Below are 72,089 nucleotides of genomic sequence, written 5' to 3' on the forward strand. Positions count from 1 at the left end.
GACTTAATAAAAGAAAAAAAACATACAAAACAGCGCTAAAACTATGCAGTAACTCTGTAATTATACTAACTAATATTGAGTGTTGATACTAACTGATAATCAGAGATACTGTGACCAAAGTGAAAAGAATGTTAAAACGTATATGAAACTGCTTGCTGCCTAAAAAACGTGGGTTCTTTCAAAACCCCCAAATTGTCTTTAGTCCACATTGGTTCTTTTGGGCGCAATGCTCCAGTTCAGGGAATATTCAGAGAAATAAATGAGAAAAGAAAAAACAAACATAGTGTAATAAATTAAAAAAATGAATGTATCCCCAAACCGAACTTTAGAGATTGCACTCACATTATGACTCTCTTGAGTTTTATGCTTCTCTCACAAACAGTATGTGATCCGCAATGTCTGCTCAACTAGTCCTTTCCTCACTCAATCTCTGGGTTATGTTTGGGAAGAAAAGCAACCAAAGAAACACATTGCTCAGTCTGTCTGTTTCTTAATGTATCTTTTATATTATTAACGATGTGTACTCACATTCTGTACAGTCTGTCTTGTTATCAAGCGTCTGATTGATGTGGTTGCTGATTAAATAGGGAAGGGCAAGTAATGCAGCCCTTATCCAGCTAACACGGGAATATTCAGGTGATTTCTGTATACTATTTTAAAATCTATCCATACACAGAGGGAATAGAAAAGGTATTTGAATATCAAGAAGACCCCTTTGTTTTTTATTTTGAATTAACTTCTGTATTACAAAACTGTACTTCCAGTTACAAATGCATCTTTAATACATTAATATTTGAAGATCTAAGGGGTTAGATGCCCAACAAAGGATTTAAATTAATCATCAAGGCATAAGGATACTTTCCTGTTCCAAATTAGTATATAGCCTGGATACATCAAGCTCCAATAGGGAAAAAATGCAGTATTATTAGACAATAAAAGGATTATGTTTATGGTGCAATCAGTGTTGCACTGATAAAAATAACATAAAATGTAACCACGCCATTTACAAATATTGGGACCGGCATAAAAATGACTAAATACAGATGTTGCCATGCTTACTGTTTTTGGTACTGTGACAAGGTGCGAGATTCAAGCCGTGGCAGCCCTTTGTGTTGGTCAGTCAGCAGAATAATTTGTGTTTTTTTAAATGTAATTGCAATTCCGTATGTGTCCAACAGATGGCGCACTGATATCTTTGTCCATGGCACATGTGCCATATAGAATGGCACATGTTTCTATACAATATAACAATGCCACATGGAATTTTTAGAACGGTCTAGAAACCCCAAATGTCACACAACACCGGCATCATGGCTGAGGTCAGAGCAATGTCTGCAATACCCCCTGCACGTGAAGACAGCACACTACCAGCAGACCCCACTGCACCCACAGTACCTGTATCTCCATGACATGCTACAGTACCTGCCTATCCCGCAGTTCCCACGGCATCCCCAGCAGATATCACAGTACTGCTATCCCCAGCAGATATCACAGTACCGCTATCCCCAGCAGACTTCACAGTACCGCTATCCCCAGCAGATGTCACAGTAGTGCTATCCCCAGCAGACTTCACAGTACCTGTATCCCCAGCAGACGTCACAGTATCTGCCGATCCTGCAGACACTGCTGCACCCACAGTGCCTGCATCAACAGCAGATGCCACAGTACCTGTCAATCCCATTGACCCCACTACACCCTCAATTCCAGCATTCCCTGCAGACTCCGCAGTACCTCCAGTACCCCCATCATTACCCACTGCAGCACCCACAGTCGTTCAAAGAAGAACACTTACACGCATCGAATGAGCTGGTGCTCTACCTTAAATTAGGCCTGTACCGCCAGACTCACGTTGACCCTCTCCACACCCTCCTGCAACTCATTATTAAATATATTGGAACCGATTTCTGATACAGTAAGTGTACCCCATCCAATCTAAACAAGCCGCTTATCTTGTGACTGAAATCCAGGTGGTTGATAACCCAACCCCGCATTGTGTAATAAAGTTCCTCACTTTAAAATCCACTAAAATAACAATAAACCTCACTAAACATTTTGTTTATCTTAATGCGCGCTCAGTCAACTGCGCCCGGGACCCGCGCACCCTTCCACACTAGTCTGCAAATTATTTCTGACCAAATGATTAGAATTACTGGCCAAAGAGAGGATATGAGCCAGGTCTTGCTTTATATGCTGGACCAGCTCGATGGAGCACACCGCTGCGAGGTTGTTTCCCCCGGCGTGAATGATAAGGATGCGCGGTGCTCTCCTATTTGGCCAAGGATATAAGCCGTGGGAACAATTGCCCCATCACATCACCCTCCTTCCCCACCATATACAAGACATTGCATGCACAGTAAGAGATAATATATATTATAGGCGTATGTAACAGTTACAGACCAGATTACAATGTGAGACCTTTAGTTTTGAAAGAGCTTAGACTGGTGGCGGCTGTGAGAGTCTCCGGTAGATTGCTTCAGTTGTGGGGTGCACGGTAAGAGAAGGCGGAGCAGCCGGATATTTTGTTGAACCTTGTATATCCCCTCAACATTTTTACCATAATCTTGATGACCTCGTCATAAAATGTCTGTAATAAGAAATTACCACTTTTTTTTATCCTTGTGCGATATTAACTCTGTTTTTAAAGTATCTCGCCTATATTCTTTGCACCTGGTTGTTCATGAACAGTGACTTTGTTTAGTTAATGAGCGATGGTATGTAATTATAACACTGCAATATTACTATTACAGCAGTTGGAAACAAGAAATATCTGTAATATTATTTACAAACATTTGTGACAGCGGTGCAGAGTTATTCAAAGCACAAACATTCGGGGGGGGGGGGAGGAGTACCTTCACGTGTTGCGTGGTGATAAGACATTCCTTTCTTGAAAACAATTAGTTTCATTCACACAACGAAAATATACAAAATCAAAAACATTTTCATCTGATTTATGTCTGTTTCAAAATGTGATAAATGATATTCTCTCCAATTAATTAATTCTTCTGGTTTCTATTATTTATTTATTTTTTACACTTGGGCACATTATGGGGCTTATTCTAGTAGCTCAGAAGTTGGTATTGCTAAACCGCAGGGTTTGGCATGTTCACAAGAAGCAGAATTAAAAGAGAGAAAAACGGTATTCTCTATTGCAAAGTGACAAACCGCATGGTTTAACAGTCCGTCCGCCTGGATTGTACTCTAGAAGTGGAATGACCAGAGGTGGTGCTAACTCTAACTCCAGTCTGACTTATGGGTACTGCTCTCTCAGCCAAACCCATATTTCGAGCCCCGGCTGAAACTCGCAATACCAATCTCGCCACCCTTTAGGTGTTAATTTATTTATTTTTCGTTTTTGAAGTGGTTTGCGTAACGGAGCTACAAGAATAGCAGTTGTGGGGGAAAAATGCGAGTTTCGGGCTTTTTTGACAAGAGTTTGGACATGCGATAAGGGCTTACAGTAGGGGTGCGCAAACTTTTATTGCTTTTCACCCTGCCTTGTCTCCCCCACTGCTCGTGTCCCCCTTTACCTTTGTGCGGTGTCAAATAATGCAGTGGGGTCATGTGAAGTGAAGTCATATGACCAAGTGGTGTCATTTGATGCGCGTTGCCATGGAGACGCATCCGGAAGCCAGCTGAATCTTGATAAGTTCAGGTTGCAGTGGCCTCGCGCGGTCCCCTGGCATGTAATTTAAAAGCCTTGGGGAAGAGCACGGGGCCTCTGGAACCACCGTGCCTCCACGAAAAAGCTCACGCTCTCCAAACCAACCAGTTTGTGTACCCCAGGCTTACAGAATAGCAAAGAATGCCAATCCGCTTCTAAAGTGCACTTTAGAAGTGGTTTGTCACAATTTGGTTCTCCTAGTATATGAATATGAATAGAATATGTGCATATGTTTGACTGTGAATAATACCCTTATGTGTCACAGATGTAACTTTTACGCAGGAAGAAGCATCTGCAGCAAAGTTATAGCTAATATTAATCACGTCATATCACATTTGCTGGTGTTTTCTTTGTCATAAACCTGACGAAGACAAGGTCTCTGCCCCTGAAACACTGTGAGGGGAGCGCAAAATGTTCATAGCATAAATGAAAATATAAATAAAGAACAAAATAGTGTGACCAGTGCAATATAATGGATTTCGAGATATTAGTGATATTGTTCCAGATTTCCTCTTTGGATTAAAGCATGTTAGAGACTCATTCTCTCTCTAAGGCTACGCCTATAGTGCAGGAGACAGCACGAGCTAAGTAACGCTGAAACAAACACTAAGACAACAATACATTTGTGCATAGTGCGTGCGCTAGGGGGTGCACATGCACTATGATGAGACCGGCGCTGTTCGCTGCCCGGCTCTCCCTGCATGGCACTCAGTGGGTTGAAGGATGCAAAGCCACCAAGTACCACAGCTTACTGGACTTAATGTTCAAGGAGCAGGTGTGTGATGGTGAGGGGGTAACAAGGCCATCAATAAAGGTATTATGCCCGGCTGGTTACCTCTGATCCATATTGGGGTTTTTAGAGTGTCAGCTCTTGTACCTGTTTGTTGTACATGAAATGCATATGATTGTATGACAATAAAGAATTTATGTGTGTTTTACCTTTCCAGTAGTGCAAACCAGTAAAGATTGGGGGGGCTATGTACTAAGCAGCGCGTTTTTGCGGACGATTTGGAATTTTTGACTCGCCCGATACAAAGTGAAGCCAAACGCAGAATTCACTAAAAAGTGAAGCACATTTTGGTCCGTGTGGGCAAAAATATGCCAGATCGCGCAAGCTGCTTTTTTCCCCCCTGCTATCGTGCTTAAAGTTCTACAGCACGATAGCTGATAGAAAAAAAATCAGCCTGTAAGAGCTGCAAGGAGACGCTGCGTCTCAATGCACGGCTCTTACACGTGATCGTACAGTATACACATACATTTTAATAATAGTGTACATGTGCAAGGGGTCTCCTGAGCTTAACCGCATTGGTTTCAGCCTCGGGGACTTCATGAGATACAGGCCCCGTTATGGGGTGCCGGTATCCCCCGTGCTTTTAAAGCTCCCACGTCATGTGACCAGGGGATTTAAATCCTGCAGGGAGATACCGGCACCCCATAACGGGGACCTGTATCTCATGAAGTACAGGGTCCCCGAGGCTGAAACCAATGCGGTTATGCTCAGGAGACCCCCTGCTCATCTTCACTAGTATGAAAACACAAATAAAATAAAAATAATTCATTACCGTAGCGGAGATGGTGGGAAGCAGCGGCTATTAGATAAAGAGGCTCCGCGGGGACTACAGCCCCTAGCATGCAAAGGGGCAGGCAGTCAGGTGCCCAACCATGGCCAATAGGACTGCAAGGATCTCCTGCTCAGGAGTTGATACATTTGGCGCACTTAGAAGTGCGTTATTCGATGCTGGGATGTCAGGGTAGGGTGTATGTGTGCAGGGGTCTGTGACTCCTGTACTAGGCCATAATACCCCCCAGTAGGTCCCAGCTAGGCCCGACTCACCTCAGCTTGTAGTTACTACAGGGAGAAAGGGACACTGCCTCTGTAGCATTAAGAGTGAGGGACAATCAGGACGCTGCTGCATTCTGATCACAGGTGGTCTGGGACCAGGCACCTGCAACCAAGAGACTATCTTCCTGGTGGGACACTCCAACCGGATACCACCCCACGCGGAGGCGGACTCATCGCGCAGGCGGACTGCATCACTGGATCAGCGGATCCTGTCTGTTGTCAGTCGGCACGCCCGGGTCCTGGAGCACCCGACAGGTACCTAAATACATCAAGTGCACCAACTGTACATTTAGTCTAAGGTGCAGCGCTGTCTCTCACATGGGGATGGGTGCAGGACTCTAAGGACACGGTGTTGGGAACATGGTGGTGGGTACGACCGTGCGAGGCTTGGTGGGTAACTGTATCTTATTAGCATTTAGTAGAAACCGTTAAGATATACATGTGTTGCAGTAAAGGTTATTATTATAATCTGTGTGTTACTATTATTGGTTCCTGGGAGGGGTCCTCCCACTACATTGGGATCCCTCTCAGGTGGAGGCAGTGCTCCGAGACTGTTATTATATTACCCCGGGTTCCCCGTGGTGGAGGCCTAGGCCCTCTGTGAGCAAACAGGTAGCGGCAGCACTGCTAGCCTTCTTGTTTAGGGGGAATGCAGTAGAAGAGAAAAATGGCAGAGCACAACCGGAAATATCCACACAAAAAAAGGATTTAGAAGGAAAGTGCGTTATCCATAAAAATGTTTAACGGTCATGAAGGTAAAAATGTCAAGGCAATACCCTACCAACATGTTTCATGCTACGCAGAGCACTTTGTCAATGCATGACAGCCTATAGTTGTTGTTTAGGGGGAAACAGGGCTACACATATATACATGTTTACATGTATACATGTACAGTATCCATACATAGTGCATAGTGTGTAAAGTGGAATAAAATCAGTTCTAACCAATATGTATTGAATAAACACAGTAAGTTATTTCAGTGTGTATTAATATAATATGTGTACAATGTGAATAAACATATGTGAATAATTATAAATGACAAATTAAGTGTATAAGAGACTGATGAAGGGAATTCACCAGTGCATTGAGTGTCTATATTAGTGAAAAAAGAACACAATTAAATATACCCATAAACAATATAAAAAAACTGCATAGATAACAAATGCATATCACCACCAAATGGAGAGGATGAAATAAGGAAGGTTGTCCTATCACATATAGGGATTGTCCTATCACATATATTCCTGTCCAATAAGGTTATACTGGAGATGTCCCGGAGCAATAACTTGGACAGCTTCTTGATGGATATACCAATCCAAATCTGTGCGATAAGATTTATCAAAAGAGAGAAGAAGTGCATGTTCCAACATGGGAAAAAAGCAACACAGGTTTTATTATCCTGCACACAATAAAAACACACTTTCCAGATAAAATAATTTTGTAGCATATAGTATAGAGATTAATATCTGAATAAGTTACCAGACAGGTGGTAGGAACCGCATCTGTTTTATGGTCTGCTGTTGTCATGTAGCTTTTCTTTTCTTCATATTTCAACTTATCGCAGATCACGTGCGTCACACCAGACGGAGAAAGCGGAGAGAGCTATCCTGTTACAATCACTACATGCTGAGATTACTGAAGAAACTATACTCTCTGGGACTTTTCCCAAGAAGAACTTTTGCATACATGGAGACTGTGGCTTTTTCTACCGCTGATCTGCGATAAGTGGAAATTTGAAAAAGAGCTTCATACAGTATGACTCCAGCAAATCATCAAACAGATGCTGCTCCTACCATCTACCTGGTAACCTATTGAGATATGTATCTCTATTTGTTACAAAGAACTTTTATCTTGTAAGTGCGTTTTTATTGTGCACAGCATATTAAAACGTCTGTTACGTTTTTTCCATGATTGAGCATGTGCTTCTGTTTCTCTTTTTATAGATATACATATATATGTATATGTTAGGGAGAAGGAGTGGCTCAGTGAGAAAAAACTGGCACTGAGTTTGATAGCAGGGGAACCTGGTTCAATTCCCGGTGGCGGCTCCTTGTGACTTTGGGCAGGTCACTTTATCTCCTTGTGCCTCAGGCATCAAAAACATAGATTGTAAGCTCCACAGCGCAGGGACCTGTGCCTGCAAAAATATCTCTGTAAAGTGCTACGTAAAACAAGCAGTGCTATATAAGAACATGCTATTATTATTATTATTGAAGTGAAACTTCCTTAGTGGCACCTCATTCGTGATGGGGCAAAAAAGAATTGTGGAGACAGAAATGAAACGGATGTGACGTCAGTGCTGGCAGTTGAGGCCGGGCTGTGTTCTGGCTCAGCCCGACCCCAACACTGACATCACACCCGCTCCACAAATCAGATGCGGCGGCGGCGGCGATAGCCGCCGGCGCCGCTCCTAATCGCCCCCCCCCACACATCGTGACATATGCGGCGGCGATAGCCGCCGCTCCTAACGGCCGCTGCCATGCCGCGCATGCGCAGTTGTGACGGGGCCGCTGATTCCCCGCCCATTGATATGCTGCGCATGCCCGGTAGTCATGGCGACGCTCGAGACGCCATGACTCTCCTCACAGGGACACTGAAGCCCACACTGCTCCCCGCAGGCACTGATCTCCTGCGGCCTCTCCTCCCGGTGCATGCCCCGGCCGAGGCATAGAACTGCTCCTGCTCCGGTAACGGGGGGGGAGGAGGGGGGTGATGAGTGCGCTGCGTCCCCCACGTCCCCCACAGCACCATCAGAAGCCTCCGAGTCGGCTCCAGCTGACGATGACGCGCTTCTCCCTCTCCCCCCGCCGACACTGCCTCCATCTCCTCTGTGCCGCGATCTGGTAGGAATGGGGGGGGGGCGGACTGCTGAAAGGGTCTGGGTGCAGGGAAAGGATAAGGGTGCTGGGGGGAGGACAAGTGTGCTGGGGGGAGGACAAGTGTGCTGGGGAGAGTCAGGAGAGAGGGGGGCAGGACACACATACACACATACTGACTCACATACACACACACTGACTCACATACACACACACACACACACACACACACACATACACACACACTGACTGACACACACACACACACTGACACACACCCCCACACACTGACTGACCCCCCCCCACACACTGACTGACCCCCCCCACCCCCCCCCACACACTGACTGACACACCCAAACACACTGACTGACCCACCCACCCCCCCCACACACTGACTCACCCACCCACCCCCCCCACACACTGACTCACCCACCCCACCCCCACACACTGACTGACCCCCCCCCCCACACACTGACTGACCCACCCCCCCCCCCACACACTGACTGACCCCCCCCCCACACACTGACCCCCCCCCACACACACTGACTGACCCACCCACACCCCCCCCCCACACACTGACTGACCCACCCCCACACACTGACTGACCCACCCACCCACCCACCCCCCCACACACTGACTGACCCCCCCACACCCCCCCCACACACTGACTGACCCACCCACCCCCCCCCACACTGACTGACCCACCCACACACCCCCCCCACACTGACTGACCCACACACCCCCACTGACTGACTGACCCACCCACACCTCCCCGCACACTGACTGACTGACTGACCCACCCACACCTCCCCGCACACTGTCTGACTGACCCACCCACACCTCCCCGCACACTGACTGACTGACCCACCCACCCACACTTCCCCGCACACTGACTGACTGACCCACCCACACCTCCCCGCACACTGACTGACTGACCCACCCACACCTCCCCGCACACAGACTGACTGACCCACCCACACCTCCCCGCACACTGACTGACTGACCCACCCACATCTCCCCGCACACTGACTGACTGACCCACCCACACCTCCCCGCACACTGACTGACTGACCCACCCACACCTCCCGGCACACTGACTGACTGACCCACCCCTCCCCGCACACTGACTGACTCACCCACACCTCCCCACACACTGACTGACTGACCCACCCCTCCCACGCACACTGACTGACTCACCCACCCCTCCCCGCACACTGACTGACTCACCCACACCCCCCCGCACACTCTGACCCACCCACACCCCCCCACACACTGACTGACACACAAACTGACTTACACACACACACTGACACAAATACACATACACACTGACTGACACACATACACACACACACACACACACACACACACACACACACACACACACACACACACACACACACACACACACACACACACACACACACACACACACACACACACACACACACACACACACACACTGACACACACACTGACACACACACTGACTGACTGACTGACTGACTGACATACACACACACTGACTGACTGACTGACTGACATACACACACTGACACACATACACACAAGGAATTCACACTTAGGGCCTCATGCAGAGAGCAGCGCTATTTGCAATCTCGCCATTTTTAGGAGAAAATCGCGCTAAAAACAGCTGAAAATGGCGAGTTAGGGAAAACGCGCCATTTTTTTTTTCTATTTCAAAATTTCGCCGAGCGGCTGGCGAGAAACTACATCTCGCCAGTCTGAAAAATAGCCGAATTCAGAAAGGCGCGCTCGCAATCTAGCGGCTGTTTTTGGCGAGATTTTCGTCAATTTTCTCCGCCAACTAAAGTTGGCAAGAAACAGGAGGTCGCCGGCTATAGGGAAAAAAAAAAATGCGCGATTTTTTTTTTTCCCCTTTCAGCTGCGCGAATCTCCTCCTTTACAATTCTCCACATGCAGTAATGCTAAAAATAGCGGATTTCGCCCATTTCTGCATATGGAGAATAAAACTCTCCATTAAAGCTACTTTTTCTTAAACTCTCCATTTTATTCTAACGCTGCACTCTGCATAGGCCCCTTAGTGCAAATAGCTAATACAGAGGATGTGTGCCGAGCACGCGCATTCTAAGTCAAATTTATTTGCGTTTTGTAACTGAAATTGTATTTTGATTTTTAATTAAAACATCACCAACACAAATACAATTTCTGTGACAAAAGTCAAAGAAGTTTCACTTACTATGCGCGTGCTCAGCACACACAGCTTTTTTATATGTACATGTTAATACCTGTATACAGTATGTGTAAAGTACCTTTAACAAAGATTTTCCTTTATAATGAGGTTAGAAGTACACAATACATAATATTTGAGAATGATATATACATTATAGATTGGGTCATTTTAGGTTTTCTGAATTATGACAATTCTCAGTTTATTATTAGTTTTTATTGTGCCCAATGAGAATTTGTTCATTAGAATAGTTTTTTTTTTTTTTTTTTAATTTTCAGGTTGTAGTCAAATTTGGTGTATTGTATAGACATCACTTCACCACTTTTTTTATGTTGGTAATATTTCCTTTTGTATATATATTCTTTTTCACTGAGGATTATTACTCAATTAAAATCACAATTGATAGGAGATTGGTTGGTCTTTAAGTTCTTTAAAAACTAAACCTGCCTCACATTTTAATCTGCTCTGTAACTGTAACATATATTATCTTTAACTGTGCATGTGATGTCTTGTATACAATGTATAACCTTGCTCACTTAATGTAACTATGTATTTGTAACCATGTATTGTCATTACAGGTAGTCCTCGCTATCCAACGATTCACTTTACAATGAATGGCATATCCAACGCTTTCCAATGCAACCCTATGGGCCGTTTTTCGACACCGGAATGCGTGATCTGACGCCTGAATGTGTTATCCAACGCTCACCGCCACTGATTAACATGGGACTCACTTTACAACGGTTTCACTATCCAACACTACTTCCAGAACGGATTCCGTTGGATAACCGAGGACTGCCTGTATATTTTTGTGCCCGGGACATACTTGAAAACGAGAGGTAACTCTCAATGTATTACTTCCTGGTAAAACATTTTAGAAATAAAGAAATTATTTCCTTATCGCGAAGAAGCTCGCTGAATGTAATGATTGCAGCTGCGCCATTACACCATGAGTATGGGACTACTGGCATGGGGGCACCATTTCACCATGTTGAATAGTATGCGTGTATATAGAACTGCGTATACATGTGTATCACTAGGCTAGAGAAAGGGTTCGGTGTAGCCCAAAACAATGTTTGTATTTTCTGCACATTCTTCACAAATAAAAAAGAATGAAGACTTAACTAAAGAGTTGTACGTAATTGAAATCTTGATTAATCAATAAGGAGTACTCAATGTTGTGCTATATGCATTTTGATTGAGCATCTTGAACAACCCTGAGATTGAGGAAACGCCCTTTTCAAAATTTGATTCAAAATACCTGCTTTATGTTTTTGAAGTGGCTTTTAAAGGTCAGTAATACAGTACAATACAATGCAATGTGTTGCAAATCACTCTTGCAGTGAAGGGATGAACTAAATACTGACATAAGGAACAATCCCTCGAGATTGCTATAGTGATTTGTCCTTTAATGTTTCTTTTTATAAAGCCAGACACATCAGTCATTGCTTTGATGATAAATTCATATGTCCACAAAAGTATCTTTTTATGCACCCCCTTCTTTTGGGAGTTAGGTTGTTCAAAAGGATTCTAACCTCCTTGCCCTCCAGTGCTGTATGTTGTGGGTGCAGACTAGGAGAAAAGTGGCTGCTACTGTGTGACATTCTTGTCTCTTCCCTATGCATACCAGACACTTTGGACAATATAACCCTATATATGTAGAATGCTGTCCCATAATTCATTTAAAGAAATATCATTTTTTTTTCACTTTCTCCCTAAAAAAAACTCAATCAATTGAAGATGATGATATCTATCTATTTCTGCATTTTCGTACCAAATCTATGAGATTTCATACGTTGGCCAGTATGATTCATGACACTCACATCTGAGTTGGGGTTTCTTTAATTATAGGCATTAAATAACTTAAACAGAGAGCTCTAGACATATTATTTTATTATTCATTATAATGACAAATTTATTAGACCTTACAAAAAAGCAAGTTTTCTGTGGTCTGATAGTGAGTGACCTACAAAATGTGATTAACTGAAATAATTAGACGCTCATTATTATTTAACCCTACAACAGCAACCCATAATATTACAATACCATTGGAATTTACCTTTCTTTTATTATGTACGGCTGGAGCTCACACCACAAGGAGGATCTGGACCCACAGGCGAGAGGGGATTTACTGTTTGAGGCCCTGCTGTGTGGGACGTTCTTCTGCACAAGTCTGCCGCTACACCTGGGTACTGGAGTACCGAGGCAGGTACCCAACGTGCACAAACATACCACAGGGGGTATCGCTACCGCACATTTGGGTGGTATTGTTGGGACGGACACCAGGGGCTATTGGTGCCATGGCACCCTCAGTACTTTGGGGGGAACCACTCAGTGTTTGGGGTCACTGCATTATACTGTTGGTCCCTGATATTGTGTGTTATCTGTGTTTAGTGTTGTGTACAGTAAAGATTAGTTATATACATTGTGTGGTGTATTGCTTACTACTGTTGTATTGGTTCCTGTGAGGGGTTATCCCACCATCGTTGGGATCCCTCATATGTGGAGGTGCTGCACGCAAGGAGACAGAGCTCACCCCAGGCTCCCAGAAACGGAGGCTTAGGCCTCCTGTGAGCAGACAGGTACAGCATCATGCGTAGTTGCCCGTGTAGTTTCCTTAGGCATAGGGAAAGGGGGCAACACTACCAACTACACAAACCAGCAACAAAGCTTAAACTGCCAACTACAAAAACCAGCGACAAAGCTTAACGATCAACTACATAAATCAACATCAATGCTTAATCTACCAACTACACAAAACAGCAACAAAGCTTCAACTACCAACTACACAAAGGACTAAATATCTACCCTTGAATGGATTTGCTGGTTCTGTTCTTCCTGAACACATTCACTGCGAGAGGATCCAGCAACTTCGTGTAAATCTGACAGCAAAGGGGTCAAATACGTAACTAGCAAACATATCACCCCTTAATTCCAGTAATCCAAAGATTAAATAGTGAACCATTTATTTTTAAAAATGTTCTTAAATTCGACATTGTTTGAAATATTTTAATATACTGTACTGAAGGTGTGTTAAATATAAGCGGTTTCAGACAAAGGCTGTGATAATGTACAGGATGTATTACAACAGAGCTCAGGAACAGATGGTGCAGTTAATGTAATAAATTCATAAATCCTATTTAAAGCACATTCACAGTAAAATAATTAAGCTTTGGTATGTTTAATATATTTTCCTCCTGTAGGAAAGGTGAGTAAATTGATAAATAATGTTAAATTTATTTATATGGTTTAGCAATGTAGACGTTACACAAATACAAATAGGGAACATTGGCCCTAGAAATCTACAATGCCTTCAAATCACTCTCTGTCTTATTTCACCTTGGTATGCAGAATTTCATTACATGAGAAACTGGAAGTTAAAATGGTCTAACCTGCCCATAACTGGTGAGGACATGTTGGGAGTTATGCAGAACTGGCAATTGTTTACAGTATATATCTTTGGAGGTTCTGGCTAACTATCTTTGATTAATAATGTGGTGATATTACTGAGACTGAACAGTTCAGATAGAAGAGGAGGTTTTCTACCTCAGGATAGCTCACTGGTAAATTAACTACTTTTACAACAACACTGCATATTCAAACCCTAGTGGCTTACATGCCACCTACATTGATATTTAAACTTTTACAGTATATACTGTGCATTTCAAACTAGATGCCACTTTACAGAGCACAAATAAGGTAAATGTAGTATCTACCCCTATGTTCTCAGACATGCGCTGTTGAATTATTTAATCGTTCACTTTTAATTAAGCTACTGAATAATTGCAATCACCTTCTGAAAGCAGATGTCACAGAAACATAGCATGTATTGAGTTGATTTGGGGCTATACAACCTTGCACAAATTGGTGGCCAACTGTGTGGACAGTTTTGAGGTACTGTAGAGATATTATACATATATTTTAATAGACACAAGTTGTAAATTGTAACAAGGACCCACTACCTAAGAAATGGTTCTGAATAAAATTGTTAATTTTATTTTAGTGTATTAATATATTTTCTGTGTATGCTAATCTTTTAATATTTTTTTTGGTAGACTTTTTGTTAGTCTTCAGTCATCTGTTATACCTACGTCTTCTTCTTAGGAGGTAGCAACCTGCTAAGACCTAACCCATTCCATTTCCCAGTTGTATTTAAAGTAAATAGCTCTGTCCCTCTCCCTATTTGTGCATTAGGTACTTTGGAGTTTTGACTCTACAGTAAGAGGAAATGGCAGGTCGTATTAATATTGTGGAAGAAGGAACATGTTTTAGACAACATGAATATAATGGGAAAAGAGTAGTGATGTTTGACACCTAAGCATTGTTTTTTGATGACTAGATAATAAGTGGTGAAGACAACTACTGTGATGATAAAATGGAATATTGGACCATGTTTAGAAGAAAATATGAGGAGACACATATTACGTTTTAGACTGTAATGCACCATCCGCCATATAGCTAAGAGGCAATCAGACACTTGGACTGCAGGTATGAGAGTAGGGTTGGATACATATATCTAAATATCATCAGAAGCCAAAGCATTGAGGAGGACCTCAAGTAACAGTACAGTATGTTGAGAGAAAAGAAGAGGTACGCCAGCAAAAAGGTCAAAAAGGTATGGGGACATGTTAGCAAAATAGATGGAAAATAATTAGTGCAGTATGAAGAGAACCAGTATAGGACATTGTCCCGAATACCATCTGAAAGAAAAGAAAGTGTCAACAGTATCAAATACAGCAAAGATTTAGCTTGATGAAGAGGATTGGCTACTTTTATAAGGACACTTGCTGTAGAAATTAAGAAACTTATGAGAGAAACCCTAACGGTTTACATGTATTCCATATTAATGAAGGAAGGCAGATGTAAAGCCACTTTACAAATGTACAGTATAAGTACGAAGAAGTTGGTTATTACAGGCCAGTAAGGCTGGCTCATTAATGGAAAAATGATAAGAAAATCTGCAGAAGGAAAGAATAGTGATCTTTCTTGATTTGATTTATTAACACATAATTCATATGAAATATTATTGATATATAAATACTTCCTTAAAAATAAGTTGATATTTAGGACTGTAAAAGGGTACCTTAAGAATTACCATAGTTTACAAAATCTGGCCTTTGTCCCTAAACTAAGACATTCACTTTCCTGTGACTCAAGAGAAATAGCATATCATTTGTCTGAGTACCTATCTAAATTGCAGCAAACTATTTCTTGGATTACATTTAAGTTGCTTTATCCACTACCTGGCAATAATGTAATTTATGCAACAATTTTTTTTAAACTGTTCCGTACGCTTCAATACCATTGCATAACCTAAATGTTCTGCTTTTATCTCTGTTGTTTTGTTAGATTTACATATTTCTCTATGGATATATCAACAAACGTGATATTGTGTTATCATCATTCATTTTGTAGATATAATTATAATAATTGGCTTTCATTGCATTTATTTTCACGTACACCTGATTTATTATTTTGAAGAATGTTAGACCTGTTTAAACATGCACTTTATAACTTTGACTAGTCTAATGTAGAATTATTTGCAAACTTAACATCACATGAAACATATTTTATAGATACTGTACATTTTAGATAACACAAAAAGGTCAAACACACACAAGCCATGCTTAACTTGTAGGACAAGTATAACAAGTAGAAAGTAACAATAAAACAAATGTTTTATTGTTACTTTATGACTTTCCTGACAAAAAACAACGGCACTCCTGGCTAAGTGAAAACAAATGTCAGTGGCAATTGCAGTGAATGAATTGTGTCTTAATAAAAAGAGGCTACAATTACTAATCTACAATAAATTGCACATAAAATACTGTATAGTGATTAATACATTGATATGTTAAGGTGATATTTACAGTGGTCAGTGCAATAAATTGAAAATATAAAATGTATCTCTTAAACCCTTTTCAGAACTTGCTGACAAATTTTTCCAAACTGAGCAATCTTCGGAAACTCGGGGAGCGCAGAAATCAAAAACAAGAGGAATAGAGAACACAACATGGTATAAAATTGTTTGTAACACAATGTTTGTGTGGGTAAAGCTGATAAATCCACACTCACATTGTCTATATCAGATTTAGGCAATTACCCATTGTGCAATCTTTCAGGTGGATTCCATTTCCTCTTACGATGCAGGTATTATCCCTCCAGATCAATCTCAGAAACAGAAGGGAAATACAGAAAAAGTGCCATAGTGGTACTTAATAAAAAAAGTTCCTTATGTCTAAAAAAATCATCAAAATGTACACTCACACTTTCACAGTTTAACACAGCATTTTCAATCTGTACTTAGAAATGCAAAGCATCTGCAGTCTGCAATAAAAATGTACCTTTGTCCGGATACATCAAGCTGTTGTAAACTAATATGGGCTCTGACCGCCCAAAATATGTACTCTAAAAAAAATTACATGCATCGCAAGAAGTAGGTAAATTGTTATATAATGCGATAAACAATATCACACCTAGACAAAATCGTCATAATAGTGCCTATTTTAGTTAAAATAGGCATTATTATTATCATTTTGATAAATATCAAAATGGGGTGAACAGACGATTTAAAAAAAATTATTTATCACTTAGTTCAAGATGGTGCTAGCCCTGTCTTTCCTATGTGTATAATGGCTAATATACTGGCCATTATGCACAGAATCAAGAGAAACTAAACCAGCCTGAATTAGATGATGAAATAGTCATTGAAATACATTACAGTATATATTAACCCCTTCATAGCTAATGGATCAAATAGTAATGTGTTTCCATGACTATCTGACCACAAAGGGCTGCAAATTGGTTATTATAAGCATACAACTATACTACATAACCCCAGTTGGCCATCTTAGTGGCTAGTAAAGGATTGCCATGCAATGCTTTACTAACTTTTAAGGAAATAGAGGGGTTAACTCATCCCGCTACCGCCCAGGAAGCCTAACCCCCTCCCTGGGGCATCAACCCCCATCACTTCACACACACCCCTTACACCCGCCTCCCGACTAGACTAATACCAAAGATCCCTATTAGACAAATATGGCTAATTGTGGTTTAGTGCACTAAGCAAAAAAATACACATGTACCCAGTAATTAAAAAAAAAACATTAACAATATTAAAATACATAAAAAATTCCCCTTCATTATCTTAGCGTCTAACCACTAAGGTAATGAAGGGGTTGACCCCTAACACATCCCCCCAGGGAGACCTAACCACCAACCCTTGGGCATCTACCTCCACCCCCTCTTCCCATTGATTTTCCCAATATGGGCATGGATTTCCACAATGGCATTGAATGGGCAAGCAAAAAAAAAAATACAATACATAACAATGAAAGAAAAACAAGCATTTGCCAAAAAATGCATTGATTGACACTGTGCTTATCCATACCCAGAAAGGGGCAAACATAAGCACATTGCCGTCAATGGGCAACCTAAAAAATACACAATTAAATAAAAGCCAATCAATTTGTTTCTTACCTTTGCTGTACTCACCCACTTCCTACTGTGGCACCAAATTTTGACCCTCGATGCAATGCTCAACAGCCTGATGCAAAGAAGTCCATGGTCCTCTGTTGATTGAAGAGACGTCTCCAGTAAGTTGGTTCGTTCTTCCTACTTTTCTTCTTTCTTTTCATCTTTGTAATCCAAAAGCTCCATATGTTGCTCCAATGGCCTCTTGGACTCAAATGAGATGGGACAGGCCTTATATAAGGCATGTAATGTCACATTTGACTGCCACATGGTACACCCCCAATCCGATGGGTGGTGTACCATGAGAAAGCTTATATTTTGTTTTAAAGATGTGACGTCATCAAAAAGAGAGGAAAGCCCGCCAATCAGGTAGCATATGCTTCCCTCCATTTAAGATGACATCACTTCTGAAAAAAAAATGGTAGCCATCACATTGTACACCAACCAATCGGATTGGAAGATATGCCATGTGATGCCTTTTCTTTCTTGGACTGATGTGACATCATCAAAAAGGGAGGGAAGATAACTAATCAGGTAGCATGCCTCACTCCCTTTTGATGATGTCACATAGTACAGCTATACCTATGGATAAAACTGCCAGGAATATCAATATAGGTCAATTACCTACTCTCCAAGAAACAATTTAGGGACAGATTATCAGTGTTCGACAATTGCACTCGTCCGTTTACCACGGGCATCTACATTTTGGCCGCTGTCGAGTGCTTACCTGCGGCGGCGTCCACCGGCGTTTCCCGGTCTACTCTGTATTCTTCTGCAAATTCATCTTTTCCCCCTGCAGCTCCAGTTAAAATGGCTGTGCAGCGTCATTTGACGTCACGTTGCCATGGCAACAGGACACTACATAACATCCTTTGACGCCGCGTGGCCATTTTAACTAGAGCTGCAGAGGGAAAAGATGAATTTGTAGGTGAGAAGACAGAGAAGGCCGCACCATGCCGTCGGACCCACAGCCAGATCCCGCCACATGTAAATGTCGTGGGGGGAGGGGGGGTCAGAGTGTTTTTGGGGGGCAACTTAATTTTGGGGGGAGGGCGGCGAGTGTGTTTATTTTATAAATAAAATAAATAAATGCATTTACCTCCTTTTGTATGTATGTATGTATGTATGTCTTTATTTGTATAGCGCCATAAAATGTACATAGCGCTTCACAGTAGTAATACATGTCATATAAATAACAAATATAAATAACAGATCATGGGAATAAGTGCTTCAGACATACTGTAAAAGTAACATTAAGGAAGGAGTCCCTGCTCCGAGGAGCTTACAATCTAATTGGTAGGTAGGGAGAACGTACAGAGACAGAAGGAGGGAATACTAGTAAGTGCGTCTGCAGGGGGCCAAGCTTTGTATCATGTGTCCATGATTATCCAGTGCTACTCATATGCTTCTTTAAGCAGATGTGTCTTAAGGTGGGTCTTAAAGGTGTATAGCGAGGGGGCTAGTCGGGTATTGAGGGGAAGGGCATTCCAGAGGTGTGGGGCATGAAAGTGAGAAAGGTTTAAGGCGGGAGAGAGCTTTAGATACAAAGGGGGTAGAAAGAAGACATCCTTGAGAAGAACGCAAGAGTCGTGATGGTGCATAGCGAGAAATTAGGGCTGAGATGTAATGAGGGGCAGAAGAATGTAAAGCTTTAAAAGTGAGCAGTAGAATTGAGTGTGAGATACGCGATTTAATTGGAAGCCAGGAGAGGGATTTCAGCAGGGGAGACGCTGAGACAGATTTAGGAAAGAGTAGAGTGATTCTGGCAGCAGTGTTTAGGATAGATTGTAGGGGAGACAGGTGAGAGGTAGGAAGGCCGGACAGCAGGAGGTTGCAGTAATCGAGACGTGAGAGAATGAGGGCCTGAGTCAGAGTTTTGGCAGTTGAGTAACAGAGGAAAGGGCGTATCTTTGTGATATTGCGGAGGAAAAAGCGACAAGTTTTAGAAACGTTTTGAATATGAGAGGAGAATGAGAGAGAGGAATCAAGTGTGACCCCTAGGCAGCGTGCTTGGGCTACTGGGTGAATGATCGTATTTCCAATAGCAATGTGGAAGGATGTAGTAGGGCCAGGTTTGGGAGGTAGTATAAGGAGCTCTGTTTTTGCCATGTTAAGTTTCAGTCGGCGGATGGCCATCCAGGATGATATTCCAGAGAGACATTCAGAAACTTTGGTCTGTATAGCAGGTGTAAGGTCAGGGGTTGAAAGGTAAATTTGTGTGTCGTCAGCATAGAGGTGATATTTAAACCCAAAAGATGTGATTAGGTCACCTAGAGAGAGTGTGTAGAGAGAAAAGAGAAGGGGTCCCAGGACAGAGCCCTGGGGTACCCCCACAGAGAGATCAATAGAGGAGGAGGTGTTAGCAAAAGAGACACTGAAGGTACGATGGGAGAGGTAAGAGCGTCGTAAATGATCGTACTTCCAACAGTAATGTGGAAGGAGGGAATAGGGCCAGGTTTGGGAGGAAGTATGAGGAGCTCTGTTTTTGCCATGTTGAGTTTAAGGCGGCGGAGGGCCATCCAGGATGATATAGCAGAGAGACATTCAGAAACTTTGGTTTGTACAGCAGGTGTTGAAAAGTAAATGTGTGTGTCGTCAGCATAGAGGTGATATTTAAACCCAAGAGATGTTATTAGGTCCCCTAGAGAGAGTGTGTAGAGAGAAAAGAGAAGGGGTCCCAGGACAGAGCCCTGGGGTACCCCCACAGAGAGATCAATAGAGGAGGAGGTGTTAGCAAAAGAGACACTGAAGGTACGATGGGAGAGGTAAGAGGAGATCCAGGATAAAGCTTTGTTCCGAATACCAAGAGTATGGAGAATGTGAAGGAGAAGAGGGTGGTCCACGGTGTCGAATGCTGCAGAGAGGTCGAGTAATATGAGCAGAGTGTAATGACCTCTGTCTTTGGCAGCGTGGAGGTCGTCAGTTATTGTAATAGGATTATATCCTTTTCTGTCCCTGATGTAGCCTCTGGACGTGCTCAATCCCCATGAATGTTAATGAGGAAACAGGATGCTTAAATGTATTGCAGTGTTTTATTAATGCAGTGCCCTATGTTGCCTGATTAATTTTGCTTTTGTGCTCTACTAAACGTGTTTTTAGTTTTTCTGACATAACACAAGCGGCAAGGACATTTTATCATATATATATACGAAACGAGTCATCATTTGATCCGGCTCCTAATTTTGTAGATCTTACCACTTCTAGGGTGGTTGAACTGATCTCCTATGTTCAGGCTGTTACAAACCGAGCAATTAACACATTTAAACCATCCCTCTAATGGTGTACTTAAGAAATGGGGAACAGTATAATATTCTTTTCTGTCTGCTTGGATTAACATGTCTTCCAGATTTTTTCCTCTCTTATATGCAAATCTTGGGGAATTGTTACATGCTTGCCCCAGTGTTTCGTCAGTTTGCAAAATTCTCCACTGGTTATTGATACTGTACATTTTTTTAATGAATTTACTTTGTCACAATGGTGATCCTTTCTCTGTCTTTAGTCTGTGTTGAAGCTATGGGTTGTTCAGTGAGGGCCTTCTCAATTATAAATTCTTTATGTCCTCTAGTTAAGAAGCATGTCTTAATCTCTCTTAGGGTCTTCTCAAATTGTAGTGGTCTCTCCACAATACCGGATGCCCTGATCTTTTGAGAAAATGGCAACATTTCTTTTAAAGGTGGAAATTAGTGGGATAAAGTGTTTCATTCCTATCTGTAGGTTGGCGATACAAATTGCTATGTATTTTACCCACTTCTCCTGTCAGCAATACATCTAAAAAAGACATTTGTTTTTCACTCCAGTTTTAGTAAAACGTACTGGAGTTTGGAGTTTATCCAAATATAGATGCAGCCACGAGTATCCGAACACTTGCCTGGGAAAATCTGGGGCAATACCCCAGTAATGCTGCAACATTTCTGCAGACAGACTAATGGCCCATCGTATTAACACAAACTGAATGAGGCTGCCAGGGACCCCCGCAGTGTTAATCCGATGGGCCATTATTCTATTTGCAGAAATGTCACAGAAATGTTGCAGCATTACTGGAAGATTGCCCCAGATTTTCAAAGGCAAGTGTTCGGATACTCGTTGCTGCATTTGTAGTTGTAAAATTTAATCAGTTCATCAGACGTTCCTTCCCAAATGAAGAACACGTCATCAATATATCTGCTGTAAAAATTAATTATTTTATAATAAACTATCAAAAATAAAGTTGTTTTTTTTCAAAGTCTGCTATATAGAGATTTGCATATAACAAGGCCACATTACTCCCTATTGCCATACCTGTAGTTTGTAGATAAAACGTGTTTTCAAATTTAAAAAGTCTTTATAAAGAAGGTTGGAGGGTGGTAGTTGCCCCGGGGAGGGTAGTTAGGCCTCCTCAGTGGGTATCAGGGTGGGGAGTTAACCCCTTAATTACTATAGCGGTTTCTAACTGCTAAGGTAATTAAGGGGCCAATAGTTTGTTTCTTATTTTAATGTTGCTGCCCATGGAGGACAAGGAGGATGCAGAGGACAGTGATGAGGACAAGTGTGACCTTCATTCTGGCAAGGGTAAGTCCAACTTTAAGGGCCTCATGCAGTAAGCCCTGATAAGGCTTTTTCGGCATTTCTTCGCCATTTTTTGCCCTCCAGATTCAGTAAGCGCCGATAAGTGGGAATTATCGGCAACTTTTCCTCCCGATAAAAAATTATCAGGAGCCGGCTGCCGATAAGCCACTTATCGGCACTTTTTGAATCCGGCTGAATTCAGGTAGCCCCGATCAGCTTTTCGGTGCTGATCGGCACTACAGACTGGAGAGTTTATTGGGAATCCAGCCCACCAACTAAAGTTGGCAAGTTGGTGGAGGAGAAGCATCGGTAAGGGCGACACTTAGAAGAAAGCAGCCCTTTCTCCTGCCTGTGACTGATGCCAGGGGTCTCCGGAGCTGATACCCGCACCGGAGCCCCCTGGCATGCATCCGAGACAGGAAAAAGGCATGTACAGCCCACTAACCGCTAAGGCAATGAAGGGGTTAAACCACCGTGCCAGCTTTATTGTGGGTAGCGGGGGTGGGTGAAGGGGGTATTTGGCTCTGGGTGTGAGTTTAGGACTTGCGGGGGGGTTGCGGGTGCACTTAACCCCTTCACGACCGTAGCAGTTAATACCGCTACAGTCATGAAGGGGTTAAGCCCTCCCGCTACCCACCCGCAAGCCCTAAACAACCACCGTTGGGGCTAATACCCCCTTCACCCACCCCCGCTAGCCACAATAAAAAATAATCACACACAGCAGCCCCACACTAAATAAATAAGTAAATATATCTAAATAAATAAATAAATAAATATCTCTATATAAATAAATAAATAAATATATATATATATATATATATATATATATATATATATATATATATATATATATATATACATATACATATATATATGTATATATATATATATATATATATATATATATATATATATATATATATATATAACCCAACAACCCCTAACATACACATATATGCATATATCAATGATACTATAGGCCGACGGGGGCCCTCGGGTGTTACCCGCAGGCCTACAGTAGCAATTATGTGCCCCCCCAAATTAATGTCTAAACACATACATACTTATAAAGAAATACCCCCCCCCCTTAACACATACAGTATAGTAATGGCCACAATTACTATTATCCACAAAGGGATAATAGTGAATGTGCCCATTTTAAATACATAAACACCAATCAATACATTAAATACATATAGCACTTACCACCCATGTCCGGCTGCCACGATTAAGGCCATCCTCCTCTTTATCCTGCCCATAGCCCCCTCCGCAGCTGCAAAACAGACACAATAATGAAAACATCCAATGTAATGTCCCCTAACCCCTTAATCACCATAGCGGTTATTAACCGCTACAGTCATTAAGGGGTTAACCCACCCTCACCCACCACTCGGGATGCCTACATACCCTCCCACACTAACCCCCCACCCCGTGAGGCCTAACCTCCCTCACCCACTACCCACAAGGGAGGCCTACCCACATACCGTTGGGGAAACCCCCCCCACCCCCAGTACCCACAATAAAAACAATACAGTGACCCACAATAAACATCATAATATTTAATAAATACATTACCCACCCCCTGTGCCCCCCCATAAATACAACATTTATCTTTTAACAAACAGGGTTCATAACGCAGCCCCACGCGAGTCCCCGGTGGGCTGGCGGGGCACCTGACAAACCTACAGGGTACCAGCAGCCCTTTTCAAACAGGTTCTGGAGGCCTGCTGGTGGGTCCCGCCAGCACCATGGCCCCCAGGTGGTATCCTTGGGTCACCGTGGGCCACAATTGGGTCCCCACGGTAGGGACAAGGATGTTTGGTAGCCCCGGGTCAGACCCACAGGTGTCTGCGGGGCCTCGGGTGGTTCCCATGGGGGTCTGGGGAACTCACGGGTGCTCACTACGGGTCCGCGGTGCCCCCACAGAAGTGGGACCATACATCTTCATCCCCGCACCTACGGGTCGGCGGTGCCCCCACAGAAGTGGGACCACACAGCTTCATCCCCGCAGACTACGGGTTCGCTGTGCCCCCACAGATGTGAGGCCACCGCTTCATCCCCGCATGTGTTACCCGTGGAACCACCAGCCTAGTATCCGTGTGATACCCGAGGAGACAGCAGGTGGTCTCCAGAGGTCCCACGCAGAACCACGGAACAAACCCTGAATGTAAAAAAATAAACCTGGCCTATACATTCAATACATACACCCCCCCCCCCCCCCCAACACCTATAGTACATTAATGTACAAAATAACTATTATCCAGATAGGGATAATAGATTATTTGCCCATTATTAAAAACATTAACTAGCATATTCAAATAAATAAAGTACTACTGACCTCATCAATAAGAAGTCTTCGTCGCCAGCAACATCCTTGTCTTGCCCACAAAATACATAGCCAAAACAAAGCCAATACATTGTAATTGCATTCAGATATCAATTAACCCCTTAAACACCTTATCGGATAATAACCGCAAAGGTAATAAAGGGGTTAAGCCACACTGGCCCGATACCCAAACTTCACCCATGAATTTTTACAGTGGCTTCATCTTGCAAATATATATATATATATATATATATATATATATATATAGTTAGGTATGGAGATTAGCACTCACGGTTTTGTAGCAGGAGGCAGATGCTTGTCCCATAAGGAGTATGTAGACAAATGGAGACCAGGGGATCCTGATAGCCAAAAAGAGACAGCACACTGCAGGTATGGTATCAAAAAAGTGTATTCAGTAACACAAGGCCGCCAACATTTCGGTCCTCCCAACGGGACCTTCCTCAGGGCAGTGCAACTGCAGACTAACATAAGCACCCATATATACCCCTTAACACATACTAAAAAACACCTGAAATCAATCATGAACTCCCAATTATAATCCCAGATACAACCCACATTTCTAAACAGCCAATCCAACATACTGATACTGGTACGCACCAATGAGAGAACCTGATCTATGCTAATGTGTACCTAGTCACATGGTCAAACCTTAATAACAACATTGTGACATCACAGTGCATCCTGTTTACGTAACCATAGCTACTAGAAACATGTAATGATATTCAAATGCGCATAAATGGTTAAAATACATATAAAATGCATAGCCTGAACAGCAACACACTATCAGTGCTTGGAGATGCATACTGTTACACAGCGTGCCTGTAAATCAATACCTTAATGCAGACAGTCCTGTAAATCATGCACAGTGTACTGAGAACAGTGGTCAGGGTATGACGGGCCCTCAATCAAATGTCGCATAGTGGCAGCGCGTCCGTTGGGTCTAAACACTTCCCCAATCTCTTTTAGATGGTGAGCGGGTGATTCTCACTCAATGCGCGCCGTGAAGCATAACCGCGCATGCGCAGTGTGTTACTGGCAACCCGAACGAGTCCCTGACTACTGCAGCAGAGGGTGTACGTGTATCCGTGCTGGTGAGCATGCGCAACGCTGCGCAAATAGCGCAAGCAGTATTCAAGAGCATGAAGCTGTTGCTCAAACTGCGTAATGGCCAGAACTGAAAGGGAATGCATGGGCACAATAAAGATGGCAGCAGCCTGCTAAGCACAGATGGTGGCAATGTCTGAAACACAATAATCAAAGGTTAAACACTTAAAATGCATGGGTGAACCTGCAAACAGGCCCACAATAAAAACAAAATCTTAAGGTTAATGTCTATAACACAGATAGCTATATTCCAGAGGGATCATGGTGACCCTATCTTGTAGAGCGTTGGTGTAATTACCGTGATCTGTATATTAGATTCCCAAAAATATCCATGTACGTCTTATTACAAAGTGGCATGTCTAATGCCCGTAGAAAAAATAAGCCCATCCAAATATATAGATGGTTACAGGGCTGATGTATCCACATGCAACCAATAGTGGGTTGTGAGTTGTTTTAAAAGATGGACACCGAGTGTGACTACACACCCAAAAGTGAATGAGTGAATAAAACATGCAAAAAAAGGGAGGGGAGGGGGGGGGGGAAAGGGGGGGAATGGAGAAAAATGCATAAAGGGTACAATGCGCAATGAGATAATTTAACAAATGAACAATCACTATACCCAAACAGATTACAGAGTTAGTATATGTTTTTTTACAGAAAGCAGCCTAATTTCAGATCTTCATTTAGTCCGTAAGGAGATATGGTCTTGAGTTCATATATTAGTCTTGCCTCTTGTTGCAGCAGCAACTTGTTCCTGTCTCCCCCTCTGGGTAGTGGCGGTACCTGTAATATAGGCATACATCGCATTGTAGCTAGTGAGTGCCGTTGTTCTTTAAAATGTCTGGCAACCGGCAGATATTTGAGCTCACTCTGTTCATCCTTGCTGTTCAATGCTTTCCTGATCGTGGAGCGGTGGATAGCTATTCTCTTTTTCAGCATCCGTGTAGTTTTCCCCACGTAGCGCAGCCCACAAGGGCATGTAATCATATATACAACAAAACGAGACTCACAGTTTAAGAAATTCTTGATCTTAATCGGTACCCCACTGTGTGGGTGGGTATAACTAGCACCAATTTGCATGAAACTGCAATTGGTGCAACCGTGGTATCTGTATGACCCTGGTTTTCTTTCGAGCCAGGTTTTAGAGTGTCCATACTTGTCCACTGGGTCCGCTTGTGTCAACATATCTCCTAGGTTGCGTCCTCGCTTATAGCAGAACAGTGGTGGGTCTTTGCAGAGCTTGCCAATCTTGTTGTCATTCGCTAGGATATGCCAGTTCTTGTGTATACTGCGCTTGATGCGGTTGGATGCCGTACAGTAAGTGCTGATGAAGTGGCAACGTTGTTCCGTAGGTTTATTGGTGATCGGTCGCAGCAGAGATTGCCTGTCGATGCTCCTTGCTTTGATCAGTGCTTATAAACACACAGATATACGTCGCTACACCAGACCAACAAACATAAAAGCATAAACACACAACCTGGTGCAAGGAGGAAAGGAAGAACCACAAGAGAACACACAAATAATCAAAAGATTATAGCAGCCCCCTATAGTTGCACTCAAGGAAGATGACACAATAGGTGATGTCACTAGAAATATAAGGCAATGTATAGCCAAATCCTGGCATAGGATACTCAAACAAAAAGGGTCACACTACTATATGAAAAATAACAAAATTTTAATAGTCTATGATAAAAACCGACGAAACACTATAAAAATGCATAGAAGTGCATACATAAAATCCCCAAGTGTGTTGGGTAACGGTACTGGATGAACAGTATATGTTCCAAATAGCTGTCTTGTAATAAACGCTATGTTTTAGGCTGCATACTGGATGCTGCAGGTGAGTACAGAAACAGTGTGTAATATGATGTTCACTTACACCTTAAATGGCCTCTGTGGGTAACCACTAGTAGTAATAATGAGCTGAATGATTAGGATCATAAACCCAGTTCGGTAAAGTCACAGAAAGGGGGTGATTCTAATTAGGATAACCCATCTGTATGACATATGGCTACGTATAGAATCAACTCAATAGGGTCACAATAGACACATGGTCACAGCAGAGCCCACGGCTCAAACCACAGAAACCTGAGTGAGTGGAGTCCCTGCTGCAAGGTTCAACAGTCACACAGACGGCAGCACTGAAGGGAGCCAGCGGTATATAGGTATGCAAATACAACCAACAGAGTCTATGTAAATAACCTCTGTGCGTAGGGATACCCGCCTGTAACTGGTGTAAATCAGGTGAGACCCGCTATTGGGAACTAATGATGAATCCCTGAGGAGTAATCATTCAGATTGGGTCCCAAAGGTGCATGATACAACCTGTTCACGTTGAATCTCCTGCAGCCTGCTGCCTAGAAGCTCCGTGTACCGTAGGGAGCTGCCGTAACTCCAAACCACACACCGCGCATGCGTCAGCGTAATGACGTCATGACGTTGCCCCGACGTACGTTTCATGCGTACTCACGTGCTTTCTCAAGGGGGAGGAGTAGGTAGCGTGTGTAATCGGGTAGTGAGACCCTTTATACCCTCCTTGGAGTATGCCTCATTAGTTAAAGAGGCATAGCAGACACTTATGTATTCATAACATAAACACAAAAGAATCAAGGAACGGGGGGGGGGGGGCCGGAGGAAAGGACAGAAGGGGAAAGGGGGTAGTAAATGTGAAAATAATGAGGAAAATCACGATGGGAATGGCCATGATGACAGTACACTTGGATGGAGTTAGCATATATGATGTTATATATATATATAGATAAACATATAAAATATGGATCCTTGCAAGCAAAACTAGCAGTTGATATAGAAGGCTGTTACGGCATGTCAATGATGCACATAAGGGATGTGATAAAAACCCCAAAAGAGGGTTACCAATGCCAGTGTGTTAAATGAATGAAAGGTCAATAAAGAATGAGTAATCAGAATGAAAAATGATGAAAAAATGAGAGGTGTAGGAATGTACTACACTAGGCGGAGCCGCCTAAAAAGTCAAAACGACTCCTTCTACGCTAGAAATTAAATATCTATATACCGGGATCCCTCTAACCCTCTGGTAGAAATGAGGAAAAAAATAAAACCTTCATTAAGGCCATGGGGTGCCAGTGTGTTAAGACAATGAATCCAACGGCATTCGTGTTGGCGTAACTTAATATCCCAGTTGCCCTTGCGTGGGCCCCATGGTATATGTGATATGCCTATGAATTTAAGGCAGGAGGATTCCCCCCGATGTGCATCATTGACATGCCTTGCCACTGGTGTGTCAAGTTTATTACGTACTGACACAAGGTGCTCCAAAATCCGAACCTTAAATGCCCTATGGGTTTCACCAACGTACTGTTGGCCACAAGTACATTGAATGAGATACACCACACCTGTGGTTAGACAGTTAATAAAGTCCTTGGTGGTGTAAACATGTGTGCCTGCTGAGTCGGTGAAGACCTCAGTGACTTTGACCGAAGGACACGCCTTACACCGTCCGCATGTGTATGTCCCATTGGGTTTATGGTCCAGCCAGGTGCGAGATGATTTTGCTTGGAAATGGCTTTTAACTAGGCGGTCACGTAAGTTAGCCGCACGGCGACTGACCATATTGGGTCTGGCTTGTAGGATCTTTGCTAGATCTTCATCTTGTAGCAATATATGCCAGTGTCTGTTCAAAATACTGCGTATAGTTGACCACTGAGAGCAGTAAGTGCCGACAAAACGAATAGTCTGTCTATCATTATTAATGGCCTGAGGACGATCAATGAGAAGGCTCGGTCTTGGTGTCTGAAGTGACCTATAGTAGGCTTTTTTAACTGATGTTTTAGAATATCCTCTATCTAGAAACCGTCTAGTCAGGTCTTTGGCTTGGGTTTTGAACTCTAGAGTAGTTGTACAATTACGTTTCAGGCGTAAGAACTGGCCAGTTGGAATGTTTGAAATCAGATGTCTAGGGTGATGGCTGTCTGCTGCCAGGAGACTATTTGTCACAGTAGGTTTGCAGTAGATGGTCGTCTCCAACTTACCATCAGGTTGTTTGTTGATGGTAATATCAAGGAAGTTGATACTCTTGGTTTGAATTTCAAAGGTTAGTCTGAGATTATGTGTGTTATCATTCAGTATGTTAATGAATTCAATCAGGAGTTCTTTTGTCCCGCTCCATAAAAGGAGCACATCGTCAATATACCTTGACCACATCTCGATGTGGTCAGTGTACCGAGAATAGTCGTCCATGAAACACCACTGTTTCCTCCCACCAGCCCAGATATAAGTTAGCATATGTGGGAGCACATGTGGTGCCCATGGCGGTACCTTGAATTTGTTGGTATATTTTTTGATTAAATAGGAAGAAATTCCTGGTCAATACAAAGTTCAATAACTCTAAGACAAAATCATTGTGTACCTTTGAATGAGTATCTCTTGCCCGCAGATAATGTTGTACAGCTTGTAACCCTGATGTGTGGGGAATGCTTGTATATAAGCTCTCGACATCAATCCCTACAAGTAAGGTATTACTGTCCACTGTAATATCTTCTAGCCTCAAAAGTGCTGCCTTTGTATCTTTAAGATACGAGGGAAGAGTTTCTACAAAGGGACGGAGAAAAGTGTCCAGATAGATACTAGCGTGAGAGGTAAGATTACCCACGCCCGACACTATTGGTCTGCCTGGTGGTGGGCAGACCCCCTTATGTACCTTTGGTAGGTGGTAAAACGTGGACAAAGGAGGGTGTTTAATGAAAATAAATTCCATTTCACTTTTAGTAATAACCTTATTTTCAATAGCATGATGTAAAATCTCAGTCAGTTCAGTTTGAAAGTTTGCAGTCGGGTCATTCGGTAGTATCTTATAACAGTGTCGATCGGACAAACCCAATGGGACATACACATGCGGACGGTGTAAGGCGTGTCCTTCGGTCAAAGTCACCAAGGTCTTCACCGACTCCGCAGGCACACATGTTTACACCACCAAGGACTTTATTAACTGTCTAACCACAGGTGTGGTGTATCTCATTCAATGTACTTGTGGCCAACAGTACGTTGGTGAAACCCATAGGGCATTTAAGGTTCGGATTTTGGAGCACCTTGGGTCAGTACGTAATAAACTTGACATACCAGTGGCAAGGCATGTCAATGATGCACATCGGGGGGAATCCTTCTGCCTTAAATTCATTGGCATATCACATATACCATGGGGCCCACGCAAGGGCAACTGGGATATTAAGTTACGCCAACACGAATGCCGTTGGATTCATTGTCTTAACACACTGGCACCCTATGGCCTTAATGAAGGTTTTATTTTTTCCTCATTTCTACCAGAGGGTTAGAGGGATCCCGGTATATAGATATTTAATTTCTAGCGTAGAAGGAGTCGTTTTTACTTTTTAGGCGGCTCAGCCTAGTGTAGTACATTCCTACACCTCTCATTTTTTCATCATTTTTCATTCTGATTACTCATTCTTTATTGACCTTTCATTCATTTAACACACTGGCATTGGTAACCCTCTTTTGGGGTTTTTATCACATCCCTTATGTGCATCATTGACATTCAGTAACAGCCTTCTATATCAACTGCTAGTTTTGCTTGCAAGGATCCATATTTTATATGTTTATTTATATATATATATAACATCATATATGCTAACTCCATCCAAGTGTACTGTCATCATGGCCATTCCCATCGTGATTTTCCTCATTATTTTCACATTTACTACCCCCTTTCCCCTTCTGTCCTTTCCTCCGTCCCCCCCCCCCCCCCATCCCCCGCCCCCGTTCTTTGATTCTTTTGTGTTTATGTTATGAATACATAAGTGTCTGCTATGCCTCTTTAACTAATGAGGCATACTTGTCCTACCACTCCCTTCCAAGGAGGGTATAAAGGGTCTCACTACCGGATTACACACGCTACCTACTACTCCCCCTTGAGAAAGCGCGTGAGTACGCGTGAAACGTACGTCGGGGCAACGTCATGACGTCATTACGCTGACGCATGCGCGGTGTGTGGTTTGGAGTAACGGCAGCTCCCTACGGTACACGGAGCTTCTAGGCAGCAGGCTGCAGGAGATTCAACGTGAACAGGTTGTATCGTGCACCTTTGGGACACACTCTGAATGATTACTCCTCATGGATTCATCATTAGTTCCCAATAGCGGGTCTCACCTGATTTACACCAGTTACAGGCGGGTATCCCTACGCACAGAGGTTATTTACATAGACTCTGTTGGTTGCATTTGCATACCTATATACCGCTGGCTCCCTTCAGCGCTTCCGTCTGTGTGACTGTTGAACCTTGCAGCAGGGACTCCACTCACTCAGGTTTCTGTGGTTTGAGCCGTGGGCTCTGCTGTGACCATGTGTCTATTGTGACCCTATTGAGTTGATTCTATACGTAGCCATATGTCATACAGATGGGTTATCCTAATTAGAATCACCCCCTTTCTGTGACTTTACCGAACTGGGTTTATGATCCTAATCATTCAGCTCATTATTACTACTAGTGGTTACCCACAGAGGCCATTTAAGGTATAAGTGAACATCATATTACACACTGTTTCAGTACTCACCTGCAGCATCCAGTATGCAGCCTAAAACATAGCGTTTATTACAAGACAGCTATTTGGAGCATATACTGTTCATCCAGTACCGTTACCCAACACACTTGAGGATTTTATGTATGCACTTCTATGCATTTTTATAGTGTTTCGTCGGTTTTTATCATAGACTATTAAAATTTTGTTATTTTTCATATAGTAGTGTGACCCTTTTTGTTTGAGTATCCTATACCAGGATTTGGCTATACATTGCCTTATATTTCTAGTGACATCACCTATTGTGTCATCTTCCTTGAGTGCAACTATAGGGGGCTGCTATAATCTTTTGATTATTTGTGTGTTCTCTTTTGATCAGTGCTTCGCTGATGTCCTTGTGGTCATAACCCCTGTCTCGGAAGCGTGCCGCCATGGCCAAGAGAGCTGGTTCTAGTTCATCCGGATTAGATGTTATTCTTTTCACTCTGAGTAACTGTGAGAAGGGGAGACCCCTCTTGAGCGGTGCAGGGTGGTGGCTTGTGGCAGTAGAGTGTTCCTGTCTGTATCCTTGTGATAAAGCCTAGTGGCCAGGCCTTCACCCGACTTGTACACGATGGTATCCAGGAAGGAAATCTGTGAATAACTGAACTGTGCTGTGAATCTGATGGTAGATGGAATATGATTCAAATATTCTATAAATTCTAACAATGCAGTCTCTGAACCATCCCATATAAGAAAGACGTCGTCTATATATCTTAGATATTTTTTGATGCATACCGCGTGTGTGGCATCATGTAGGATGTGTGTATGTTCATATACATCCTTGAAAAGGTTTGCATATGCCGTGGCCATATTGTACCCCATCGCGGTCCCACTCAGTTGTAAATAGATGCTTCTTTCGAACCGGAAATAGTTTTTGTTAAGAATGATTTCCATGAGTAGCATAAGGAACTCCACCGGTGGACCTGCATGTGCTGCAAAGGTCCCGAACTTTGATCTGACCACTTCAAGCCCCTCTTGATGGGGGATATTGGTGTAAAGACTACTCACGTCAAGAGTGACCAAAATGTAGTCCTTATTTTCTAGCTGTAGAATAAAATCCGTTGTGTCCTTGACATAGGAGCTCATACTCATGACCATGGGCTGGAGGAAAAAATCGATGAACTCAGATAATGGGTGGCATAGCGATCCTCTTGCAGAAATAATAGGTCTTCCTGGTGGTTTTGTGGCCGATTTGTGTATTTTAGGCAAGGTGTATAGGACGGGCATTCGTGGAAAGGGTTGTGTTAGGAATCTGCCCGTTTCCTCCGAGATCCAGTTGTTTAAAACCCCCATCTGTATGATCGAATCCACCTCCTTTTTATACTCCACCGTAGGATCCGTTGGTAAGCATCTATATGTGGATGAAGCGGATAGTTGACTCTCTATTTCCTTTTTATACTCCACATATTTGAGTAACACAATGCCACCCCCTTTGTCCGCCGCGCGGATAATAATCTCTTTGTTGTTTTTCAATGCGTCAATCGCTGATTTTTCTTCTCTCGTGATATTATGATAGCTTACTCTCTTGGTCTTGTTTTGTGTGACAGTTTCTTTGTCTAGAACATTCATAAAGGCTGCTATACTGTGGTTGTTAGTTTGTGGGTCAAAATTGCTGCTGCATTTAAAGGTGTTGGCCTTGACAGTGGTGCTTGGTAGGGGCTGCTTGATAAAGAAGTCTTTAAGTCTCAATTGTCTATTAAACTTGTACATTTCGACTTCCCAGTTAAAACTGTGTTGAATGTGAGTAGGTACAAAACTAAGGCCTTTGTGGAGGACGCTTAGCTGCGCCGCGGTCAGGGTGACGTCAGTCAGATTATATATTACCGTGGTGGCCTGTAACTGCGAGGTCCTCTTCCCCTCTTGCTTTCGCGCTCTGGATACCTCCGATTTTCTCCCACCCCTCCTGGTGGGTCCCTTCCGTCTGCTTCTGGAAACGGGGGTTTGGCGTGTCTGGCCTCTGTGGGACCTAAAAAATCACTTCCAGAGCCCTCAGTGTTATCAGAGAAGTCAGTCACTCGTTGGCACACCCGATCTGTAGGCAGGCTTCCTGGCACGAGCGGGTTTGCGTCTCTGTCCCCCTCGACCTGTGTTCGGTTCCCCTAGACCCAACAGCCAGCGGTAGACCTTGCGTTCTTTATAGTCAGTTTTTACAAGCCTCAACTTTTCTTTCTTATATTTAATAAGATTGTCCCTGTATATGTCAATTGTAGTCTGGATCTTATCCGTCCAATTGGTATTTGTGTCAGCTATCAGTTTATCACCATGCTGACCCTGGATGACATCCACCTCATGTTTAATTTTATCAATTTCCTTGCTGGATTGCTCTATCACCAATATCATAAGATCACTAGAGCATTTGTTGAGAATGGCAATCCATTTTTTACAAAAAATCAGGGTCATTGCGTCCTATGGTGGGCTGGTTCCTGATTCTGAACCCACGTGGGAGTAGTTTCTCCTTGTGGTAGTGTGATAAAGTTACTCCATGAAGGAAAAAATCTACCTCTCGTTTCTTAAGTTTTATGAGATCGTTGTAAATATCTACTGGCTTATCAGGTCCCAAAACAGCTTCAAAAGACTCCGTGTACCGTATTTTGGTTATCTCTGCATCACTGAAACTGGCAGTGTCTGATAGTGTAGTAAAAATACCCGCAAATTCCGCAAATTCCTCCATATGAAATGGATGTATGTAAGTTCAATTAAAGTCCAATATGCTGTATATAGTGATGTTCCCAAACTCACAGCTAATGTGCGGGTAATGAACAATTCAGGGTGGTGCACACAACTCATAAAGAAGTTTATAGTTAGGTATGGAGATTAGCACTCACGGTTTTGTAGCAGGAGGCAGATGCTTGTCCCATAAGGAGTATGTAGACAAATGGAGACCAGGGGATCCTGATAGCCAAAAAGAGACAGCACACTGCAGGTATGGTATCAAAAAAGTGTAATCAGTAACACAAGGCCGCCAACGTTTCGGTCCTCCCAACGGGACCTTCCTCAGGGCAGTGCAACTGCAGACTAACATAAGCACCCATGGCTCGAAAGAAAACCAGGGTCATACAGATGCCACGGTTGCACCAATTGCAGTTTCATGCAAATTGGTGCTAGTTATACCCACCCACACAGTGGGGTACCGATTAAGATCAAGAATTTCTTAAACTGTGAGTCTCGTTTTGTTGTATATATGATTACATGCCCTTGTGGGCTGCGCTACGTGGGGAAAACTACACGGATGCTGAAGGAGAGAATAGCTATCCACCGCTCCACGATCAGGAAAGCATTGAACAGCAAGGATGAACAGAGTGAGCTCAAATATCTGCCGGTTGCCAGACATTTTAAAGAACAACGGCACTCACTAGCTACAATGCGATGTATGCCTATATTACAGGTACCGCCACTACCCAGAGGGGGAGACAGGAACAAGTTGCTGCTGCAACAAGAGGCAAGACTAATATATGAACTCAAGACCATATCTCCTTACGGACTAAATGAAGATCTGAAATTAGGCTGCTTTCTGTAAAAAAACATATACTAACTCTGTAATCTGTTTGGGTATAGTGATTGTTCATTTGTTACATTATCTCATTGCGCATTGTACCCTTTATGCATTTTTCTCCATTCCCCCCTTTCCCCCCCCCCTCCCCTCCCTTTTTTTGCATGTTTTATTCACTCATTCACTTTTGGGTGTGTAGTCACACTCTGTGTCCATCTTTTAAAACAACTCACAACCCACTATTGGTTGCATGTGGATACATCAGCCCTTTAACCATCTATATATTTGGATGGGCTTATTTTTTCTACGGGCATTAGACATGCCACTTTGTAATAAGACGTACATGGATATTTTTGGGAATCTAATATACAGATCACGGTAATTACACCAGCGCTCTACAAGATAGGGTCACCATGATCCCTCTGGAATATAGCTATCTGTGTTATAGACATTAACCTTAAGATTTTGTTTTTATTGTGGGCCTGTTTGCAGGTTCACCCATGCATTTTAAGTGTTTAACCTTTGATTATTGTGTTTCAGACATTGCCACCATCTGTGCTTAGCAGGCTGCTGCCATCTTTATTGTGCCCATGCATTCCCTTTCAGTTCTGGCCATTACGCAGTTTGAGCAACAGCTTCATGCTCTTGAATACTGCTTGCGCTATTTGCGCAGCATTGCGCATGCGCACCAGCACGGATACACGTACACCCTCTGCTGCAGTAGTCAGGGACGCGTTCGGGTTGCCAGTAACACACTGCGCATGCGAGGTTACGCTTCACGGCGCGCATTGAGTGAGAATCACCCGCTCACCATCTAAAAGAGATTGGGGAAGTGTTTAGACCCAACGGACGCGCTGCCACTATGCGACGTTTGATTGAGGGCCCGTCATACCCTGACCACTGTTCTCAGTACAAGTTAAAGGCTTGAAATTGTTAATTGTTTAATTGTTAGGGATGGAATGTAAATTGTTTAAGGATGTCATTAATGAATGGTAATTGATTTATGTTTACTGGATTGGATAAAATAGTTTACTTGTTTGGAGGTATTTGTATTTTGGTTGCAATTTTATTGTTAACATTCATTTGCAGAATGTATATGCTGCATAGATTGGATGCATCATATATACTATGTAAATGCAATGTGTTGATTGGCATTAGAGGTATTTGATTGGCATTTGATGATTGTGATTGTAAGATCAGTTAGGATTATGAAAGGAAATTAATTTTATAGTAGTGTGTCTTTATGGAGAATTGTTATTTGTAGTACAGTATGGTTTTGATAACCCTTCTACATTTAGTGTTCGACAAACCTATACATTTGCTCGCCCAGGGCGAGTGGATTTAACCCCCGGGCGAGTAAATATTGGCCCAAGCAGCACACGTTTGGTACTAGGTGGCAAGTAGATTTTTTTGTTTGGCTAGTAGATTTTTTGGTGATTTGTCAACCACTGTGTATATATAATATATATATATATATATATATATATATATATATATATATATATATATATATATATATATATATATATATATATATATATATATATATATATATATATATCTCTGAATACGGTCACGTAATTATATATATATATATATTTGCATGATGAAGCCACTGTACAAATTCATGTGTGAAGGGTGGGTATCGGGCCAGTGTGGCTTAACCCCTTAATTACCTTTGCGGTTATTATCCGATAAGGTGTTTAAGGGGTTAATTGATATCTGAATGCAATTACAATGTATTGGCTTTCTTTTGGCTATGTATTTTGTGGGCAAGACAAGGATGTTGCTGGCGACGGAGACTTCTTATTGATGAGGTCAGTAGTACTTTATTTATTTGAATATGCTAGTTAATGTTTTTAATAATGGGCAAATAATCTATTATCCCTATCTGGATTATAGTTATTTTGCAAATTATTGTACTGTAGGTGTTGGGGGGGGGGAGGTGTATGTATTGAATGTATAGGCCAGGTTTATTTTTTTTACATTCAGGGTTTGTTCCGTGGTTCTGCGTGGGACCTCTGGAGACCACCTGCGGGTCTCCTCGGGTATCTCACGGGTACCAGGCTGGTGGTTCCACGGGTGACACATGCGGGGATGAAGCGGTGGCATCACATCTGTGGCGGCACCGCGGACCCGTAGTCTGCGGGGATGAAGCTGTGTGGTCCCACTTCTGTGGGGGCACCGCCGACCCGTAGGTGCGGGGATGAAGATGTGTGGTCCTACTTCTGTGTTGGCACCGCGGACCCGTAGTGAGCACCCGTGAGTTCCCCAGATCCCCGTGGGAACCACCCGAGGCCCCGCAGACACTCGTGGGTCTGACCCGGGGCTCCCAGACATCCTTGGGCCTACCGTGGGGACCCAATTGTGGACCACGGTGACCCAAGGAGACCACCTGGGGGCCATGGTTCTGGCGGGACCCACCAGCAGGCCTCCAGAACCTGTTTGAAAAGGGCTGCTGGTACCCTGTAGGTCTGTCAGGTGCCCCGCCTGCCCACCGGGGACTCGCGTGGGGCTGTGTTATGAACCCTGTTTGTAAAAGGATAAATGTTGTATTTATGGGGGGGCACAGGGGGGTGGGTAATGTATTTATTAAATATTATGATGTTTATTGTGGGTCACTGTATTGTTTTTATTGTGGGTACTGGGGGGGGGGGTTCCCCAATGGTATGTGGGTAGGCCTCCCTTGTGGGTAGTGGGTGAGGGTGGTTAGGCCTCATGGGGTGGGGGGTTAGTGTGGGAGGGTATGTAGGCGTCCCGAGTGGTGGGTGAGGGTGGGTTAACCCCTTAATTACCTTAGCGGTTAATAACCGCTATGGTGATTAAGGGGTTAGGGGACATTACATTGGATATTTTCATTATTGTGTCTGTTTTGCAGCTGCGGAGGGGGCCATGGGCAGGATGAAGAGGAGGATGGCCTTCATCGTGGCAGCCGGACATGGATGGTGAGTACTATATGTATTTAATGTATTTATTGTTGTTTATGTATTTTAAATACACAGGGGGTGTATGTTGTTTATTGAAATGTTTTTTGGGGGCAAATGTCCCCAATAAACATGCAATTCTGTCTTAACTCCTTCATTGCCTTAGCGGCTATCCGCTATGGTAATGAAGCAGCATTTATGTATTTTTAATACTATTGTGCGGGAGTAGGGGGCCCCCTGAGATGAACCGCGTTAATTTGTGGCTCAGAGACCCCCTGCTTCCCGAGTTACAGGCCCCGTTTTTGGGGCATCGGTTACAGTGTCGCCGCCATATTTATAGCGGGCACGTCGCGAATGGGACGCTATAAAGATGGCGGCGACACTGCCACCCGATGACACATTCCGGAGCCTGTAACTCGGGAAGCAGGGGGTCCCTGGTCCACAAAGTGATGCGGTTCAGCTCGGGGGACCCCCTGCTCACTGTACAGTATTATTAAATAAATATTCATGCTGCTTCGCTACCGTAGCAGATACCCGCAAAGGTAAGGAACGAGTCTTTATTGATATGTGTGTTTTATTCATAGTGTAGATGTGCAGAGGGTCTCCGGAGCTGAACCGCTTTGGTTTCAGGTCCGGGGACCTCCTTCTTCCCGAGATACAGGCCACTTTAGGGGGTGCCGGTATCCCTCTGCTTTGTTTACATTCCGCGGTCACGTAATCGGGACATTTAAATGCAGAGGGATACCGGCACCTCATAAAGGGGCCTGTATCTCGGGAAGCAGGGGGTCCTCGGACCTGAAATCAATGGCGTTCAGCTCCGGAGACCCCCTGCACATGTACACTATGAATAAAAGTTGGTTATAAATAATTTATTTTTTGCCGATGTTTGCGCTGAGAGAGCGGCTTGTCTCTCTCTGCTGCAAACATGTCACGGCACAAAAGGCCTATCGGAAGGCTTATCGGGAGCCAGGCTGTATCGGCACAGGCTCATCGGCAGCTTTGCTTTCGCAGTGATTCGGCAGGCATCGGAAGGATTCGGCCCTTACTGAATACCGCGAGGGCAAATCAACAAAAAAAGCCCTATCCGCCACCTATCCGCCACACTTGCCGAAAAGATTTTATCGGGGCTTACTGCATCGAGCCCTAAGTTACTTTTTGCTGGCTGGATCATCTTTTATTTTTAATGGGCAAATGAGCTATTATGGATAATAGGAATTTTGTCCATTAGTGTACTGTATGTGTTAGAGGGGGAAGGCTTTGTTGGGGTTAGAGGGGGTGGGTAGTCGTGCGTGATTTCGGGTCTCTGTTCCCAAATTGGAGATGCCCAAGCCAGCACGTCACCAGTCAGCAGGGCGATGATATAAGCAACTCTGGACCTTGCCAAAGGGAATCAGGAGGGAGTCATCTTGAACTGAACCTCGCACTGGTTGATGAATCCTCTGCATTCGTGGGGGTCTCCTATGAAGCGGCTTGGGGTAGGTAGCCGTGGTTCCAAGGATGGGGGAGAGTCCGGAGGAGGTGGAGCTGCTGCGCCAGTAGCGGAGGCAGAAGGTGGGTGCTGTGAAAGAACCAACTTGGAGATATCTGAGGTAAGGAAAGAAACTAGCATTTCCAACCGGTAGTCGGTCTAGGGGGCGTGGCTTTTCTGCCTCAGCGGGGTCCATGTTCGTTGGGCTGAGCATAATGTCAGGCTGTGCTCACCACAACTAGACCGGACCCCATTACTGAGGTGGGGATATTAGACACCACGCAATGGGAGCAGGCCTGGTAGGCGGCTAGTTGGGAATACCAGTGCGGTTGTGTAAAGGCATCGGTATGGTACTTGTCGAGTCCTGGGGCAAAGCCGAGAGAGCGATCGAAGTCCAAGACCCAAGGTATAGGGTAGGAGCCAGGGGGAAGGTAGTTGTCCGAGAGCCGAGATCGAGGGTTGAGGAGTAGCGGATGGTCAGAAGCAAGCCGGGGTCGAATTCCAGAGAGGGTCTTAAAGCCAAGCCGGTTCGTACACAAGAGAGGAGATAACAGGATTAAAGCACAAGGCAAAAGGTTAGGCAGAGGAGACGTATCATGAAAGGATCATGAAACTATGCTCAGCCAAAGAAGGGAAAGCTGATCAAGGAATACATAGGCACCAGAGCCCAATGGGAGAGGGGGAGGATATCCAGACGCGTGAGGATAGATCGGTATGTGATTTAGAGCAGGTGAGGAAAATATACTGTGTGTCGGGATTTAAGACGTGCACGTGTGCAGGGACACCCAGTGGCACGAGTGGGGGGCGGAGCCCAACCCCACGCGAGGGCCTGAAGACTGCTGCCTGTGCGTGTGCACTATAATGCGGCCGGGAGTCCGTCCTGCGGGGGTTGAGGAGTGGAGATGCCGTGCAGCGGGGGCAGCCATTTTGGATTGCTGCATGACGACGGGTAAGGGGCGAACCCTCTTTGAGAGAGGTGTTCCCCGATCCCTTACAAATAGAATAAATTATTGTGGTCTGTCAAGATGGTGATGGGGGTTTCTGTACCTTTGAGTAGGTGCCTCCATTCTTCCAAGGTAGTTCATGATTTCCCATGTCGTAGTTCCTCTCTGCGGCCGAAAATTTATTTGAGAGGAATGCACATGGGTGAAACCTCATCTGGGGTTCTCTCCTCTGAGAAAGTACCGCTCCTGCTCCGACATCTGATGCGTCTACCTCGAGGGTGAAGGGTAGCGCTGTGTTCGGATGTACCAGTATAGGTGCGGAGATGGCATTTCTCTAGTTTGGCAAAGAGGTGATTTGCACAAAGTCTTTGGAGAACTTGTTTCACATGTTCTGAGTGCTCTGAAGCATCTTTGGAGAAGATCAGAATATTATCCAAATATACGACCACATATTGGCTGAGTAGATCCCTGAAAATTTAATTTATAAAATCTTGGAACACTGCGGATGCATTGTAAAGGCCGAAGGGCATCACCAAATATTCGTAGTGCCCATCACGAGTGTTGAATGCCGTCTTCTATTCATCTCCCTGATGGATTATTATCGAATTGTATGCTCCCCGCAGATCTAGTTTAGTGAAGATAGTGGCCCCTTGGAGTCTATCGAACAACTCGGAGATCAAGGGCAGGGGATAACGGTTCTTGACCGTTATCTTGTTGAGCCCTCAATAGTCAATACAGGGTCTGAGTGACCCATCTTTCTTTTTGACAAAAAAAGAACCCCGCGCCAGCAGGGGAAGAAGATTTCCGGATGAAGCCCCTAAGAAGATTTTCTTGTATGTATTGACTCATAGCTTTGGTCTCCGGGGCAGATAGTGGATAAGAGCATCCTCTGGGAAGAGTAACACTGGGCAGGAGATCTATAGGGCAGTCAAAGGGACGATGGGGCAGTAGTTCCTCAGCCTATCCCTTATCGAAGATGTCCCAGGATTCGTAGTACACCTCAGGCAATAGATTATCTGACCCTGGCAGTAGTACTCCAGCAAGACTTTTGGAAGCAGGCAGACATCTCCCTTGGCATTGGATGTTCCAACACTAATTCTCGCAGCTAGCTGCGTTCTTCATCGACACACGACCAGTCCAGTCGATTTGTGGGTTATGTAGCTGGAGCCATGGTAGTCCAAGCATAATAGAAAACAAGAAAACGAGCGCAAAGAAATACTGTGAATATAAATAGGATACTTATAGACCCAATTTAAAGATGTAGACAGAAATGGGTGGGTGCAGCAGAGGGTGATAAGTGGGTTCTTCAACCACTAGGGATGGCGTAGAGTATGAGGATCCAATGCGCACTCACATCCAGATGATATAAAAATAAGAGAGAATGAACATGAAATAGTGTAATTCTGTATATATTCGATATAGATAAAGATGGTAATGCACTCACATTTAGTAAGGTAAAAGAGGCATCTCGGTTAATCAGTTTAACCAAACTGTAGTAGAGAAACGTCGGGAGTCAGGATACTTCTTATATGGTCTCTGACGGCAGGATATTCCCAATATCTCTCAGGCTCATGGGCAGCAGGATATTATGGGGATATAGAGAAATAGACACACAGTGTAATACTGTATATATAGATATAAATTCTATAACCATATAGTATATCAACTCACATTGTGTGTATTGGTAATACGCCTTTAGGTTGTTAATGTAACCAACTTTTGATGTCGTCTGGAATCACAGGGAAAATCCCAGGCAAAAAAGAGGAAAAATATGCAGGAAAAGGTAGAATAAACTTTATATAGATAAAAAAGCACTTACAGAGCTGCAAACATATAAAAAACCTAAGGTAGTCCAAAACATGTTACCCCACTCTTAGAAAGACCTAGTGCTGGCCATGCACCCGGGGATACCACACTGAGGGGGTACAGAACTTCAGACAGCTCCTCAAGGTCTGTAGACTGTCAGCAGCTGGCTCCAAAAATTGCCTCAATGTGTTTCGTCCAAAAGGACTTCTTCAGTGGGCTTTGTAGGGGTCCTGCTATCCTTTTCCTGCTTTATACATTCAAAATTTGCTCTTTTTTTCCTTCCTCTATTCCTATTGGCTGAGCGCTGCATGTTAGGACCCAGCGTGTGCATTCCATCGGGAGTGATGACGTCATCACGTTATAGACACTGAGCACTGCGTGTCAGTGATGGCACTGTGTTCTACGCATAGGGACACAGGAAGGTGAGTGAACACACAGGGGCAGCGCTACCCCAAGTGTGTAATGGCATAAACAAACATATAATTAATAAATAATAATGGCTATCTTGAACATAGATTAGAACACAGGGGCAATGCAACCCCTTATGTGTATAAGCTAGTATACTAATATGCTGGGTTATAATAGCAGCCATATTAGGGGATATAATAATCAGATATAAATATATAACCCACTCAAATGTAACGTAGTGGAGGAACCATACGTTAATGTGTAATAATAGTGGTCTTAAAGATATAAGAAGTATCCTGACTCCTGACGTTTCTCTACTACAGTTTGGTTAAACTGATTAACCGAGATGCCTGTTTTACCTTACTAAATGTGAGTGCATTACCATCTTTATCTATATCGAATATACACAGAATTACACTGTAGTCCTAGGATAATGTCCACAGACAGGGTATGAATGACATCAAATGTTATGCTTTTGGAATGTCCTCCATTGGTATGCAGGGAAAAGGGTGAGGTCTGTAGTTTGATAAAGGCGGTTTGGAGTGGATGACCATCAATGGCTTCGAGACCTACGGGATGATCCTTAACTGTTAGAGATATTTTGTTCCTCTCTGCAAACCCCTGGTCCATGAAGTTGCCTCCCAACCCAGAGTCCAGGAAGGCTTGTGTGGCAGATTTAAAGTTGTCCCCGCATAGTCTGATGGGGATGTAGATCTTGGTTGGGAGTTTGGGAGGAGGAGAAGAGATAGTTCCCAGTGTGGTCCCCCAAACTTTCACTGGGCAGTGGTATTTCCCTGCTTCGAAGGACAAGTAGCAACCAAATGTCCACTGTTACCACAGTATAAGCATAATCCAGAGCGGTGTCTACGCAATCTCTCACCTAGTGGGCAAACGGGTGAGTCCCAGTTGCATAGTTTCGTCCATAGCTGCTGGTGAGGGATTTCTGCTAGTGGTTGGCTAGTTGAAGAATGCGGGTGTACTCCATTGGTGCCTTCCTCTCTCCATCCTTCTCTCCTGGAGACGTTGGTCCATCTGAATGCAGAGGGCCACCAGGGCTTCCAATCCAGCGGGATGTTCTAGGGCTGGCAGCTCGTCTTTGAGGGTCTCGGAGAGGCCCTGCCAGAAGGCCGCCATTAAGGCCTCGTCATTCCAACCTGTCTCAGTAGCGATGGTGTGAAACTCGAGTGCGTAACGAGCCACCATATCATTCCCCTATGAAATGTTTAAGAGAATAGAGGTTGCTGTTACCTTCCTCCCCGGTGTGTCAAAGACTCTTCGGAACTCTGCGGAGAACTGATCGAAGTAGGAGGTCAGCTCAGGTATCTGCTCCCAGATTGGTGAGGCCCAGGCCAAGGTGTCATCTGTCAGAAGGGAGATTATGAAGGCCACCTTTGAGCATTGTGAAGGGAAATGGTTAGGTAACAGTTCTGGGTAGGTAAGCGTGGTTCGCAGTTGAGGTTCGAGGATGCTCAGTACACCGTGGACCAGACCGCGGGCCGAGGTGGGGATATGTATATATACCACCGCCCTATGACCTCGGGGCCAGGTTCAGATAGCAGAGTCAGGGATGTGTAGCCTGGTCAGGGTAGGAGAGTGTAGGTAGGTCAGAGTACTTGCCGTGGTCTGGGTTTGGAGAGAAGAGAATAGTCATAGTCCGTAAGCCGTGGTTGTGGAGTGGAGAGGGCAGAAGTTCAATAACGCACCGAATCAAGGGATGTAGAAGAGACAGGTCAGGTACAGGCAGTGGTCACAACGGAGATCAAGATAGATTCAGACACAGGCAAACTCAGGCTGCAATGAGCACGGTGCATAAACAAGGTTCTATGTTCAGCAACAAGACAGAGGACTGGGTGGATATCAATAGAGATATGAACCAATGGAGAGGAGGTAGGGGAGAGTATACTTAGCAATAGGTAGAGAACTGATAGGCTGTAATTACCTTGGAGCACAGCTGATGGTAGTCCCGGCGTTATCTGCTGCGTGACGTGCAGGCGCGGGAGGCGCGCAACGTGCAGGCAAGTGTGGCGCGTGACTTGCAGCGGACGCGCTGCTGTCAGAGCCGGGCAAAGTGATGCCATCATGAGCACGCATCTGCCTGTTGGGGCGGTGTGCGCGCACCACCAGGAGTTTGCACGCATCTCTGGATGAAGAGTGAGAGGCGTCGGGAGGACGGAGCTTCGGTGTGACCATGACAATATCATACTACTTGATCGTCACGGGGCGGAGTTAGCACTGCAGGTGTCCTAGAGGAATCAGCTGTTCTGCTGTGAAAAGAAAAAGGGTGACACTAGGCACAAAGAAATTATATGAAATGGTTGGTTAACCAAGTGTTCTCAAAATGAGCATAAATGAAATGTAAGTATATGAAACATAAATGAAATAAACATATGAAATAAATTAAAATATACTAAAAATAAGCACAAAAAATTCCAAATAAGGAAATACCTAATAATAACCTGTGACTAGTACAATATTAGACCTGCATTGGTACATATACAATCACAACAGAACTAGTTCTAATGGAGTTGGATCTCAAGGTAATAGATCCTTGCACTGAATACAGCTATTTACTCATAATAAAGCCAGCAACACATGAACAGTGAATGACACACTTCCAATGTTAATTTCTTACTCCAGAGATAATGGTGTTAGAGTCCATGCAGATTAATTAGTCTCCGGAATGATTTTGGACTTGTCGTATTGGAATTCCTGCAAGTTAACCCCTTATGTGGGTTGTGTGGATATTCAAAGTCTTACAGAGGCAATTTGAAGGCAGTGGATATTCACAGTTGAGTGCAAATAGCCGCACGGCTATTCACAGTTGAGTGCAAATAGCCGCACGGCTATTCGCACTCAGTAGAAAATAAAATGGAAAAAAATAAACATCCCAGCCAGGAATTGAACCCTGGTCCATTATGCTAATGGCCTGGAGCATAACCACTAAGCTATAAGACTTTCTGATGTTTTTGTAGTGAATAAAGGCATAGAAACCTACTGACATTACAGTGTTCATAACAGCTCGGCTATTCGCACTCAGTTAAGTTGAGTGCAAATAGCCGCACGGCTATTCGCACTCAGTAGAAAATAAAATGGAAAAAAATAAACATCCCAGCCAGGAATTGAACCCTGGTCCACTCTGTTAATGGCCTGGAGCATAACCACTGAGCTATAAGACTTCATGATGCTTTTTTAGTGAATAAAGGCATAGAAACCTACTGACATTACAGTGTTCATAGCAGCTCGGCTATTCGCACTCAGTAGGAAATAAAATGGAAAAAAAAAAGACATAACACTCTCCTATTGACATTCTATACCCCCAGTATCTGCAATCAGCGCGGCTTTAGGCTGAGTCCCCAGTCAGCACTGTGGCATGCACCCGGCGGGGGGGCGGCGCATGCACAGCGCTAGTCCGCGATCTGCGGTCTGAGGGGAGAGAGAAAGTTTGTGACGGGAGGGGGTGTGGCGGTAGGTTTGCGGGGGCATGGCCATGACGTCCCGTGGCTGGTTCGCCCTCATTGGCTGAACCGCCGGCGGGGGCGTGGCCACGCCTCCGTCACAAATGTCAATCTCAAACTTTCAAAGCCTGAGAGGGAGCGTGGCGTGCTGGCACACGAGCGCTGTGCCCTGCTCGGCCGTGCAATTTGTGGCTAGGTGCACGCTCATCTGGGGGCGCGGCCACAACGGCACTGAGCTGGTTCGCCCTCATTAGGTGAACCGCTTACGTGACGCGCTTGGAAGCGGCAAATTCAATTTTGCTTGCTCTGCAAGCATCTCAAGCCCCGATGCTCACCCTGGCCAGACACATAAGGCCTCAGCCAGGGTTCCTGCTAGCGTGCGGAGGCGCGCTGAGGCTCAGGGAAAGCGGGTGCTTTCCCTGGCCTTAGACAGCGCGCCGTCCGGGGGTGCGTCGGGGGCGTGTCGGCGGGCGGGCCAGTGACGTCACGGAGCTGGTTCGCCCTCATTCGGCGAACCGCTCCCGTGACCGGACCTGCGCGCCAGCAAGCGGGGAAATGTAAAATTTCCCAAAGACCTACGCTTCCGCAAGCACGCAGAAGCGTAGGCGAGCCCCTTCTAAAGCCGCTCTCATTGCGGCTGTAGGGGCTCAGTGCCGAGTGGAAGCGCGCCTCCGCCCGCAAGCACTAAACATGTTGTTTCACGTGGGACCTGCATCGCGAGACAGGTGCTTCATGGCCGGTGTCAACTGCTCTGACCCTCCCCCATCGGGCCAGCATCAGCCCCACCCCGCAGCACACTGGTGTGCGCGTGAGCAGTGGCGTGATCCCAGCAGCGGGGCTGGCGGCAACTGCTGTGACCAGCCACCGGGCCCCCGGCTGCACCGCCACCCCTCCCCCCGCATGACAGGGCTGTCCCATCACCCCCCCCGCAGCCGCTAGACAACCCATGCAGCCGCGGGAAACCCCCGTACTGCCGCCCCCCCACCCGCAGCATTGTTCCCCCACCCCCAGTACCGCCGCCACCACCTACAAGCACCCTCACGCCACACTCCCCCTGCTGGTAAGTCTGATTTTTGGGGTTTCCCGCGGCTACGTGGGTTGTCTAGCGGCTGCGGGGGGTGACGGGACAGCCCTGTCATGTGGGGGGAGGGGTGGCGGTGCAGAGGGGGGGTGTGGCGGTGCAGCGGGGGGCCCGGTGTCTGGTCACAGCTGTTGCCGCCAGCCTCACTGCAGGCATCACGCCACTGCTCACGCGCGCACCAGTGTGCTGCGGGGGTGGGGCTGATGGTGGGGGGGGGGGTCAGAGCAGTTGACACCGGCCATGAAGCACCTGTCTCGCAATGTAGGTCCCACACGAAATGGGGCTCCCTCTAACGCCGGCGTGCCGGAAGCTTAACCCAGACTACTTCCGGCGCTACCACAGGTAGACAACGCGATTTTTTTTGCAGTGATTTCTTATTTTTTTTAATTAACAGGCGCCCGGCCGCGCGTGACCCATGGGGCCAGGGACGCCAGTACCCTTTCTTCCCCGCTGGTGGCAGCCCCGATTAAGATCAATGGTGTACAGCACATATATCGTAACCCAGTTTATAATTGATATACATCATTATGCATAAGGCCGTGTCCATGTTTAGTGCTTGCGGGCGGAGGCGCGCTTCCACTCGGCACTGAGCCCCTACAGCCGCAATGAGAGCGGCTTTAGTAGGGGCTCGCCTACGCTTCTGCGCGCTTGCGGAAGCGTAGGTCTTAGGGAAATTTTACATTTCCCCGCTTGCAGGCGCGCAGGTCCGGTCACGTGAGCGGTTCACCTAATGAGGGCGAACCAGCTCAGTGCCGTTGTGGCCGCGCCCCCAGATGAGCGTGCACCTAGCCACAAATTGCACGGCCGAGCAGAGCGCAGCGCTCGTGTGCCAGCACGCCACGCTCCCTCTCAGGCTTTGAAAGTTTGAGATTGGCATTTGTGACGGAGGCATGGCCACACCCCCGCCGGCGGTTCAGCCAATGAGGGCGAACCAGCCGCGGGATGTCATGGCCACGCCGCCGCAAACCTACCGCCACACCCCCTCCCGTCACAAACTTTCTCTCTCCCCTCAGACCGCAGATCGCGGTCTAGCGCTGTGCATGCGCCGCCCCCCTGCCGGGCGCGTGCCACAGTGCTGACTGGGGACTCAGCCTAAAGCCGCGCTGATTACAGATGCAGGGGGTATAGAATGTCAATAGGAGAGTGTTCTGTCTTTTTTTCCATTTTATTTCCTACTGAGCGCGAATAGCCGTGCGGCTATTTGCACTCAACTTAACTGAGTGCGAATAGCCGAGCTGTTGTGAACACTGTAATGTCAGTAGGTTTCTATGCCTTTATTCACTAGAAAAGCATCATAAAGCCTTATAGCTCAGTGGTTATGCTCCAGGCCATTAGCATAGTGGACCAGGGTTTGATTCCTGGCTGGGGTGTTTATTTTTTTCCATTTTATTTTCTACTGAGTGCGAATAGCCGTGCGGCTATTTTGGCACTCAACTGTGAATAGCCGTGCGGCTATTTGCACTCAACTCTGAATATCCACTGCCCAATTTGAATGCAGGAGTTTATATGGTGATATATATACCACTCTATATATAGTAGCAACCAAGAAAGGCAATGAAACACTATTGAGGGGAATCTCATAGATGTTTTTCATCGGTACTAGTGCATATATGGGTATTACTCCACAAATCTACAACAGTGCAGGCACCCTCCTCCTTTGGTGGATGTGGTCCGATTTTGCACTGGAGTCTGTGACTAGTGTGTATAGATTGTCACATACGTGGTGTCCCTTTGTGCACAGTTACAGTACCTTGCTCTCCACGGTAGTGGTGTAGTGTTATACTCACACCTTGGTAGTTTCCCGGAACTGTGCTTATCTCTGCTGCCGCTTGTTCTGCAACCTCGACTGCCTCTGATATTAAAATTGCGATCCTCACCAAGAAATATTGGAGTGTGTCCCGCTCCTGGCATGAGTATATGTAGCGAGTGGTGCATCTCCTCAGTGCTCAATACCGATGTCCCACTGGTATGAGCAAATGTTGTTCCCGGTTTGTGCCGCTCCTAGCATCGATCCACCAGGGGTCTCGTCCTCGGTGATCAGTTTTGGGGCCAAGCGGGAGAACAGGTGATCTGTGCACTGATCTGTACACGTAGTGTTGGTGTTTGCAGGTTTGTCAGTCACAGGTGCTCCACCCTACGCGTTTCTCCAATAATAGCTTCGTCAGTTGAATTGGAAATCTAACTGTAAAGTTCGCCAGTGGGGTGCACAAGGCATATGGTTATATTCATACACCAGTTGTCTAGTCCCAAAGCGATCAACAACACACTGTACAGTATCATCACTGTGCCATCATTAGGCACACTATAGTAAGGGTCTAGACTTCATATCGACTAGGTACTGGTCCCACACATGAACACTATCAGCAAGATGTAGGAACCCTTTGGTCTTGTTCTTAGTCAAGGACAGAGGATATTTATTTCCACACTGCCAAACTGTGGATTATCTGTTCTACAGCCGAGCAGGTGATAGATTCTGTATTGATCTATCGTTTCTTCTTTGGATCCTGGACACACTACCAGTGTCTGTACAACAGGATCAAAACTTTGTTTAATCATCATTTTAATCACCTATATTTTAATTGGATATCATTAAAGTTATTGTTTTTATTGACTCATCAATCATCCAGGTGATGCAAGAGTGCCCAGACTAGGTTGCATCCTCTCTTTATTGTACTTGCCTGAAAGTAAGCAAGATTTTTCCTAAATGATCAATATCTCTCTTAAATAAACAAAATGTCTAAAATTTTGAACAGAATTTCAAGTAAATGGCAGTATGTAAAGGCTCATGTGACCTTGCATTAATGTGACCCTTTGCAAAAATAATTGTGAAACTTGCAGATTTTTGCAGCAATTTTTCTAGAAAAAAATGTGCATTGTTTGCGAATGTAAGAAAATATTTTGCACATCTCTAGTCTCAGAGAAGATGGAAATATCGACCACTAATTATATACACAAATTTTGAAATGATTACGTTTTTCTGCAGTTAACTAACCAAATTGTCTATTAATACATGTTTTATGTACTTTCCTTGTGACTCAAAAGGTAATGTGTTATGTATTTGTAACCCTTTCCCCCCCCCCCTAGACTCATCTGACCAATCTAGGGTGTGTGAGGGCGGATTACATGTACTGGGTGGTGCGTACCTGCGTGGAACAGGAGGGCCTGAGTCTCCCGCGGTGGTGTGGGGGATAACAGGACCAGACTTCTGGGGTAGTAGCCTCCATGCTTTCAGTGGTGGTGCAGCGCCTCCATCCTCTATACCTTCCCAGTGTATGGGGTAGGATCCGTATAGAAGAGTGACCCCTGGTCCCAGGGTGGATGCTCCAGAATCACACAACAGTCTTTAGTAAAAAGATAATGTCTCTCTTTATTGCTCCGAGCCACGCCCGGCAGTAGTAGCAACAAGCTGCTACAACAACAACAGCAATGTCCACAGCTCACACGACCCTACACTCTGTACAGGCCTTTCCTCCTCTCCTTCCCACCAAGTGTGCACTCCGACAGAATGGACTGTGCTGGGGCCTCAATACCCCACTGCCCACCTCAAAGGGTATCCTCTGGGTGGGGGATGGATTCTCCCCATCACCCCATCATCGGGGTGAGGGGCATTGGTCCACCTGAACTCGGCTCGCTCTCCAATTGTAATAGGCCAGAGTTCTCTCTCTTGCTTGCTCCCAGGACGGAGCTGGGTATACTCCTCTCACTCCCAGGACAGACACCAGAGTCCACTCCCTAGTAGACTCCAGAGTAGACTAACTGTCACTTACAGGAATGGGCTGCTAAATAGGCTTAGCCCCACCCCTCATGATGTCAGCAGGACCTCCCCTCTGTCTCATGCCTGCAGCAGAGTCAGGGGCCTGCATCTATCACTCAGGGCAGGGCTTGAAGGGGGAAAACCCATGAGCACTACTGGTGCCTGCCCTTAACAGGACTTACCATAGTAGGAGGAAGATATGTATAGCCTGTGCTGTTTACAGGGGGCTACATACTGTAATATGTTTATGTTAGTTGGTGGCCTAGACTGTTAACAACGACGGCTCCCATCTGTCTTTCACATGATCATTCTTAGGAAATCAACCTATTTTCTATAGAATATATTCTTCATCTGATGAAGCTCAGAGCAATGCTATCAAACCTTATGGAAATACAATCGAAAAACACAAATTCAACTAAGGGCACTCATAAAGTTTTAACATTATAAATGTAATTATACTAAAGTACATCTTTTTAATAGATTCTTTTTATTTATTTAGTTTGCTGTAGTTTAACTTTTTTTTCATGCTGTGAATCAAATCCGTGGTAACACAGTTGTATAGACATCTTGCTGCAGGCAAGGTTATTCAAGTAACAGATCAATGCAGTAGCAGTGTGTGCTGTACGCCAGAATGCGTTTTGCTGGAAAATTCAGAGAAGCTTATGTTAAAAACTAAAGCTGCTTGATTACTTATAAGGGAGCAGAAGCATGTACAGTATGTCGCTGGGTTTATATCAGTTAAAAAATTCTACCCCCCACATTTCAATACTTATTCAGCATCCTGTGGCTGTAAGATTTTCAATTTGTCTGCTAAAATATTGATCAGATTGATCCACATCAAAATAAAACATGTATATTATACACTTACCATATAATGAGGTACAATGGCATGGATACATCAAACTGCGATAACCTAAAAATACAGTATTAACGGCCCCACAAAAAATCATTTTTATAATACAAAACATCAATGTTGCACCGCTAAGAATAACATACTTTTTATCGGATCCGTTAAAACTATCAGATCCGATAAAAAAAGCAGCCTAATACAAAATTTTCTGCTATTAATGGCTATTGATCACGATCACGACCCATTTATCAGAATGGGATTAATGCCCCAAATACCGCAAAGTATTTGATCACCTACTCCAGGCTAGCATTAGCTGTATATAAAGGTCAATATATACTGCCTATTATATAAATAGTTGAAAGAAAGTTGTGAAGTGCGCTAATAATATTAATAAAATGTGAATACAAAGGGATGTATACCCTAAATAATAAATGTGTATAAATAAACTTAACTACTGTATTAATTGTTATATAAATACAAAAAAGAGAGTATGTAGAAGTGAATAAGTGCAATCACACAAGTGGAAAAAACGGGGGGGGGGGAGGAAAAAAGAGGATTATACAAACAACTATGTATTATATATTAATCAGTTATTAATGTGAATTAACTATACAAGGAGAAGAGAATTTTTTTTTATAGATATATGTATTAATCCCTGGATTCATATACTGCACTTGATTACAAGAGACCATTCTGTGGGATGATTCAAGGGGGAAAAAGGCAAAAAACAAGAGCGCCCAGAATCCACATATTTAGACTCCAAACAATTTACTGATGACAGACATGTAAATTGAATCAGACAATAAACACAGTAAAAAAACCACACAATATAAAAATCACAAGATTGAACAATGCACTGTATCTGCTTGTAACCGGAAACCAAACAAATGGTGTGGAATAAAATACAGTTTGATTGAACAAAGGTTGGAGCAGGTGATAGTCTAAAACCTTGTTCCAACCTTGGTTCAATCAAACAGTATTTGGATTTTAATCCACAACATTTTTTTGGTTTCTGGTTACAAGCAGATATATTGTTCTACTGTATCTTGTGCTTTTTATATTGTGTGTGTTTTTTACTGTGTTTATTATCTGGTTCAATTTATGTCTGTTATCAGTAAATTGTTTGCAATCTAAACATTTGGATACTGGGCGCATTTTTTGCTTTTTTTCCAATTACATAATTAGGCAATATAAGCTAAAACAACCTTAAATAGATGATAACATATAGTTCTAATAAATTACAGTACATTTTAACCCGTTAGTAGCCAAAGTTGGCATAGTTTTCCATGACTAGCTGACCAAAATTGGCTAAAAAGAGATTCATAGAAACATAAAAATACACTACTGTACCAAACTCCCTTGGCTAACTTAGTGGCTAATAAAGCATTGGCATGCAATGCTTCACTAACTGTCTAGGAATCCAAGGGGTTAACCCTTACTTTCACCCTCTGGAAAGCTTAACAACTACCTCTATCACCCACCTCCTACCCCTAACAAAACCACTCCTTCTTACAGTAATGGCCAATAGGCCTATTAGCCAAATATGGTTTTGGCCATAGAATACATTACATCAAATACATAAAAAAGAAAGACAGTAAAATATATATAGAAACACACCATATAAAAACTTACTTTTTAATCCATTAATTATCACTGTGGCTACCTAGGCCCTCAACGGGTGCCTAGATAGCCACATTGACAACCAATGAACACTAAAAATAAATGTATTACTTACACCTGCCAGGATTGTATTGTATTGTATTGTATATCTTTATTTATATAGCGCCATTAATGTACATAGCGCTTCACAGTAGTAATACATGTGGTAATCAAATAAATAACAGATAATATAAATAACAGATCATGGGAATAAGTGCTTTAGACATAAAAGTAACATTTTGGAAGAGGAGTCCCTGTCCGAGGAGCTTACAGTCTAATTGGTAGGTAGAACGTACAGAGACAGTAGGAGGGAGTTCTGGTAAGTGCGTCTGCAGGGGGCCAAGGATGAAGGCCGTCCTCCTCATCCTCAGAGGCACTGACAGATAATCCAAGCCTGATGTCAAATAAAAATACAAATCACCCCAAAAAACATAAAAAATAATACCTGCCTGATGGCAAAATAAAAAAGCAACAAAGCATTAAAAGTAATCCCTGCCCGATGGCACAAAATAAAGCAATCAGGAACAATAAATCCACGCCCAATGGCCTTCTTCAAATCTATTGCCATCCTAGGGTATGTCGGTGGATCCATGTGAGGATTGGACCTTGGGTCCACCCCCGTGACTCATCCCATGATGTGTTGGGTGACGCCCCTCGCGCAGGCGCTACACGCAAGCACCGCAATACTCCTGCCAAGACCGGACCTAAGCTCTGCCCCCGCGCTGCGTTCCGGTGACGCAACTGTGGACGTTCCTGTCTCCATTACACACCCACGTCGCATTACAAGGGGCACTCGCGGGGTTAACAACATTAAATACTCCACAGCTGCGATACACTCCACCCCTGCATATCAGTACACAGTCTACCTGTGATGACATTGCCTGCAGCCTTCCCATTGGCTCTCTGTTCTTTATATGCTCAGCCGGCCCTTAGGCAAATTGGCTGAGTATAAACTTCTGTTCATGTTTCAAGTACTTGCCTCAAGCATCCTGCCTGCCCTGCTGTTGCTCTTGCAGTCTGCCTTGATTTCTGTTACCTTGACCTCAGCTTGTACCCAGACCATTGCCTCCTCTGGCCCCTGACCTCGGCTTGTATTTGGACTCCCACTTTCTCTACTCCTGGACCCCGGCTACGCACAATGACCATCCAACTTCTCCAACCCCAGACCACGGCGAGTATAACGTTCATTCTGACCTCTCCTACCCTGACCCGGCTACATGGCCATCACTCTGCACTCCGGACGCAGTTACGCGGTTGTAGGTCGTTGTATATCCCCACCTCAGCCTCGTGTCCTGTTTGTGGTGAGCACTCATTACAGACCAAAAGCCCTGGATTCTCCGTTGATTGAATAGCAGTCTCTGGTGAGTACAGTACTGTAGTTCTTTTTTTTCTTTTCTTGATTCCTTAAAAGATGTCTTCTTTCTTCATAAAGGATGTTGCTTCGTCATCTTCTTCCTTTCTTCTGAGATATTCCAGGCCTTAAATAAGGCCTGTGACATCACAAAATCAGATGTATATCCACTGATCTTCCTACTGGAAGAGTCAGAAGCATTAAGTTTGCTCTGGAGAAATTAGATTTCCTAATAACTGGTGTGGTTAATAACCACTCAAAATTGCTTGGAACACTTTGCTCAAGAAACAGCACAGCTGAAAAGCAACACATTTGGGGTTATACTGTATCCTGGTTCAAATTAATGCCCTGGCCAACACCATGTACTGGGAGGACATGCTTAAAAAGCGGTAGGCTGATAGCAAACGGAAGTTAAAAAATAAATTGGCTGACCATATAACCCACACAAGGCACACAGGATGGGGACCACATGCTGAGCTGGACCGCCCCTCTTAGAGCACCAATTGATGTAGGTCATAACACCTTCCCAGGTTGTGGGACTAGCAGAACTGGTTGACACTGAGCATCATGGCCAGGATCAACCTGGTAAGTCAAAACAGACTACATATATTATACAGTGTTCAGGTATATCAATCTCATGTATACATGTAGCTTTATACACAACCTTGAAGATCAGACCTATAACTACTGTATTTGCACTGTAGTCAAACATACATGTGGTGAGTAGTTCACCAATTAACTTATATGTGACATACTTAGATATATTACCTCATAATATTTGAGTAGACTATCGGCCATGCCTTTCACATTACAGTCATGTTCCAATAGTTAAACAGTAATCCTTTAGCTATTTTATTACCATATTACTGTTCTAAAATCCTTATGACACCACATTAATAACCCCTAAAAAAGACTAGCAGTGTGTAAAATGCTTAATAGAATACTATTCTATCTTCTTATTATTAAAGGTATCTAAATATGTAGATAAGTTGATGTTTATGTACACAAAGTTATATATCAACCATTTTTTTTAGTACTGTATTTTATCATATTATGTACCTTTTCTGAAGTCCCATTGTGCAGACAGGCATATGCAGACATGAAACTGAACTTGTACGTGAGCGTTGAGGAAGAGCACCCAGAGAACACAGTGACATCGCACTGTTAATCCTGCCAAGGAATATGCTCTACCAGCCCTTGCACCTGCTGCACCTGCTCTACCAGCCCTTGCACCTGCTGCACCTGCTCTACCAGCCCCTGCACCTGCTCTACCAGCCCTTGCACCTGCTGCACCAGCTCTACCAGCTCCCGCACCTGCTCTATGAGCTCCTGCATCTGCAGCAGCTGTACCAGCTCCTGCACCTGCCGTATCAGCTCCTGCACCAGTTGTAGCTGCACTAAAATATTTTGCTCCACCGCCAAAAGCTGTGGGTATACTTTAGATCAGGGGTTGAGCAAACTTTTTATGCCGAGCCCCCCTTTTTATCCATGAAATTTCTCGCCTCCCCCCCCCTGCCTGGTGTAATCAAAATCACATGAAAAAAAAAACCTTTATTAAACGGTATACAATGTAAATACAAATATGTCTAAGGCCGCGCGTATAGTGCCTGCGACGGAGACGCGTGATGTCACCCATCGCCGCTAGCGAAAGTCGTATTTCGCTTTGTGGCGGCGCGGATGACCAGGCCATTGATTGGTTCAGAGGCTGTCACATGAGGCAACAGCCCTTGAAAAATAAAATATTGCCAGCTTTTAAAATTCGCGTCGCCCCATCGCGCTTACTATAAGCGCACGCGGCGGCGATGACAATGCATTTCTTTTTGGGGCGACGTCGCGTTGCCGGCACTATAAGCGCAGTCTAATTACTTACATACTTCACCAGCTCGCTCTTGCAAAATTAGGCTGCGTCCACGCTGCCGCTGAGAGCGGTGACATCACCAACTCTCCAAGCATGAGCGCAGGGTGTCCTGCATAATTTTGCAAGCACGAATGGGAAGTGTTTTTACTTTAATTTTTTCTCCCATTATTTCTGTACATTCATAGTATGATTGATATAGTGGCAGCCTACCCTTTCACTTGCAGAGGATCGCAGCGAAGCAGGTTGCCAGCGAGGAGAGCAGGAACAAAGTGCTATTGCAGAGCAGACACTGGAAGGAGGGGCATTTGACATCACAGCGCTCGTACCTCTGAATCACGTGGCCGCCACCTGCACTATCCTGTTCGGCCGCCCGCACACATCTTCGGCTGCCCGCCCGCGCACATCTTCTTGGCTGCCCATGCACATCTTTTTCGCCTGCGCACCCAGGTTTTGCCACACGCGCCCTGCCTAAATAATCTTGCGCCCGGGGCGCCCCCCCCCCCACCCAGTTTGTGCACCGCTGCATTCAATCACCACACACACACACAACCCCCCACCCCACACACACACACACTCAACCCCCCCCCAAACACACACCCCCCACACACTCAACCCCCCCCACACACCCACACACTCAACCCCCCCCCCCCCACAGACACACACACCCCACACACACAAACTCACCCCCCCACACACACAAACAACCCCACACACACTCAACCCCCCCCCCACAAACACACACACAAAGCCAACCCCCCCGCTGCCCCCCCCCACACAAACTCAAACCCCCCCCCCACACACACACACAAACTCACCCCTCCCCCCCCACACACACACACAAACTCAACCCCCCCAACACACACACTCAACCCCCCCCCCTACACACACACACACAACCCCACACACACACACATACATAGACACACATACACACACATACACACACACACACACACAACCCCACACACACATACATACACACACACACATACACACACACACACACACACGGTTGGGGGAGGGAGTAACTAAGCCTGCTCAGGTCCCCCCATGTACTGCTGAAAATGGGTGGGTAACAGACAGGAGGAGGAGGGCTTGTCTGTGTGCAGGGAAGGCCCCGCAGCAAGGCCCCGCCCCCTCTGCAGGCAGACAGAGCAGGGAACTGGAAGCAGCCTCTGCACGGAGCTTCTGGCCGCCCGTGCACAGCTCTGCCCGCCCCCAGGTTTCCCCGCATGCAGCCTGCGCCCCCCCTAAAAAATCTTGCGCCCCCCCAAGTGGGCACGCCCCCCAGTTTGCGCACCGCTGCTTTAGATAACCACTATGATGCGGCCACTCTGGCATGTCAGCAGGCGCTCATGAGGACGCAGAGGTCAGAATTTCACTGGCTTTCCTAATATTTGGTGAACATCTCCCACACCTTCAGCCGCCAGTTCCATGTGTTAGCCCACCTCCTGTGGCAAAACAGCTTGGCCATGACCAACCGTATTGTACAACTACAGTCACTGGGCGGTAAATGGGTTTACTAGGCAGTGCCGCAAGGTATGGAGAGCCTATAAGCACCATCTATTATAACCATGCCAGCGGCACCCAGCAACTCATTGGCAACATCAGGGGGGTCATTCATGATAGCTACTCCACCTCCTCCTCCCTCAGTTGAATCCCCTACTCCCCCTCACCAAGGGCCTCATGCAGTAAGCACCGATAAAAATTATCGGCAGGGTTTTGAACTCGCCATGTTTTTGCAGAGTTGCTCTCACGGTATGCAGAAAGGCCCGAATACCAGCGAGAGCAACATTTCTAAACATGGTGATTTGCCGGCACTGAGATGACCTGCCCTCCGAGAAGGGCTTGCCCGGCGAGATCTATCTGCTGCAGAGAGAGATCCGCCTCTCTCTGCGAAAATCTCACCGGGAATAAAATTATTTTAAAATAAAAATGTTATTCCTATTGTATTGTAGCAGGGGGTCTCCGGAGAAGAACCGCATTGGTTTCAGGTCCGGGGACACCCTACTTCCTGAGATACAGGCCCCGTTATGGGGTGCCGGTATCTCCTATGCATTTAAATGTCCCGGTTACGTGATCGTGGGATTTAAATTCTGCAGGGGGATACTGGCACCCCATAACGGGGCCTGTATCTCATGAAGTAGGGGGTCCCCGGACCTCAAACCAACGCGGTTCTGCTCCGAAGACCCTCTACACATCTACACTAGTATCAAAACACACATATCAATAAACAATAATTCATTACCGTAGCGGCTATCCGCTATGGTAATGAAGCTGCATTAATGTCATTTTTATTAATAGTGTGCGGGAACCGCATTGATTTCAGCCTCGGGACCCCCTGCTTCCCGAGTTACAGGCCCAGACATGGGGTGCCAGTATCTCCTCCATTGTTTACATGTCACACGTCACGCAACGTGGACGCAATAAAAATGCCGGCGACACTGGCATCCGATGCCCCAAACGATGCCTGTAACTTGGGAAGCAGGGGTCCCTGACCAGAAATCAATGCGGTTCAACTCAGGAGACCCCCTGCTCCCGCACACTATTATAAAAAATTACATTAAAGCAGCTTCATTGCCGTAGCGGATATTCACTAATGCAATGAAGGGGTTAAGGCACAATAGCATGTCTATTGGGGACAATTGCCCCCAATAAACATTACAATACACAACACACCCACTCCCTGTGCCCCCAACAACCCCTATACCCCCTAACATACATACCATATTTAAATTTTTTATGGATGCACAAGAATTATACTACAGGCCGGCGTTGGCCCTCGGGTGGCCCCCGCGGGTGTTCGGGAGTCTCTGCTTGCCTGCAGTACCAATTGTGTGCCCCAAAAAAGTAAATAAAAAATACATAAATAGTTTTAAATAAATGCACCCCCCCCCCCCCAAGGCACCCTAACACATACAGTACAGTAATGGGCAAAATTATCCCATTTAAAATACAATAAGCTTTTTATTTTTGTGTATTTTTTGCAGCACTGGAGGGCATGGACGGGATGAGGATGAGGACGGCCTTCATCGTGGCAGCCTGGCAGGGGTGAGTGCAAGATGTATTTATTTTATTTCTGCTGCTTATTGTATTTTAAATGGACAAATGCTTTATTATCCATATGTGGATAATAGTAATTTTGCCCATTACTGTACTGTATGTGTTAGGGTGCGGGGGGGGATGTATTTATTTAAAAGTATTTATGTATTTTTAATTTTTTGGGGGTACAGAATTGGTACTGTAGGCAAGAGGGGACCCACGGATACCCGCGAGGACCACCTAGGGGCCACCACCGGCCTATAGTATATTTCCTGTGCATAAAAAAAATGTAAGAAATTTGATGTATGTTAGGTGGGTATAGGGGTTGTTGGGGGCACAGGGGGTGGGTAGGTGGTGTATTAGATATTGCAATGTTTATTGGGGGCCTAGGAGGTGGGTAGTGGGCTGTTGTGTGTATTGTTTTTATTGTGGGTAGCGGGGGGTGGGTGAAGGGGGTATTAGCCCCAAGGATTGGGGTTTAGGCCTTGCAGCTGGGTAGCTGGAGGGGTTAATGCCTTCATTACTGTAGCGGTATTAACCGCTAAGGTAATGAAGGGGTTAAGTCCACCCGCAACCCCCCACAAGGCCTAAATACCCACCAAGGTCCAAATTCCCCTTCAACCACCCCCCTACACACAATAAGCATGTCACGGGTGGTTAACCCCTTTCTTACCTTAGTGGTTAGCCGCTAAGGTAATGAAGTGGCTGTAAATGCATTTTTCCTGCATCTGATTCATGCCGGGAGTCTCCAGTGCTGGTATTAATGGGTATCAGCTCCGGACACACCCTGCATCATTCCGATGCAGGGAAAAGGCCTGATTTTTTCTGTCTCGTCTCGCTGCTCATCGCCGTTTCTCCCCACCTTCTTGCCAACTTTTTCTGTCAAGACGGTTTTGAGAGGAACTCTCAATTCTAGAGCAGCGAACAGCTGCAAAAAGCTGCTCGGGGCTACTAAAATACAGCGAGTTTGAAAAACTGGAGATCAGTGCCAAAAAGTGGCTTTTGGCTGCGCGGCTGTCGGGAAAAAAATTTCGGCAAAAAAACCCACGAGTTTTGCTCTTATCGGCAACTTCTCGGGGCTTACTGAATCGCAGTAGGCATTTTTGGTGAGAAGCTGGCGAAAAGTGGCTTTTCGGCGCTTACTGCATGAGGCCCCATGTGGCCACAGTGAGCCTCTCCCTTTCTCTGTTAAAAAGAGGATGAGATGATTTCACAATTTTTATTCAAGTTTTTATCAGAAATTGTCATATTCATTTTTATCACGGTTCAGTTCTTGTTCTCACACATTGATGTGATTAAAAGTTGTATTTACTCTTTCTGTTAGAAAATGTTGCACTGATATTGTACTGTAGCACTGTTTTCCCCCACCCTATGGGGGACCCCACCCAAGTGATGTGTGTGGCACAGCCTGGAGTCAGAGTCACGCCCTGTCCACCTCATCGGGTGTCCCTCCTCTAATCTCCACCAGAGGGAGGGAACACGCCGACAGCCAATACCCAAGGACTTCGGAGAATAAGGGAGGTAATGGATGCAGCAGACCGCACCCTCAGTCCTTTGGTGCCTGGCGAGCGAAAGGAGTGATCTATCCGTTTCTCTTGTGCACGTGCTTACAGAGGATGACTACTATGAAGTATACCCACTACAAGCTACCAGGACTCCTGGTGATAGCCATAGAAGGGAAGAGGTAATTCAGATGCCTCTGTCCCACATGCGACATCCAAGATGGCGACCCGGTCTGGGGAGCCCAGTGTGCCCGCTGCGGAACAAAGTTCCTGAATCCCACGCTGCTGCGGCCTACGGAGTTTGCCAAGAAAGATGCGGCCGACCCCAATACTTGGGTGGTCGATACATCTGCTAGATAATCTAACTCAACTACTGAGGATTCTTAGGGCCCGTGTGCCCTAGATGAGGCCCAAGGGGATCCGAGTATCCGATGACTATCGAGCAGCCTGAGACATTACCAGACCCGGTCCCCATAGAGGAACTAAAGACGGTCGATGAGCCAGAATTAGCCCACGAGATGTCGGTAAGGTGAATGCCTGGGGTGATGAGGCGCAGGAGCCTGGAGAGGTCTTGCCTATTGCCGCTGTGAACTCGGAATTTATCTGGTGCCTTTCCTATGTGGATCTGTCCCTACCCTCTTCATGCACAGGTAGCCGTTGGTCTTCGGTGGTGTTTCAGCCGCCGCTGACTATGCCGACCGAGACTGAGGACGGACTGAATGGTGCCAATGGCTCTGCACGACAGAGGAGCCCATTACTGATGATCGCAATGTGAGACCTCAGAGGCGGATGAGCCTATCTTTCATGGAGGTGTCCAGATGCCTATCCAGCAATTCTCCAGTACCGATGGAGGTACCTTCCGTTGCCGACGTCCATGTGGCGGAAGTTGATAAAGACAAAGGAAGCACCCCTACGCAATGGCCGGGTGTCAATGCCATTCCTGTGCAGGATCTGGACATGCGCCAGGACCCCGCAGACCTGCCAGAGATGACGTCATACCACGAGAGACCTCTGGGGCGTATGAGAAGCCTTCGATCTCTGCTCTGGTGAGTACCACTATAGCTTCGTGAAAGGGACTGTTGCCTTTATCCAATCTATGAATTAACATTTGGCCCGTAAAAAAGCGGCCGCTGCCGTGGCGATACGGCCTTGGCCACTGAGATATATAGTCCTTCAGTGTGTCCGGGTGTTCTGACTTTTGCTTTTCTGGCCCGGTATCAGAAATATGTAATGGCCCATAGGCCTATGCCCAAACAGCCCTGGGACAAAGAGATATGTGGATGCCCAGTATTAAAAGGTGTTAATAACCCTGGTCTCCCGTGACACCGCCCTAAATTGTTATTGTTGTCCTTCCAGTCTGAGGAAGGCAGGTCAAACAGTGGAAAGGCTGATATTGGGCCTCTTCCCTTCAGGGGAGAGTGAGTGTGGACCATAACTCTGCCTCTACTAGGGAGGTGGGGAAGACCTAGGACGGCTGCCGGTGCCCTTGGCCTGTATTGACGGTCCAGGGACCATCATCAAGTGAATAGCTGAGAGACTGCATCTGGCAGAACCTGCTTTGTTCCTGTAACTGTACAGAAAAATAATAAACCCTGGGGGGAGAGGTAATAAGTTCTACCGTGGGAGATCACCTTCAGTTCCTGCAGCCTACGGCAGATGGAGGCGCTACACTGCTAAAGAGATATGTGGGGTATGAACCCCAGAAGCCTGGTCCTGTGTCCCCACTACCATTGGCAGACGATAGCCCTCCTGTTACCAGCAGGTATCATGCACCACACGACCCGTAATGGCCAAATCTCCCACCGGGTGGGGGAAACACTGTTACAAATCAAAGCAATTTTTTTTAGTTCTCCGCTGTCCAGATCTCATCTTTTGTCAGCTGTGCACCGCCAATAGATTCTTTTTCTCCTCACTCACTTTGTTGACGCAGACCAGACCAGTCCCCTGTACTGAGGTGAGATGTAGAGTATACTCACCGTCAGCAGAGGGGGCGTGTCCGGGATGTGGCGTAGTAGCGTAGCCAGGCCTGATGTAGATAAAGAATGGTCAAGTACTTGCCGAGTCTGAGGATATAGAAAGTTCCGTAGTCAAAATCCGTAGTTGAATCCGAGGGTCTTAGAGGTTAGAGTAGTCTGTAGGGAAGCCGAGTTCAGGAGCCAGAGGGGGTATTCAGACGAGCCGGGTCAATAGCTGTAGGAAATAAACACAAAGAGAGCACGACACAGGTTTCAGGCAACACAGGTAGCAAGGAGATATGCAGAGCAAGGAAGTGAAAGCAAAGCAGGATATTTAAAGCGGCAATGACCAATCCGGACAAAGGGCATGGCGGAGGCGTGTCGATGAGTTTCTCGTGAGTGGCTGAGAGACAAGGAAGTAATAGAGCACAGCTGAGAGTGCTGGAGACGTGGTGAAGACTCCCACGCCGAGCAGGGGGCGTAGACAGGCATAATGCACGCGCTATAAATCCTAGAAAGAAGCGCACGCTCAGTAACACCAGCGCCAGAATCCAAGATAGCGGCCACGGTGGAGTTCAAGGTCCGCGCTGGGCGGCGGCATGGGTAGCGACGTGGGGCAGGGGCAGCCGCTGCAGTACTGGTAGTGGGTAAGGAGGGGTCACGCCGCAAGGGACATGGCCCCCGATTCTTTACAGTACCCCCCCCTTCAGGATCGACCTCAGAAATGATCCATCCAAGGCTTCTGTGGAAATTTCTTGTGGAAGCGATTGAGTAGAGCTGGAGCATGAATGTCTTCCCTTGATATCCAGGAAAACTCTTCTGGACCATTGCCCTTCCAATGTACAAGGAACTGTACTTTTCCCCTGGATATACGGGAATCCACAATGGACTGCACTCGAATTCTGAGTGTCCTTGGACCGTAACAGGGTTGGGTTTACGGGCTTTTGCAGGGAAGCGATTGCTCTGAACGAAAGGTTTGAGGTCAGAAGGCACGAACCTGTAATGTTGGCATTCATGACGTCGCTCCTGGAGGCGCTGATCCACGCGTATGCACTGTGCGATCAAATCCTCCAATGCTTGGGGTCAGGGCTGGACTGCAAGTTCATCCTTTACAGATTCGGACAAACCTTGCCAAAATACAGCAGTAAGTGCCTCTTCATTCCAACGAGTCTCTGCTGCGACGGTCCAGAATTCCAGTGCATATTTGGCCGCGGACCTACGACCCTGAGACAAATGAACTAGAGAAGAAGCAGCAGTGTCCCTGAGAGCAGGAATATCAAATACCTGCTGGAATTCTTGGCGGAAGAGATGGTAAACCGAAGAGATCTCCGGACGCAGTTCCCAGATGAGAGAAGCCCAGGCCAAGGCATCCTCTGTTAAGAGAGAGTAAATATAGGCTACCTTGGTACGTCCGGTAGGAAAGAGTCTTGGAGAAATTTCAAACTGAATTTCACACTGGTTCAAAAAGCCTCAACAGGCCAGAGGGTCACCCACATATGCTTTAGGCGTAGGGATTCTGAGTTCCGAAGGCCGACCGCTTCCAGGTGCGGATGCAGCTGGTGGCGGAGTGGGCTTTAGTGAGAGAGTGGATAGCTGTTGAATCAAAGCGGTAATCTGCGTCCCCAAAGCTTGAATGCATTGCGCAAGGGTCGTAAGTAGTTGGCCCACCTCAGCCAGGTCTGCATTTGGGCTCTGCATAATGTCACGTTGTGCAGCCCGCAAACCAGACCAGTCCCCTGTACTGAGGTGGGATGTAGAGTATACGCACCGACAGCAGAGGGGGCGTGTCCGGGATGTGGCGTAGTAGCGTAGCCAGGCCTGGATGTAGATAAAGAATGGTCAAGTACTTGCCGAGTCTGAGGATATAGAAAGTTCCGTAGTCAAAATCCGTAGCTGAGTCCGGGGGTCTTAGAGATTAGAGTAGTCTGTAGGGTTGCCGAGTTCAGGAGCCAGAGGGGGTATTCAGACGAGCCGGGTCAATAGTTGTAGGAAATAAACACAAAGAGAGCAAGACACAGGTTCCAGGCAACACAGGTAGCAAGGAGCTATGCAGAGCAAGGAAGTGAAAGCAAAGCAGGATATTTAAAGCGGGAATGACCAATCCGGACAAGGGGCATGGCGGGGGCGTGTCGAGGAGATGCTTGTGAGTGGCCGAGAGACCAGAAAGTAGTAGAGCACAGCTGAGAGTGCTTGAGACGTGGTGAAGACTCCCACGCCGAGCGAGGGGCAGAGACAAAAAATGTTAGTATAATGTTAATGAATATTTTCAACTTTTTGGCTTTGGAGGTCTGTTTTTTTTTTTTTTTTTTAATTCCGAATCTCTTTTCTTTTGTTAGAAAGTGTATAAATAGCAATTAACCAGGTTATTAAGATAGAATTGCGTGTTTAGTGAAAAAATGCCTTCTGTGGAAGCAGCTAGTTAAATACTAGTGCCAGCTTCTAGTTATTTTGAACAGTTAACGATCTCCTTGAGCTTCAAGCCTAAAAATTAGATTGTAAGCGGCAGAGTTTTATTGTGCCTGTCAAAATCCATGTATAGCACTGTATACAACATCAGCGCTATATAAAATACAATGTTATAAAATGTATTAACAAAATAATAGGAAGATATTACATTAAGTAAATATACCGTGAATTTAGGGATTTAGGCGTATAATATAAATACAAACTATAAAGTTAAATAATATATTGATTGTAAGGGGTAATAATAGCATATTTTTCTTACTGACTGCATCGAAGAGCTTACAATCTAATTTTTGTAATAAGGCACAAAAGATAAAGGTACTCGCACAAGATCAAAAGTGGAGATGACCCTGGGTTTTGAACTGCATTTACCTGCTTCTAAGTCAGTGTTTCCACCACTGAGTTACTCTTTCAGCTTAACCTGTCCAAAAGTAGTGTTTTCTTCTCACTATAAAAAACTAAATGCACTGAACTAAAAAATAGTTAATCGCTTTTATTTACAAAGCAGATTATAGCAAACATTTATCATTGAGCCCAAAGGTGCTTAAAATATTCAAGCTCACAAATGTTGAGCAACAGCATTTTTAAACTTTAAATTTGTATTGATGGATTATGCCCTTTGGATTTAAAATGTAGTCATACAACTTTATATTTTTATTCAAGTTAGGCTACTGTGATATAATCACTGTCTCTGGATAATAGAAAGCTGACAGTGCATAGATTCCAGCGTGCAGCTGGAGTCAAATAGCAGAGAACTCCTATAGGAACAGGATTTTTACAAATGAGAGAGAGAAGAGAGACTACTCCCAGCAGGAAGGACCCTGGCTGTTCTGGCCTGCCTGACAGAGGTTGGACGCGAATCTGCGGTACACAGCCCTTCACAAGGAACCGGCGTTCCAACCCCGCAGACGGAGTGAAGCTGTTGCAGGGTCCAGAGGGAATTGCCTGGAGCCCTGGGGGGGATTCCCCAGCACCCCAAAGATAAGAACTCTTTTCTGTATGTGACTGTAGTTATTGTTGTTTAACCTGGAAATAGGACAGCTACCAAGGTGGATAGCTAGGGACCTGTTTGTTTAGTCAGACTCCTAAATAGGAGTGTGCATTTATTTTATGATTTGTTTTGCCTTAAAGGGGTGGGGTGCATATGATTTTGTTACTGTTGTGCAGTATTACAAACCATGTTCAACAAACCCCAACGTTTCCTGCCTTAATTTTGGACAAAAGATCCTGTGGTGTGACAGGGACATCACAATTGGTGGAGTGTAATGTAGGCAGTCCAAAAGGCACTGAGCAGTGGAAACTATGGGTTTAAAAATAAATGCAGGGATTTAAAATGGCCGCCCAACAGAAATGAAAAACAGATTCTGCAAATGAAGTCTGTCCCACTGTGTATGACCAGTTGTGCTTATAGCATACACAGAGAATGTGTGAAGTGTGGATGCAATTGCGTCTCCAATGGACACGGTGAAGAATTCACCTGGAAGGGAAAATGGCGGACATAATGTGTTTTCTGTGTAATATGCCTAGCAACATGAAGAAGTGCCCTTTAAGGAAGGAGTGTCCCTGCATGGACCTGCAAAAGGAACCACAGGTGTGTTTATGGTGTGAAGAACCTGGCCACACCAAACACTGTCCCTTCAGGCCGTATGATGATGATAATTATGACGAGGATGATGACTATGATGAGGAGGAGGTGGACTTCTATAGGGCTCCGAGAAAAGGACCATCTCATTAGCAAGACGAATTGCTGACCACGCTTCAGCGCAGCCAAGCAGAAAGTGCTGCTGTCCTAAAGCAGGATTTGCAACAGATGATAGTCATATGGCACTGTCACCAGACCCATGATGTGCTACAGCCCAGAGCGCCTGGTGCAATCATCACGGAATGATGACTAGCCTTGGGATGACAAAGGCTACAGTTACTGCCATGAACGGAAAATCGAGCGAGTCGGACAAAACGAGTGCTGACTGGAAACAGTATTATCAGTTGTCCCAGAAAGACATTCAAAACTTCATCCTAGAGCTAGAAGTTTCTCAGCAAGAGGCTTGCGCACTCAAAGCAGAGCTTTGTAGAGTAAAGAAAGAATTTACATGGGAAAAATGAGAAGTTCAGGAAGCACTGGAGAGTACAGAAAGAAGGCTGCATAAAGAGCGTGTCTCCCTGGAGCAGTGCACACAAGCAGAGCACAGACTGCGGAGCCAGCTGCAAGAGCAGCGTGCGAGTCTGCAAGAGGCCAATGTGAAACAGGTGGATGCCGAGGAGAAGGTCACCACTGAGGCCAAACTTAAGAACAAGTATGAGAATATGATCTCTGACCGAGAAGACCGTCTTCAGTGAGAGGAGAAGCAGCACCAAGAGCTGAAGAAGACTCAAGGAAAGTTGGAAGGCGACTCCACCGACTTGCATGATCAAATTGCAGAGCAACAGGTGCAGATTGCTGAGCTTAAGATACAGCTGGGGAAAAAGGATGAGAGGGAGGAGGTGTCCGAACGTTTGGTGGCTGGCCTGAGACTGTGCCATGGGACAGATGGCCAATGCCTGCAAGCTGCTGGACCACGCGGCCAATGAGAAGCCACGGCTGCAGGAGGAGCAGGGCAAAGTCCGGGAGGAGCACCGGCAGCTGCAGGCCAAAAATTTAAAAAAGGAAACGTATTTAAGCCTTGCGCTGAATCAGTTGAGAGAGGTGAAATCGCAACTCGACTCCAAAGAAGCGAAACTGGCAACTGCACTGAGAGAAAAAAGAAGTGCAGAAGGACAGCTTCAAGGTCTGAAAACTCATAAAGCTTTTCTTGAATGCTCTTTAAGTGATATCACAAAACAGATGCATGAGGAAATGCTGTGGAGAGTTGATTTACAAAATAAAGTGCAAAGGCTTCAAGAGCAACTGGCATTTGGAAAGAACGTACATGAACAGGAAATTGGCGGGCTGGAGAATCAGGTCCCTAAACTCAACAGAAAAATAATAGAGACTGTTGAGCTTCTAAATGATATACATGGGTCACAAAAGGAGACCATGAAAAGTGAACTCATTGCCCTCACTGATGACGAAGAGGAAGGAGAAGTGTTTGATTTTGATAGTGCTGGTGATTACCCAGAAGCAGATAGGCACCCTCCTGAGACTGCTGAGGATGAACTTCTTGATCTGCGTTTTAAAAAAACAGATCCTCCTCCAATAATCAGTCTATAGACGTTACCCCAAATACTTCAACTCAGAAGATGTCAATAGAGAAAAATAGGATGGCGCCACCAAAGAAAGTGAACCTATATTCTATTATTGACATTGCACCATTCAAAGAAGTGAATACTTCTTTGTCTCAAGACCCTAACTCCTTTCTCAGAGAGAGCAACAAATGGCATAATTCTCAGGACATAACATGTTTAAAGCAACACTATGAGGAAAATAGTGGGCAGTGTGGGCATGATTCCTGAGGGGATCCATTATAATGTTCAGTGTGTGAAATGTTACATTGTTCAGCAGGTATGAACAATAAAGTTATAGTGGCCTCTCACTAAAGTAAGGGGGGCCTATGACAGAAATAGGCTGGCTTACTAGAGACTCCACAGGGAAGGGAGGGGGAGCAGTCTCCACAGTGAAGGAGAAGATTGAGGAGCATAGTAAGAGAGCTCCAGAGAGTTCTTGAGCTAACCTTGAAGGAGTAAGGAGTGCTACTGGAAGATGCCAGAATATATATACTCTGCCTAGAGAAGTGGCTGAGGCCTAGTCCAAGATGGGATAGGGTACAATTATGTACAATTCAGTGCATGTACTATGAAGATAAATAAACGTCAGTCAAATATACATCTGGTGTAGTCTTTGAAGCATGGTAATGGTAAAGGAGAGAAGATAAGGTGCATCCTGAAGCCTGAGGATCCTCTTGAACTGGAGGCGCTTACCACTGTCCTGGCACTCCCCACACTACCACGGAGATCTCTGGCCTTTTGTTTGCCTCACAGGTATGACCACAGCAGCTACAGAATACACTGGTAGAAAGAACATTTCCTAGAGTGTAGGGAAAAGAGGGCTACACTAAGTATATGCGTTGGAAAAAAAATCTCCCACAAACCAGCCCATACAAACAATAACTATTTACTGTGGTACAAAAATCAACATAGACACAGGGAAAGGAAACACACACACTTTCACTGTTTTTTCAATACAGTGAGTATTTTGGCCACACACCCTCTCGGTTTGCCCCAGTGGTGCTCCAGCACCAACCATATGTGTATGCCGCCAGATCGTCCACTTCTGCTTCCGCGTTGCAATTATGGAGATGCAGGGAACTCAGGATGGCTGCTGATTGGTGGATGTAATGTGCTGGTATTGCTGCTCCTTGGAGGTGTCCTCCAAGTGATTTTTGTACTATACGGTAATAAACCATATTATGCTATGCAATTTTTTTTTCTGTCTTTCTGAGATTCTTTCCCAGGATTACACTCAACAAGCTAAATTGCATTTTCCTGTGATAGAAAGTTATTGTCTGTATGAGATGGTTTGTTTTATTTATTTATTTACCTTTTCTCAGCACACTGTTCCTGTATGGGTTGGTAGCGCTTTTTTGGTTGTTTTTGTAAAAATTGTTCCAGCAATTCTTCCAAAATGCTCTGGTTATCCAGGTTCCCTCAGCTATCAGTCGACTCTTAAATACTATACAGAACACAGACGTGGCCTTATTGGACAGATGATGCTACTATCCCAAATCTTCACTTTTTTTTTGTTATTAACTCCATCATTATAGAGCAAACTCTATTTCAACCAAGCCCAAAGATAGATATTTTTCATGTATTTTAATATCAACAAAATCTGAAATGTCATATATTTTACAAGGATTGATAGCTGAAGGAAACACTCCTGATGAAGTCGTAGAGCGGTGAAATGTATTAAATGAAGCTGACTGTATCCAGAAAGCAGAGAGAAAGAGACACGTAATTCCTTGTGGGTGAATATCCAGGGATCCTACCCAGAAGTGCAGAGAGTCCATGTTGAAGCGCTAAAGTCCAATAGAGTAGAGGCGGTGAGAGTGAGAAACCTCTGATCCCCAGAGAGCACTGTTTCACTTGATTCATGCTTAGAAGAACTTAAACAATGTGAGTGTTCATTTTGAAAGTGTTTTTAATGTATAAAGAATCTTTCGTACCATCTGCACTATTGTTCTCTTTTCTTCACTTACGTAGGAATGGTCTCTAAACCATCAGACAACTTTCACAAAAATTTGCCACAGCTTTGGAGATAGGGTTGCCAGGTGGCTTCTCCAAAAAACTGGACGCATTGGTGAAAGGTGCGACACACTCGAGACACACACCCTCTCATCTCCATGCTGTTTCATCCTCTCCTTGACCCCACCCCTAGGCTCCTGACACCTCCACCTGATTGGCTGCATTAACCAGCAGCAGACAATCAGGAGGGAGGAAGCTCCCAAGCCCACTAGCAACAGCCCTGCTCTCTGTGCTTCGGGAAATCCTGCGGCCCCCCCTAGCCGGTCAGGTTACTTTGTCTAGAGAAGTAATACTGAAGACCTACATGTCCATT

This window comes from Ascaphus truei, chromosome 2, assembly GCF_040206685.1.
Source record: "Ascaphus truei isolate aAscTru1 chromosome 2, aAscTru1.hap1, whole genome shotgun sequence".
Classification (NCBI taxonomy): Eukaryota; Metazoa; Chordata; class Amphibia; order Anura; family Ascaphidae; genus Ascaphus; species Ascaphus truei.